This window comes from Ornithorhynchus anatinus, chromosome X3 (assembly GCF_004115215.2).
Source record: "Ornithorhynchus anatinus isolate Pmale09 chromosome X3, mOrnAna1.pri.v4, whole genome shotgun sequence".
NCBI lineage: Eukaryota > Metazoa > Chordata > Mammalia > Monotremata > Ornithorhynchidae > Ornithorhynchus > Ornithorhynchus anatinus.
The window spans coordinates 30,140,069-30,212,157 of NC_041751.1; the positions used below are offsets into that span (position 1 = coordinate 30,140,069).

Consider the following 72,089-nt stretch of genomic DNA (forward strand, 5'->3'; position numbering starts at 1 on the left):
CTTAATCCCCATTTTAAAGATGAGGCAAATGGAGACACAGAGAAGTTAAGTAGCTTACCCAAGGTCACATAGTAGACAAGTGGCAGAGCTGGGATTATTTTGGAATCTCAGAAGCTAACTGCATATCTTCATATGAACTCTTTCATGATTTCTACATTCAATTCAGAACAGTTTAGAAATGATATATTGACTGGCAGTAGGAATCTACTTTCTATAACATAAAGGCCCAAATATGAAATAAGTGGGTTAATGAAGTTCAGGATTAAAGTGCTTTATATTGGCAGAGTTGTTGGGAAAAAAATATACATTATTCCACACTGGCTTTAAGCCAGTGTTAAAAACAAATCTCTCCCTCTTATGAGAACTAAGTTCACTCATGTGTTCTCTGTAAAAGTGTTTTGTTTTCATGTTTTAAAAGGATTGAATTTAGATCCCAATTGTATGTAATAAAACAATGTCAAATTCTATTATTTACACTTGTGATATCTACCGTGATTGTTTTAAATAGTGGTTTAAAGACCGAAGCCCTTGCCCACATGTGGGTGATAAAACTACTCAAAGCTGTGCTATGAGCAGATGAAATTAAGATTAGGTTGCTGAATTCCATGTATTTTATAAAAGGAAAACCACATAAGGGTGAATAAATTGCATTTCTTGATGTAACCTTAGGTTATAAATGATTTTCTCTTTAACTGGATATGGGTGGCGCAAGCCTATCAATGTTGAAACGATTTGCACTGCTACAAAATGGGGCAGCTTTCTCCCTTTTGCACCAAGGAGGGTGGAAAATCAGTGTCCTGTGGGCTGTACACAGATACAGAACACTCCTTAGCTCCTGAGTCAAAGTCTCCACAATCAGCTTAACTGATGCTAGACGGAATGCTAAATGGAAGTCATGTTCAGCAACCAGGAAAGAAGCTCCTACCTCATTTAGGAACAACTGGGAATGTATAGGGTATATGACTGGACAGGAAAAGCGTGTTTAGGTTTTTCAGAGACCCCACCCCTGGTCCTACAAATTGGCTTTACTTCATCCCCTTCAGGTGAGGACTGATCTGCCCAATTGAAGATCCTCATATTAGGAGCCAGCTGGGCCTCATTCTTGTTCCTTGAGGCCATCCTTCCTGTGGAAATGATGATCTTGCTACCAGGCTGCAGAGGTGATCTAATGATGAAAAGGAGTGAGAAGATATTTCTCCTTGGGTGAGCCAAAATACACTATCTTACACATGGGGTGGGGCTGTGTTTCTTAGGAACTTTATAACCTTGTGTAGGGTAAGCAGATATATTTTGAGCTATTTCACTTGAGTTTTGAGTAGGGAGGGGATAAGCAAAAATTTGTATCAAAGAGAAATGGATTATCCTGAATTGGTTATTTTAAAAACTATGAAATATAATAATTATGATTATATTGGTATCTAATGTCCTCCCTGGTAACAAATGTGAGATATTTGAGAGGAATGTTTTGGTTGGCACATTATAAGTGCAATATTATACTACTACTAAAAAGCACTGACTGCTTATCACAACTATTTACCCTGCAGCAAGGGACTAAATCTTGTTAATATTACTTCTAAAATGGCTGATATTCTTCAGGGTCTAACTTTAGGAAACAGGAAAGTTGAACTCAACACATTCTATAAATAGCAGAATAGGCATTTTGGCCTATAAAGAGAAACCTAGATTGAGGTAAAACAAATCCCATGTAAAGTGCACTGTTAAAATGTTTTAAAAATCTAACAAGGCAGCATGACCACATAGATTATCAAAGGACAGAACTGTTAAGTATTCAGATACTGGGATTTACTGAGAACCTATGGGATTATCTACTTATCCATTGCCCCTGCAGGAATGTGAGTAGTGAGGATGAGTGTGAACGACACCGTGCAAATCCCTAGCACTATAATACATTTCTCTGGGCAGCTTCTAGTTCTTGTTCCCAAAGCCTACATGGGCTCCATAATTATTTACTGGATGAAGAATCCTGATTTCATGCTATAGGGGTTACAAAGGTAGAAGGAACTATTTCCCTGGACTTTGAGAGGCTTACTATTCTCAGTCTATATTTAATTGATAATTTGTTGGGAATGAATGTTTCTGTGGTGTATGCTTACTACTGGATTTCATCATGGTGAAACACATCTTGAGCAGCTCCAGTCAAGGAAAAACCAAGGAATAGTATGAAAGTAAAATTAACCTGCTATTAGAGAACTTTCAAAGAAATGGAGATGCCACTTTAGAAAAAGAAGGTAAAGATTATCCTAATTGATTTGCCTGATCCTTAAAGAGTCATGCAATAAAGGCTGTGAGACTTAGACTCCTGACAGAAAAAAATATCTGCTGTCATATGTCTTCCCTTTTGCCTGACCCTGAGCATTATTAAAACCCTGCATTAAAGCAAAAGTAAAAACTGAAAAAATTCTAACCTAAATGTGTCATCTTGCTGGTCTTATTCCAGAAACACACAGCATACTTTATGGGTTAGCAAAGCTTTTGACCTTTAGTTTTTCATAATGAAATCAAGAGCTCAAATGACCACAATTCAAAACATTTCTTGAGCTTGATTTTAAATGCTCTCTGGAAAAACTGTTAAAGTTTCCATTTTCCTCCATTTCATTCAAGAGCTCAGAGAGTATGTTTAAGATCTACTCAGCACAGTTCCTTTATCTCTCTTATTAGTATCAGTTAGTTACAAAGGTGCTATTAACCCATTAAGGGCTATGGTAGACATTTATCTTGTTATAGGTCCTTTTGGCTTTCCATAATGCAACTCTGTCCTTTTCCTTTAATCTGGAAGATGTTGCTGTGTATGGATTCTAGGGACAAAATCTCATTATGATTTCCCATTAGGTTTCTTTATCATCAAAGTTGGCCAAGCAGATGCAATATTTTGGGGCCCAATCTCCAGTGAAGTGCTGAGAAATAGTACCCCAGATCTTCCAGGAAATACTAACTGGTGAAAGACTGGTTTTACAATGCCACCAGGGTCTTCAGGTCACTAATTTATCCACCACACAGCATGGCTTAGTGGATAGAGACTGGGCCTGGGAGTCAGAAAGCCCTGGGTTCTAATCCCGGCTCTGCCCCATGTCTGCTGTGTGACCTTGGGCAAGTCACTTAACTTCTCTGTGCTTCAGGTACCTCATCTGTAAAATGGGGATGAAGACTATGAGCCCCACGGGGGACAACCTGATTACCTTGTGTCTAACCCAGTGCTTAGAACGGTGCTTGGCACATAATAAATGCTTCACAAATACCATCATTATTATTACAAAGCCAAAAGAACCAGCCCAAACTCCACTTTCAACTTATTCCTTTGAGAAAATGACTGCAACAGTTGCAGGCATTTTAAAGCATGTGAATCAGATGTCATTCCTGCAGAAATCTATAAGCAAAGAAGAGTCTTACTGCTTAGCTAACTGCATGGGTTCTTATTCAATATAGGGAACACTAAGAAAATGTTGCAGAGGTAAAGATGTCACCAAATTTAGTATCTTTAAAAATAAAGATGATAGGTGACTGTAGGAATTATGGGGTATTTCAGTAAGATCATAATAAGAATCCTTTTGCACAGCTTACTGAAGATCATGGTTAACCATGCATTCCTTAAATCATAGTATAGTTGCAGCTCAAAATGTAATAGAACTGGCATGGTCCTTGCAACAAGATAGGTAATAAACATCCTGAATTTATATTGCACTTTTCTTTTTTCTGAAGTTCTTCCCCTTCAGTTTTCTCACTTGATTCTCGTAACATCCCTGTGAGATAGGAAGATACAGGTATTATTCCTAATTCTAAAATGAGCAACCTAAGGCATAAAGACATTTTCTTGCCCAAGGTCACAAAGTTTGCCAGTGAAAGAGATGGGAGTATAATCCAGGTCTCCTGACTCCCAGACCTCATCCACTAGACCAGGAAAGGTGCAGAAAGCGAAACCAAGGTTTCTCTACCAAATTCCTTGATTTATTTTTTTTTGATTTTTTTTTTTTAACCAAATCATTTCCTCTCTCAGGGTAGCACCTGGAGAGTTTCCAGTACTCTACCACTCTTGACTATGGGAGGGAGAGTCAAACAGAGGCATACCCACTCCATTCCTAGCTTGGGCAAGTGTTTAGCAATTGGAAGGCAATCTTGTACAAGTCAAAACTCTCCTGTGCTAGGCAGCAGTGGCACGGGAGAGAGTCGAGGGCAGAGAGTCAAGTTAACTGTGTGGAAAGAGGCAGTGGTAAACCACTTCTGTATTTTTATCAAGGAAACTCTATGGATACACCACCAGAGCAATTGCAGATGGAGGTGGGGCGTTCTGGGAGAGATGTCCCAGTGGGTCGGAGATGCCTTGATGGGATAAAATGAGATGAGATCAAAGCATTTGAATCACCATGTCTAATTCACTCAAATGATCCTATTTTTTGGACTTTAAAGTATGGTAAGGTGGTGTCTTTACATAGGGTGGAGCGTCTGTGAGACAGGCTTTTAGGTGGTGAGTACAGTGATTTAGGTTTAAGGGGAGAAAACAGCAGGAAAGGGAAAGAGATCAGGATGTCTCTTAGGATAGGCTCCTGATGGAGCATGTGATTCCCAAGCTAGACATGGCTCTTCCTGGAAAAGTTGTGGCTTGTGACATGGTCCTACCCAAGAGATCAGCTTGAGGGGTATCAGGTGAGCAGTCCCAGTTATCCCCTCTCCCTTATCTTCCCCTCTTCCTTCTCCTTTCCTTTCTTCCTCATTTTTTCCCTCTCTTCTCTCCCTTCCCTATCACCGGTGACACAACAGCTGTTTTCATAAAGTAGCCACATGCTACACATCATATGTCATGTGGAGGGCCATTAATTGTATGGCTCTTTGCTCACAAACTGCTCAAAGTTTTCATTTTTTTGTGTCTCTTCCAAACAAAAAAGTTTGCTGACCTCTGTTTTAGGGTGGGAGCTGTGATTAAGTTCTTCCAAGTAAAGTCAAAAATATTTTGATAAATGTGTTAATGATTATATCAGTATGAATAGTTGGGTTTGTTTCTAAGATAAATACTGGCATAATTCCAGTAGAGGTGAGAAAAAGGACAGGAAAATGATAACTAGGATTCAAAATCTCTTTTTAAAATTATAGTAATTTCACCTGAGCATCCTGGGCTTTTACAGAAAGATTGGATTATAAAAGTGTAAATGAGACAAACTCCTCCTCTATGAAAATCTACAATAGCAATGTGGCTCAGTGGAAAGAGTCCGGGCTTGGGAGTCGGAGGTCATGGGTTTGAATCCCGGCTCTGCCACTTGGCAGCTGTGTGACTGTGGGCAAGTCACTTCACTTCTCTGGGCCTCAGTTCCCTCATCTGTAAAATGGGGATTAAGACTGTGAGCCTCACGTGGGACAACGTGATGACCCTGTATCTACCCCAGCGCTTAGAACAGTGCTCTGCACATAGTAAACGCTTAAATACCAGCATTATTATTATTATTACAATCGGGTCAGACAAAATTAAATATGAAGTAATTAAAGATCATCCCCAAATCTTGAATTGCAGTAGCATGGACAAGAGATAAGAGGGTAAGTGAAACATGAATGCTACATCTATTCCTGAAAAGAAAAATAATTTTGTTAGCACTGTACTGAACAGTGGGATACATACATGGTAATAGCATTAGGTAGTCCCTGTCCCACATGGGGCTCACAGTCTAGGAGGGAGAACAAATATTGAATTTCCACTTCACATGAGGAAACTGAGGCACAGAAAAATTCACTTATCTATTTTTCAATTCTTTTCCTTCTGTTTCTAATTTTTTTTTTTTAACTTCAATCCCCACTGTTAGATTGTAAACTCATCAAGATCAGGAATCATGTCTTCTACCTCTCTGGTGCTCCCCCACATACTGAATGCAATGTTCTATACACAGTATACAAGGAATTAGTATTTTGAAGATATTGAGAATGCAAATAGTATAACCTTTAGAGAAAAGTATACTTTAAAAATATTTTATAACCAGATAAAATGTTCTTATGTTTATCAATCAATCAATGATATTTATTGAGTACCTCCTGAATTCTAAGTACTGTGTTATGCTCTAGGGAGAGTACAAGAACTTGAATTATAATGCAGGGGGAGAAATAGACAAAAATGATTTATAAACAATTTTAAAATATTGATATTTAAAAGCAATTCTCAATACATCACTTACCAAAATAAAAGAATACAGCATGGCTTAGTGGAAAGAGCGTGGGCTTGAGAGTCAGAGGATGTGGGTTCTAATCCTGCCTCGGCCACTTGTCTGTTGTGTGACCTTGGGCAAGTCACTTAACCTCTCTGTGCCTCAGTTAACTCATCTGTGAAGTGGGAATTAAGTGTGAGCCCCTCATGGGACAACCTGGTTACCCTGTAATAATAATAATAATAATGTTGGTATTTAAGCGCTTACTATGTGCAGAGCACTGTTCTAAGCGCTGGGATAGACACAGGGTAATCAGGTTGTCCCACGTGGGGCTCACAGTCTTAATGCCCATTTTCTAGATGAGGGAACTGAGGCCCAGAGAAGTGAAGTGACTTGCCCACAGTCACACAGCTGACAAGTGGCAGAGCCGGGATTCAAACCTATGACCTCTGACTCCAAAGCCCGTGCTCTTTCCACTGAGCCACGCTGCTTCTACCCCAGCACTTAGATCAGTGCTTGGCACATAGTAAGCGCTTAACAAATACCATAATTATCATCATTATTGAAGACCAAAATCAGATTATAAATATATTTTGATTTCATATTGTGTGGAGTATATACAAATACAATTTGTCTTTCACCTTATTTTTACAAACATTTTTATTTCTCTTGAAACACTAGATTGTACATTCATTGTGGGCAGGGAATGTGTCTGTTATATGGTTGTATTGTACTCTCCCAAGCACTTATTACAGTTCCCTGTATACAGTAAGCACTCAATAAATACACCTGATTGATTTAAAGGGGGATGGAAAAAATGTGTAAAAGTATCTCTTTTCCTAATGAGAATTTCATAGACCAGGAAAATTGTAATACATAAATTTCATATCCTGAAACCTGACATAGTTTTGGTTTTTTTTCCAGAAAGGAGATTGCTTATCACAACAAAAAAGTGTTTTAATTAACCTTAATAATAGATCAGGTGTAAGGAGTGGCCAGTGATGTTAGAATTGACAAAGAAAATGTTCTTTAAAGGAATTAATATTTCAGGGAACGTTGGATTGATGCAAACACAGTTGTATCCCTAGTTTGAAATAACCACAATATGGAAAATGCAGACATATCAGGTTCTTAGCACTTAATATGTATTTTCTATGTGCCACGCATTTTACTAAGCACCGGGAAAAAATACCCAGGTGAGAGCTACATATGTTCCCTGGCTATTCATGGGCTCGCAGTCGAAGAATAGGGTGGGAAAGGGCTTGGAGGCAGATGTACTGGGGAAGATGAAATAATATAAATACAAAACAACATAGAGGACAACATGAGAGAGCAGAATCCAAGAAGTCTGGTGGCAAAGGAGACTTTTAGGGACCTTCTAAAATTTGTGGAGGTGACATGTTGCCGCAGTTTAACGTGTTGGGACGAGGGACCCTCGGAACCACGGTGGGAAGTTGGTAAGTTTCCCGGTGGATTCACTCAGCCGTCAGATAAAGGGAGAGGTTGAAGGGCTTGATGCGGGTAGCTTAAATCCCTGAAGCCTGGTCCGATGGGGAATATTGGGAGCAAGGACCGTGGGTGGCAAGGTGGATAGGCGGTGGGGTTCCCAATGGATCACTGGGTTTATTGCTGATGTAGCCTAGAATCAAACATCCTGCCCACCATTATGTTTAATCCCGGCAGGGGATTCAATTCTCTCCCTGCTCTGTTTCTCCCACTGATTCCAAACACAAACTGAAATCCAGGTTCTCTGGACTATCTAAAAACAGCACAGAATCACAGTAACTTTTTGCAAGGGCTGTCTTAATCTGGCAAAAATGTTTGCCCATCTACTTCACTCCGAGGAGTGCTTTAGTACAGTGCTCTGCACACAGTAAGCACTCACTAAATGCCATCAATTGAAGTCTGTGCTGCTTTAAGATGAGGCAGGTAAACTCTCTGGTCACAGAAGAGAAGGTTGCCAGAGATGCTACTAAGACTAGAATCTCAAACTCCACAACCAAGATTTTTGGCAGAAGAAAATGAGCAAGGTGTTCTGGGAAAGGCTACTAAAATTGGTGGAGCTAAAAGTACATCTAGGGTGAAGATTAAGTATTGAAGGGAGTGGTTTCAGACCCCTGGGGAATCCCTCTTCCTGTATTGTGGCTTGCTGACTTGTTTCTACCTCCCCTCACTCACATCCTCATTCATCCCCCTTCTACTTCAGAGCACCAGATTGAATCTCGACCCAAGGAACTCTGACTCCAAAAGCAGTGTTCTATGAGAGAGCATGTCCTTATGGAAATTCTGCAGGAAGCCCTTACATATTTTCTTGCTATTGATCTTCATAAAACTATGATATTGCAAATAGGACTGTGTGTTTTTCCATCAGTTTACAATACGGGATTATACGAAACAGTAGAATGTAGCCAACTGTATGTTTGCCAATGAGAAATAATGCCAGAAATGTTGAAATTAGCTAAAGTAATTGATAATTATGCAATGTCCAATTAAAACTCACACCTAGATGGAAAGAATCTGTTCCATTCCTTAGTTGAAAAAGTTGTGACTAGTTCTTGGGAGAGAAAATATTTTGAAATCCAAATTAATTTTAAAGACTATATTTCATCATGCCCTTCTCTTCTAAAATAGTATAATTCTTTTCTATTCCTTTTCAATTCTAGTCTGATGAATAAACTAGGATATTATAGCTGAAGAAAGAGTGTCAAAGCATAAAGAAAATGAGGGTTTAAAAAAATAATGTAAGACCAGTGTCCCATCCCTTCTTATGCCATACAAGAATTCAGGTTATGCCAGTTCCTGAAAGATTCTGTCAGAGTAAAATGTGAAAAGAAATAGAGCTTTATATTTACCTCACATATCGTGATACTAGTTATCCAAGCCAACATGAATTAATACAGAAATACCTTAAGTACCTCAGGCCTAAAATGAGCTGAATTAAATAGAAGTTACACAAGGCCCATAAGTAGAATTTTCCCTTTTAATGACATTGTAAAGTTAAGTTCCACAGGTGAAGTGATGTATCTTTCCAGCTGCTACAACCATATTCTTGCCCAACTGATTCTCTTCACTCTCTTTTGTGGCTCTTCTCAACTCCACTTTTGAGGTTCTCTAGCATCGTTGCTTACTTTTTCTCCCATTATCCCCTTCATTCCCTTATATGAATGGTTTGAAAATTTTGGGCTCAACATTCAAAGTAGCTATTTTAAGATAAGAAATAAATCATTAAACTACATTTGCCTTATCAGGGAAATGCATATTTTGGTATCATGTAAAAGACCTCAGAAAATTAGATAATCAGCTATACTGCCACTCTCAAACTCAGATTTTCTATACCATGAGTTATATTGATTCTGTTTCTAATAATGTTGCTTGGCTCCAAAGGATTTTGCTAAGGTGTAAAAAACAATAACGAAGTCAGTGCATTTACAACTATAGCCAAGGAAAAACAGTATGGGCTTAGATCAGGAGATCACTCTGATTTTATAATTCTGCTGACAGAAAAAAATGGTCTGTAATGGTTCACGCAATTCAGCAGCTAGCTGAATCTTCTGAAAAGTAGAACTTTAAACTTTTAAAAGTTCATAAGGGACAAATCATGCCAGTCACACATGACTGCTTTTTTGGATAGAATTAATTTAGTAGATGGAGAGACTGCAGTAGGACTGTGACGGATCTTAGTAAAACGTCTGATACAATGTCTTGCAAAATAGCAAAGCAAAAAAAAAAAAAACAGCCGCTCTGCCTAGTGGATAGACCACGGGCCTGGGAGTCAGAAGGACCTGGCTTCTAATTCTGGCTCTACCACGTGTCTGCTGTGTGACTTCGGACAGGTAATTTAACTTCTCTGAGCTTCAGTTACCTCACCTGAAAAATGGGGACTAAGACTGTGAGCCCTATGTGTGTCCAACCTGATTAGCTTGTATCTACCCCACTGCTCAGTATAGTGCCTGGTACAAAGTAAATGTTTACCATATACCATAAAAAACTTAGGTTGAATTTAAATAGGCTTGGTTATAATTAGTATCAAAGAATTTGAAAAGTAACCTAAGGGTTATAGTGAATCTCAGGAAACTGAGAAGGAAATGGGAAGTCATCCAGAGATCAATGTTAGGTTAAAAAAAAAATAGAGACTAGAAAACAGAGCCTTTAGGCATTATTGAGAGAATTACCTACATCTAAAGTGGTCACTTGCATTAGCTTTGCTGAGAACCTGATTTAATGAAAGGAATTTTTCTGCAATAATCCCTTTATGAAGTCTGCAGTGAACTTTGTCCAGTTTGCATAAATCAAATTACTTGAGGTACATGTTAAAGGCATATTAGAATTACGTTTTTATTGAAAAAAGGTCTGCTTTCAGAGGAAAGAGATGCACGAATCAAGGGTGAACACTTAAAATCCTTCAGAAAAAAGCAAGCACGGTAGAGTTCGTCATCCCTACATTTTTATAACAGATCATGAAACCAACACTCTGGTTAGTAGCCCCCACCCTGGGCTGTTCCATACAGAAATGGGTCAGGAAGCTCTCTGTTCCTTCCCACCCCAGCTCTGGAAACCCTGATGCTTGATCAAGGAAGGGGAACTTGGCTCTGTTATCTCTCAAGTGTTCCTGCATTAACCGTGCAGAAGAAGCATTCCTCTGTGGACATAGACTGTAGCTCAGTTGCTTTCTTACCCAGACAGAGAGCTGGTTTCAGAGAAAACATGTAATGATAATTGGCCTATGGCAACTTGGCCTGAGAGACCTTCAGATTTTACTCAGTCCACCAGTGTCCTAAAGGTACTAGATCTACTTAGGGAGCTATTAACTGGAATATATGCTAGTGGTGTTTTTCATCCCAATTCGGTTGGGCCATCCAGACCAGGAGATTCTAATATTGGATTACATCCTTGTGCAAACCTCCTCATAGTCCTGACATTCCTCCTTCTGGTAGCTGGGAGTCTCTGCCTAATAACACCATCAGTCTTCCTGCCCTGAAGAAGCCTCTGAAGCATCAAGATGCAAAGATGGAGTTGCAAGTCTACCCTTCCTCACCACCCCCCACCTCTTTCCTGCTTTATTTTCGCACAAAACATATGGAAATCCTGTAAGACTGTCACCCACTTTGTACACTCAAACTAGGAGAAAGGAACTATTTATTTTTTGGCCATTAATTACTTAGCAAGCCTTGAGCAAGCCCACTTTCCTTCTCTTTATCTTAGTTTCTCTGAACAAGTACGAGAATAATAGTATTTATTTTACAATGACTTTTTGAAGAATAATTGGAGTTGGTGAGGTAATTTACCTTGGAGATGTAAAGTGTTGTATGTGATAAATAGGATCTTAAGTTTGTCCCTGTGATTTGATACAATCTCCATTCAGGGCATTTTGGTTTATTTTATATGTATGGATGCATATATTTACTTAGGGACCCTAGTATATTGTTAGTGGAGGGAAAGTGTCAGCAACAATTCATGTTAAAAAATCCTTTAAAAATGTGCATGTTAATATTGGTATTCAGTATTGATAATTTTCAATGGATGTGAACAATGCAATCTAATTTTTTAAATTGTTTTTAATATTCTTGAGTTTTTTCATAATATAATAATAATAATGTTGGTATTTGTTAAGGGCTTACTATGGGCCAAGCACTGTTCTAAGCGCTGGGGTAGATACAGGGTAATCAGGTTGACCCACGTGGGTTTCACAGTCTTAATACCCATTTTACAGATGAGGTAACTGAGGCATGAAGAGGTTAAGTGACTTGCCCAAAGTCACACAGCTAAGTGACTCCTAAGCCCATGCTCTTTCCACTAAGCCACACTGCTTCTATACAGGGATACAGGGATATACAGGGATAACATACAATTATCCCTGAAAAGTAGATTTGCCTGCTTTAACTGAAGAGCAGTTTTAAAAATGGTAATGGATTTGCTATGTAAAACCATTCGAAATTCTTGATAAAAATCCCCCAAACTACCAGAAAGAACACTTCATCATTAATAACCAATGTTTATGTAGGATCAAGTTTTACTCAAAACTGGAAGGAGACATTCATTTTTGAGAAGATGAAGCACTGAGAACTAGTTTAACAGTTATGTCTGCCTATAAATTATTAGTGTCTTTTACTCTGTCACAACTTTGGGAGTTCAGGAAGGCTTATTAAAAATGTAGTTAAAAATAGTTCTCAGAACACTGGCAAATTCCAAATATTTTCACAAGTAATTCAAAACTTCATGCTGTCATCAAATTCTATAATAATGATGGTATTTAATAATATTTAAGCACTTACTATGTGCAGAGCACTGTTCTAAGCACTGGTGTAGGCGCAAGGTCAACAGGTTGTCCCACCTGAGGCTCACAATCTTAATCCCCATTTTCCAGATGAGGTAACTGAGGCCCAGAGAAGTGAAGTGACTTGCCCACAGTGACCCAGCTAAGTGGCAGAGCTGAGATTCGAACTCACGACCTTGGACTCCCAAGCCTGGGCTCTCTCCACTGAGCCACGCTGCTTCTCCAAGTGCTTTACTGTACTGCTTTACAGCTTGGCTCAGTGGAAAGAGCACGGGCTTGGGAGACAGAGGTCATGAGTTCAAATCCTGGCTCCGCCACTTGTCAGCTGGGTCACTGTGGGCAAGTCACTTCACTTCTCTGGGCCTCAGTTACCTCATCTGTAAAATGGGGATTAAAACTGTGAGCCCTACGTGGGACAACCTGATCCCCCTGTATCTATCCCAGCGCTTAGAACAGTGCTCTGCACATAGTAAGCACTTAACAAATACCAACATTTACTATGTGCCAAGCACTGTTCTAAACACCGGAATAGATAAAGGTAATCAATCAATTTGTCCCACATGGGGCTCACACTCTTAATCCCCATTTTATGGATGAGGTCACTGAGGCACAGAGAAGTGAAGTGGCTGCCCAAAGTCTTACAGCAGACAAGTGACAGTTGGGATTAGAACTCACGTCCTTTGACTCCCAAGCCTGTGCTCTTTCCACTAAGCCACGGGGATGGGGTGTAGTACATTCTCCAAAGATGCAGAGAGAGAGAGAGACAAAGGAGCAGAATAAAATAGATTTGGGGAGATTGACAGTCTAGCAATACATAAAGGAGCTGGTGTGTAGTGACCAGATGCAAGCATGGTGGAAAGAATATACTGTTGTTCTCCCTCCAACTTAGACCAGGAGCCCCATGTGGGTCAGGGACTGTGTCCAACCTGATTAACTTGTATCTACTCCAATGCTTAAAACATGGAGTAAATGCTTAACGAATACCATAAAAAACATGTAATGAAAAAGAAGCACAGTCTCAGTACAGTGACAGGACAGTGGACGGGCGTGCTTCTCATAATAATAATAATGTTGGTATTTGTTAAGCGCTTACTATGTGCCGAGCACTGTTCTAAGCGCTGGGGTAGACACAGGGGAATCAGGTTGTCCCACGTGGGGCTCACAGTCTTAATCCCCATTTTACAGGTGAGGGAACTGAGGCCCAGAGAAGTGAAGTGACTTGCCCACAGTCACACAGCTGACAAGTGGCAGAGCTGGGATTTGAACTCATGAGCCCTGACTCCAAAGCCCGTGCTCTTTCCACTGAGCCACGCTGCTAGACCGACCAATCTGGTGGGCTCCAATCAAGAGAGGAAAGACTCTTTGAGTCAAAAGGGATGAAAGGAGAGATACCAAGAAGCAGTCTCAATAATAGACCTTGCATAATGCAAACTCAGTGGAACTGCAAGTAACCCTCTTTATATCCACATAATACAAAATGGGGTGTTTTTCTCTCACATTATCTCTCTCATAGATTCCATAAAAAAATTAGATGGGTAAATAGATTTCATATCACTTTTGAGTAAATCTTACTCTCAATTACTTAGACTGTGAGCCCCATGTGAGACAGGAATTGTGTCAGACCTGATTAACTTGTAATCAACCCTAGTGTTTCAAAGAGTGCTTGACCTATAATAAGTATTTAAATATAATAATAATTTTCTAGACTAAACAGGATAATCAAGTACAGCAAATCTGCAATGTTCAACTCAAAAATATTTTTGCCCTAATATGCCATCTTAAATTGGATACACATAGCTGCTATAGCCTAGCAGATGAGTAGATGAATTGTTTAAAAATAGGATGGATGCTCACCTTTTCAATCAGTGGGTATAGTCCCCAAAAGATGCCTTCCAGTCCTATGACTTCATTCCTCAAACTTTGAATGTCAGTCACAGCTAAGAATTTGAAGGTTATATCCTTGATCTGCGCTATTGTAAGGGGACACCTGCTGTAGGGTTTGGAGGATTGTGATTGTGGGATCTTGTCGATATGGTGTCTGCTGTCTTCCAAACCGCTTGCCTAAAACATTATGCAAAGCATTCTAGTTGTATCATGTGAGATCTTGGTAGCAAAGTCTTCATTTTGGGAAATGGTCAGTCCATTAGCCCTAGAAGAGGTGAAGACCACCATCTGTTCAGGTTTTATACCCTGTTAATCTTGGAGAAATACTTAGTCACTCTATGATGCTGTTAATTCTCCCTGTAGTCTGAAATGCAGCTAACCTGGAAAAAATGCATTGAAAATGAGAATATTTCTGTTCAATAGTGTCCATAAAAGTATTTTAATATTTGGTGGTTATACTGAAGGTCATTTATAGAACAGTAGAGGAGATATATGCTTAGATATTCAATGTATAAACTTCTTACGTGGAAAAAAGTTACATTTTGACCTTTACCAAGTCCAAAATGAGCCCTAGAATGGAACATAAAGCAAATGCAAAGGCATTTTTTTGTTGTTTGGATTATTTTACTTAGGAAAGCCCAAAATCATGGATTAAGGTTCATGCAGGGCATAGCTTCATATAGCTGACTCTCACCAGTCTAGAACTTCATTTGCAACCAAACCCTAAATTAGCAAAAGCCTTCGATATTTGTTCTAAACATCTAAATTGTCAGCCTGCAACAAGATAATTTGCAAACCAAGGACAAGCCTAAAACCCAGTCTTATCCATTCTTCTTCTGCTAATACTAGTGTAGTTTTCCATCATATCACAAAACTAATCAAAGGGGGAAAAGTCTCTCCCCCGTTACTGATACCTAAACACCCCCAGTCACAAATAGGCACCCCAAGAAGTAACTCCAAGCATTTGATCCTATTTAAATATTTCAATAAAAATATGTTAAACCCTCCACATCAAGCACTGTACTAAAGCTGGAGTATATACAAGAGGCCCAGTGAAGGAACTTGCCTGAGGTCACCCAGCAGACAAGAAAGAGAAAATGGAGACAAAAAAGATGGAGATGTTGGGAGGGTGTGCGTTTTTTCACCACCACCTGCAAGTCCAATGTCTTTCCCTGCTATGTCTGTTATCCAAATGGCGGTCATCTTGGTTGTGTGGCCTAGGATTGGCCTATTGATCCCAGGATAGCTGTTGCTTCTGTTCAGGTAGTAGGGCTAGCAGAAGCCCTGAATCAACTGGTCTCTCCTGGGCCTGCATATGAGTGTCATTGTGGTTGCAAGTGACTGGAGAAATTGCAGAGGCAGCCCGGAAGTATGTCGAGGGCAAACTAGTTGAGATGTGTCCACTGCCACTCCCGTCATCTCTGTCCCCACTCTCGCCATTATTCTGGCTCCCAATTTGGCTATTCTGGTCCACATTAGGGCCTCTATTTGAAAGGCATTACCAGAATTACATACGGCTGGCTCTGCTGAAAAATCTCATTATGCCCGTTGCCAGGGCCATTACAGAACAGAAGACATGCCAACAGCAGTCCCCTACTCCTACTTCTTCCTCTTCTGCCTTCCTCCTCCGATTTTAACTACCATTATTCCCTTAAAGTCATAAGGTGCCTACCATTCAGACAAAAGGCAGGAACTTAATTGGTTCAGCCTTAAGGCTTTTGGGTGGTGGGATAAAACTCCCCTGATTGTTCCTTATTGTCCCACCCATATTAAGGTGTCAGTTCACATTGATGAAAACAAAACTTTCCCTTGACTCACTTGCTCAGGGTAAATGGTAAGGGTCGCCAGCCATGATTTCCATTCTTCATTGATAGATCTTACTTTAAGGTATAAATTTTGAGTAGGTGAATTTAGCACCAGTGTCAGTGAGCAAATTGGAGTCTCTTATTTTCCTTGTAAATCATTTTTACCGTCTTGAGGTCAGCAGATGGAAACAAAGCTAATCAAGCAGGTTTTATCAAATAGGGCTTCAACTAGCCTTTATTAAGTGTTATGTGTGCATGAGGGTATTTAAAGCTCTGCACAAAACTTACGGTGAACAAGACCTGCCCAGTGGGGGTTGACAACCTTAAATTCCAGGCAGTAAAACATGAAGGTGACAGGAAATGACACAGGGCAAGGACCTTTTGGCAAGTACAGAAAATATCTGTACTATTGAGAGACACTTCTTTTCGCTAGTTGCTAAATAGGGAATGAATGCATCACATACTGAATATTTTCAGCGTATGTCTTTTTACCTTAAGCTCATAAGGAAGCAGGGAGGAACAAAGCGATAGATGAAAATGCAGTGGTTGATGTAAAGAGAATCAAAGTGATAATGTGGTGGGAAGGAACTGTATTACTCTTATACTACAAGGAACATCCTTTCATTCAGTGTAAAAATTTGTGTTATTGATCCATGGGTACTAATTTTAAATATAATGAAAGGAAAAGTAATGGTGATTTAATGGACTCAATTTCACTGTATCAGTGAAAGTTGTTTTCCTATTTCTACCCAGAAAGCTATATGTAATTTTCATGTGCTACTGGTTATCCAAGTTTAAATATATGTGCTACTTCAGTTTTAGATTTTAAACTTTCTGAAGCATTTATTCCTGTTGTTCTAGCTGTTTATTTCCCACTGTTATTTTTCTGCCATACTAGGCTAAAAAGACATGTGGCTATTAGGTTTCACACACTGCAAGTGCCAATCCTGGAACAACAACAAAAAAATGTTTTTTTTTAACAGTTTAGCTCCAAGTTGCAGAGATTTGAAAACTGCTGGATCATGACTTTTGCACCTGTATTTTTTTTTTCTCTTCTGTGACAGGAAAGTTTTGGTAGGTGGTTATTTCAATTTTGCATTTGAAAAATTTCAGTACTATGCATTTTGGGAAGAGTACCCCAAGAGAGCATACTCATATATCATTTTGGGGGCATTTAGTTTCATTAGCCGTGAAATATTTCAGGGGTTTTTTTTGGCTAATGATACCTTTTTCATTACTGACTAAAGCAAGAGCTAAGGGGAAGAAACTTTGGTTTAATTCCTAGCTCAATCACTGATGTGCTGTGCGATGTTGATATGGACTCTCAATCTCCTTGGGCATTCTTTCTGTCCTGAGGAATTAAATTAATGGACCCTATTCTCTTTTTTGGAGCTCTGGTGGGGAGAATCTTTTCATTCCCTCATTTCTTGAATTCTCTGCCTCAGACCATTCCTCAAGCAATGGGGCCTTTTTGCTACCTGTTCATTTCCCAGGAAGATTGGGAGTAAGACAATTGCAGCCTCCATACTAGCAGCAATGAACTGACATTCGTTAAGAGGTTCAGATCCCAAAATGAGGGAATAATCTCTTAACTGTGGATATCCCGTAAAGCTCTGTTCTGGACACCCCCACTCTTTGTATTATACCCTCACTCATTCACATGGCTTCAGCTGCCACATCTATAGAGCTGATTCTCATTTTTTTTTAATGCTATTTCTTAAGGACGTATTATGTGCCAGGCACTGTACTAAGTGCTGAGATAGGTAAAAGATCATCAGGTTAGACACAGTCCCTTTCCCACATGGAGCTCACGGTCCTAATCCCCATTTTACTGATGAGGTAACTGAGGCCCAGAGAAGTGAAGTGACTTGCCCAGAGTCACAGCAAAGTGCTGGAGGCAGGATTGGAACCCAGGATGTCTGACTCCCAGGCCCATGCTCTATCCACTGAGCCACACTGCTTTTCATCTCTAATGTATTAGCTCTGACCTCTCACTTGCTTTGCTGCCCATCATTTCTTCTTGCTCTAAAATATCTCCACATGAAAATGGTCCCTCCAGCACCTTTATAATGTTGGTATTTAAGCGCTTACTATGTGCAGAGCACTGTTCTAAGCGTGGGGTAGATTACAGGGTAATTAGGTTGTCCCACGTGAGGCTCACAGTTAATCCCCATTTTACAGATGAGGTAACTGAGGCACAGAGAAGTGAAGTGACTTGCCCACAGTCACACAGCTGACAAGTGGCAGAGCTGGGATTCAAAACCATGACCTCTGACTCCGAAGCCCAGGCTCTTTCCACTGAGTCATGCTGCTTAAAACTCAATATGGCTAAAACTAAACTCCCCATCTTCCCTTCCAAGTCAATTTCTTCAATTCAGTACCACCAGCCTTCCTGTCCCAGAACCTTGATGCTTAGGTGTAATACTTTATCATTATACTCTGCCATTCCATTTATCTGCAATTTATTTTAATGTCTGTCTCCCCTTCTAGACCGTAGGCTCCTTGTGGGCAGAATTGTGCCTACCAACTCTGTTGTATAGTACTCTCCAAAGGGCTTAATCCAGTGTTCTGTACACGGTAAGCACTCTGTAAATACATTTGATTGGTTCATTGTACCTCACTGTCTTTCAACCTTGACATCCATCGTTATCCTAAATCCTGTTGATTTGTCCTCCACAAAATTTCTCTGAGCCACCCCTGTTTTATCCATCTGAATGGCTGCAGGTCATCTTCATTTCTTGTCTATATCCCCCTCCTTTCTGGGCTCCCTGCTTTCAGCTGCAGCATAGCCTAGTGGCAAGAGCCCGGGCTTGGAAGTCAGAGGACGTGGGTTCTAATTCCGGCTCCTCCACTCTTCTGTGTGACCCTGAGCAAGTTACTTAACCTCTCTGTGCCTCAGTTACCTCATCTGTAAAATGGGGATTAAGACTCTGAGCCCCATGTGGGACAACCTGATTACCTTGTATCCACCCCAGTGCTTAGAATGGTGCTTGGCAAGTAGTAAGCGCTTAACAAATACCATAATTATTATTATTATTATTCAGCCACTCAACCTCTCTAGTCTAGAGTTCACTCTGCAGCCCAGTTCATCTTGATAAAATGTTGTTCAGCATCTGTCTCTCTACCCTTCACAAACATCCAATGGTTACCCATTTCTCTTCACATTAAGCAGAACTCATGATCACTGGTTTCAAGCAGTCCACAAGGTTTTTTTTTCCCCTTTTATTTACCTACTGTTGGCATAATTCTCCCCAATTCTGCCCCTGTTTGGCTTTTTGGCCAACAGATCAGGGACGATGAGCTATGGAAAAAGCAGAAGCAGTGAAGAGAGAGATGAGTCGAGGATAAAGCTATGATTCCAAGCTAGGGAGGGAAAATGTCTACAGTGATGAGAAAATCAGTGAGAGGACAGTGTTTGTTTGGGAAGATGAGGAGTTGTGTTTTGGCCATATTAAATTTGAAGTGCTGGTGGGATTTCCAATTAGAGATGTCCTGAGGGTAGGAGGAAATACAAGACTGCAGAAAAAAGAGAAAGATTCAGGCTGGAGATGTAGATTTGGGAATCCTCCACATCAAGATGGTAGTTGAAGCAGTGAGAGCAAATGAGTTACCCAAGGAGTGGCTGTGGAAGGAGAAGGAAACTCAGAACTGAACTCTGAACAATTAGGAAGTGGGAGACAGAGGAGGGGTCCACAAAAATTACTGAGAAAGAGTAGCCAGAGAGAGGGGGAGAACGAGGAGAGGCAGTGTCAGTGAAGCAAAGATTAGAGAGAATGTTTCCTTCCAAGAGAATGGGGTCATCCACAGTGTTGAAAGCAACTGAGAGTTCTAGGAAGATTAGGGTGGGATGGAGCGGAGCCCGTTGGAGTTGGCAAGAAACATCTATAAGTCCTTCCATATTCCCTCTATCAATAGCTGTAGTCTTCTTCATTTTTATGCTCCCACTACTTGCAAATAATTTGTGCCTGCCTTTGTCCCGGATTAGAATATCAGCTACTTAAGGATAATAATAATGTTGGTATTTAAGCGCTTACTGTGTGCAGAGCATTGTTCTAAGCACTGGGGTAGATACAGGGTAATCATTTTGTCCCACGTGAGGCTCACAGTCTTCATCCCCATTTTACAGATGAGGGAACTGAGGCCCAGTGAAGTGACTTGCCCACAGTCACACAGTTGACAAGTGGCAGAGCTGGCATTCGAACCCATGACCAGGATAGGAATCATATCAGTTTTACTCTACTCAAGTGCCATGCACACAGATTTTCCCTGTAATCAATCAATCAAATCTATTGAGTGCTTACTATGTACAGAGCACTGTACTAAGCACTTGGGAGAGTACAATGCAAGAGTTAGCAGACACATTCCCTGCCCACTACAAAGTGAAGCCGAAAGGCTTTATGTGAACAGGTTCCTTATCACTTAATTCATTAACTGCCCACTGGTGCGTCTTTGTTATTTTTTCAAATCTATTTATATGGAAAAAATGTATACCTAGTTTCTTTCATCTTTACAGACCTATGCTGGCCTTTGGAAGCTTCACATCTGTTAGGCTCTATTTTCAATACATTGAAAACTCACTTTTAGTCCAAATGGGGGCCATCTAAATAAATGGAATGTCCAAATCATAGAATTTTTTAAAAAAATCTTATGGACTGTGTATATGACTCTCCATATACGTGATGCTTTGCATGTATTTTTTGTGCGTGTGCTGATCTTACCTTCCTGGTATTTCCACTGTTCTTCCTCTTCCTTTAGCTGTTTCTAAAAATTTGTCTGTAGACAGCTGTATTGATAAGAAGCAATATGCCCTTCTTACTGCTGATTCTTCTCCTGCCTCTCTCTACTCTCCTACTATTCAGCAAGCATTTAGATTAATTGAGTTTTTGTTAACCCCTGTACCGTAGAGCAAAAACTTCCAATTTATCATCATACTTTTTCTTCCTTTGGCAGTAATAGAGAGGATAGATGGAGGAAACTTTGGATAAGAATGTGACTAAATCACACTTTGGTGTGGACAGTGTCCCTAATGTGTATCAGGACTCAGAAGATTTTTCCCAATTATGTATCAGTCAATCGTATTTATTGAGTGCTTACTGTGTGTAGAACACTGTACTATGTGGTTATGGGAGCATATATATAACAATCAACAGACACATTCCCTGCCCTCAGTGAACTCGGTGCAATGTATGGATATCTTTGGAAAAATTATTTCCATATTAATTTCCTCCACCCTTAGGCATTTAGAATTTCTAGAGCTATAATGGCCTTCATTCCAGAAGACAACTGTCCAGCCCACCAATGCCAGTCTTTTATACCTTCCATATTCCCTCTGAAATTTCATCACTATTTTTTCTGACTTATTTATCATCGATGTATTACCAAAATAAGATGGAGGTGCTTGAGTACTGTACATCCACCTCTTGATCCTTTTTTCAGTGGAAACCCATTTTAATGGAAATGTTTTTTTGAAACAGTCCCTTTGGAGAAAGCCAGTAATGACTTTTTAGTTTCAGAAAGTATTTCTGGCATTTTATTTCACCTAAATCTCAAGCAAAGTAATTCAGAAAAGCTGCTTTTTTTTTATAGGTAATTCTCGAGAAAACCTTGGCAAAGGATTGGTTCTTTGTTTGCTTAATACAGTACAGGACTGTAAATGTACTTCATCAGCAAATGCTGCTAAATCAGAAAGATTATTGTTGTAAATTGTTCTCAATAGGCTCCTAATACTTACTGGAGCAGTTTTTCATAGTAGAAGTGTTATTTTTCTTTTTTATTATTCTATAAAGGTATCTAAAAAACAAGTTATATTCTGATGTTGAAATTGGCTCATGGAAGTAACTTTTGTAATATGTGTGTGTGTGTGTGTATATATATCTATATATACATATAGATATATATCTACATATGTATATGTGTGTGTGTGTATATACAAAAACACATATGCATAAAAAACATATGAAAATATTTTTTCTTGCTGAAATGTTAATTTTTGAAGTAATTTCTTCAGATTTCAGCCTCTCTCAAGGTGATTCTCAGAGTATCCCTAAGTCATCTATATGTTCATCATCAAATTTCCCCCAAAATGAACTCATTCAGCAAATTTAGTAACAGTTTGAAGGTCATGATCATTTCTGAAGGTCACTTTGGCCAAGCACGGTTCAGAGCTTTTGTTGCAAGCCCAGTGAACTTGATGTTTTGCTGCAGCCTACTTCAATCAGGAGCTAACTTGTGAATAATCAAGAAATACTTCAGAAATACTTCTAAACTCCACTTTCCTAATCCAAAGGTGTGATAGGGTGCAGTCAACCATGGTAATTCGACTTGGAACAAGTTATTATCAGATAGAACATGATGGTAGGCTGAAAGGTGCTGAGGACTTTAAAGACTTCAAATGTTCTATCGAATGCAATATGCTCTGTTCCATTTGTCTGTTTTCCCAGAATGTATCATTTATGCCATGCAAATTTCTGCCTTTTGTGTCAAAGACAGCTGAACAAATTAGGAAAACTCAAGAGCAAATCAGGCCGGTTTTATATCATTCCCAGACAATTAGCCATGTATTAGATTTTACCTTTTTTCAATAAATATTGTCTGTAGACCTCTCTGACAGAGAATATACCCTCCTTAACCTGAATGCCTACTCTCCGCCTCAGAAAAATCTTGGACTGATTTGTTGAACAATGAGTATAAAGCAGGCTACCAGAGGAGTGGGATCAGCAATGATAGATCTGAAAAAAAAGATTAGTAGTTAACTCAGAGCCGATGTTGAGATTCTTTAATTTGCATTTTAAAAGAAGTGTCTGTTCTTTGGTTTTTCCTTAGAGACCCTCAGATTTCTCTGATAACTTCCACAGAAAACAACATACTGCACCCACCATGTATTTCTGGAGTTCAAATGTCATCGCTGTTATGAAGCATCTATAAACTTGAAGAACATTCTGGGTATTGACATGCAAATGAAGAAATCAAGCCTGCCACTTTGCTATGGTAATTCCTATGGTACTGCTTCCCTAAAGCGCATCTATGAGCGAGTCAAGTGTCCACAACTAAGATTTGATTGCTAAGACTCCTGGAATATAAAGCACTATGTAAATGTGAAGTAGTAAAAAATAAAGAACCTGCTGTTTGTCTTGCTCCACGGTGATGATCTAAGCCTCCCAGGTCTTCAAAGGGAATTCAGTGCTTAGATTCATGCTCAGATCCAAACCGGTGGATGGTGAAGCGAGATGAAAAATGACATCAAACCAGAAATGAGCAATAGGTGGCAACTTCAGGTATTTTCAACATGTATTTGAAAAATGCAAAAAGGTTCAGCTAAAATCTAGTAAGAGTTCTATTTCGTTGAAGAAACACAGCTCGTGCAGTAAATTTAATTCATTATTTTCTAAGAATTAAGAGGGCACTTTGATAGCCTCACTCTTACCACTTACTCCAAAGATACTTGAAAAAAATTCTTTTCTCCATCCACTCGAGTGCTGGTTATGAAAAGAAAGAGGTGACTAGTGAAAATTGTGGAAGAAAATGGATCATTCTGTCATTTTCATATTTGCTTATTCATTTCGTATATCAGATGTCATGTTTTTAGATTTCAAGTCCATTCTGTTTTCCTGATTTTTCTCATTCATCAAGGTCTCCTTTTGAGTCAGCAAATGGGCTCTACTTTGTCCTCCCTGAATGCTTGTCTAGCTTGGACAGTATTGACAACTCTTTCCTCCTAGGCACTCTCTTTGCCCTTTGTTTCACCAGCCCTGTACTTTCCTGATTCTCTTCCTACCTCCCTGACAGCTTTGCCAATTTTCTTTGCTACTTATCCTCCACTTATCCCTTAAATGCTGAGCTCCCACAAGAATCTCTTCTTGTTCTACACACATTTTCTCAGGGGACTCATCTGCTGTCATAATTTCAGCTTCCAGTTCCACGCAGGTGACTTGCAAATTCCTGTCTGTAGTCCTGTCCTCTCACCCGCTTTACACTCCTCTCCCTCTGAGAAATCTTTACCAGTATTACCCACTTACACCTTAAACTCAGTCTGTCAAAACCTGAACTCATCTTATCTCCTCGGCTCTTCTTCCACCTAAGTTCCTGCTTCCCTCAGACCTGGCAAGCAGTCCAGGCTGCAAGGCAATAGCCACTTTTCTGCTGTTGGAGCCACTGGTCTCTCCCCATGGTCTCCTTTATAAGGTTAACTTAACCCACCACCCAGACTTCATAGGCCCACGCGACCTCCAGCTTCCTGACACGCTGAGGCGGTCTGGCTGGCTCTAGGCCAAAACTACTCTCTCCCTTTCCCTTTGATGTGGCTCACCCACCTCCACCCTGTGGTATTACACTACCCTACCTGACTGCCAAGGGCTTTGGGGCTGGGGAAGGTGGGAGCAGATGGGTGAATTAAGGGGAGGGAATGAATAATATGGTAGCCCCCTAGTCTGTTTGGACCCTTTTCATAACCAATTATCTAATTATTTCTGTGGGTGATAGTGGTGGACGGGTAGTAGAAATAGGTCAGCCTGGAGGGGAGTTTGGAAGGATTGTACCAACAATGGCAGAGGAGGTGGGAGAGGGAAGGGGGAAGCCTGGATTCTGATTAAACATTAGCTCCAGCACCCTAAGAGATTGCGCCAATGTGGCTGCCATCTTGGCAAGGTCTGGTTTGGCTGCCATTTTGGGACTGTCCCAGATGGCCAATGCCTTGTAAGGGCCAGAAAGCACACTACTACCTCTGCTGTTTACTGCCCTGGTTTCTTATCTGAAGCCCATCCTAATTTCGTTTTCAACCACCCTCTTTGCTTTTCCCCATCCAATCTTCCAACTGTACCTTGCGCTCCAGTTTCTGACCTATTACTGGCACGCTTCTTCCTGAATAGTACTCTCTTCTCAAATCTGAAAAACCACATCCTTCCTCATCTTCTAAGCCATTCAAAAGCACCACGTCCTCCAACAGACATGTCCTGACTAATTCATATCTTCCTGATCATTTCTTGCCATCAACCACCTGAGCAATCATTTGTTTATGTCTTTGTTATCCATTTAACTGCTTATTTTTGCTTTATATATTTATGTGCTCCCCTTCTTTTACCTCTTGTTTGTTCAGCAGCTTCTGTCCTTCCTTCATCCCATTAAATTTCAAGACACTCAAGAGCATAGGCCATGTTTTTTTATTTCTGCTCCATGTTCTCAATCATCTCCAACAATACTTCTCAGAGAGAAGGCCTCAATAATTGCTCTTCAGGATGATGGAAAAACCTCAAATATTCTCCATTAGTGCTCTTAATCACGTGTCAGTCAATCGTACCTATTGAGGGCTTAGGGTGTGTAGAGCACTGTGCAGACTTGGAGGCTCCTGGGGTGAGGTCAAAGACAAAATCATTAGTAGTAGTAGTAGTAGTAATAATAGTAACAATAATGATAGAATAAAGAGTGGCATTTGTGAAGCACTTGCTATGTGCCAGGCACAGAACTAACCCCTGAGATAGATATAATAGCTTGGATACAATTCCTGTCCTCACAGGGGAGCTCATAATCTAAGTAGGAGGAAGAACAAATATTGAATCTCCATTTAATAGATGGAAGAAACTGAGGCACAGAAAAGTTACTTGCCCAAGGTCACAGAACATAGTCATGACTTTATAATGTTTATTTTGCCTACACAGTGCATCTTACCCAAGTTAGCTTGCTATTTAGCATGAAACATTTGTCAGGCCAGAAATAGATTTTACTAAATCACCCATAATAACTGAAAACCAAGATAACCACTTGCCCTGTCCATACACGACCTATCTCCTATTTCCATTTTCTGATTTCTCTCTCTGGCTCCCTTGTCAGTCTAATTATCCTTCCATTTTCTTCATAGGCAGGTTCATTATACCGATGCATCATTTAATTAACAGCCCAGAAAGAAAAAAAATGACACAGAATGAGCACAAGTGTTAGGAAATTAGAAACCTTAGCTGATCATTCTCTACCTCTCTTTTTCCCATTTATTGTTGCTTTATTCATTGTATTTCTCTCTTTTCCGCTGAGGCTGGAAGCAAAGACTCAGCTGGTGCGCTGAGTTGAATTGTGCCTCTGGACAAGGGCTATAACTTTAAGGACATTCAATTGCATTTATTGAGCGCTTATTATGTGCAGAACACTGTACTAAGTGCTTGGAAAGTACAATACGGCAACAGATAGAGAAAATTCCTACCCAACAACAGGATAGGGAAGAATCATGGGGATTCATCAAGCACGGCACATGTTTCACTATAGAGGAAGAGACCATGTAAGGCAGAGCCATGAAAAGTGGCAAAATCTCGGACCCTAGGCTATATCTGCTGAGGTCCAATAGTATGGAGGAAGAACCTTGCGTAAAACCTACACAAGGTCTTCCTCAACCTATGGAATACCAAGTGAAACCTGCTCCAGAGCAGAACTAGGGAGGGATGGGTGACATTGGAAGAGGTAAAAGGGAGATCTGGGTGGTTCTCTTTCAGGGACCCCAATATGTTGTCAAAGGAGGACAGCTGTCACTAAAGGGGAATGGGTACGTGAATTAATACATGAGTTAATACGTATATGTGTTACTGATTATTCTTTGTATACCAGTGTATACGAGGTGGGTGCGTAAATGCTGAAGTGGCTGCTGGGGGATATAAAGTGGTGAGATTAGGCTGCCAGTTGGAGATGTGATTTCAGTTGTGCTGTCGGATGTGAAGAGGGAGGGAGTTTTAGGCAGAAAGAAGGGCTTGAGCAGTGATAGGCGGTGGGAGAGATCAGAATGAGGCAAATTAGATGGAGAGGAATTCAGAGTGTGATCTTGGGTGTAGTGGGATACGAGAGTGGATTTTGTAGGAGACAGAAAGTTGACTGCCCTAAATAATAACGATAATGGCATTGGTTAAGCACTTAATATGTGCCAAGCACTGTTCTAAGTGCTGGGGTAGTTATAAGTTAATCAGTTTGGATACAGTCCCTGTCCCACATGGGGCTCACAGTCCAAGTAGGAGGGGGAACAGGTAATGAATCTCCAGTTTACAGCTGAGGAAACTGAGGCACCGAGAAGTGAGGTACCAGGGTCACCCAGCAGGCAATTGCTACTAGATGCAGAGATGAATGGGTGATCCTTGGCAGTTTTTGAGGTTTGGGGAGTTGGGTGTAGCAGAGTAAAATATATACAGTTTCTCTGATTACCAGGTCCTGGCTCCTTCCATTAGGCCACACCGTTTAAGGCACAGAGAAGTGAAGTGACTTGCCCAAGGTGATACAGCAGGCAAAGTGGCCAAGCTAGTATTAGAACCCAGGTCCCCTGACTCCGAGGCCCCGTGCCCTTTCCACTAGGCCATGCTGCTTTGCAAAACCAATGGTCAGGAATTGCTTACTTGAAAAATGTGGGTTAAATACCTGTTCTCACTCCAACTTAGACTATAAAATCCATGTGAAGCAGAGACCATGTCTGATCTGATTATCTTGCATCTACCTCAGTGCTTAGTACAGTGCTTGGCACGTAGTAAGGGCTTAATTGTGGTTGTTATTATTACTATTATCATTATTAAATTCCAAGAAACTTTTCTTCAGTCAAAACTAAAAATATATTTTTCACCATTCGTATAGTTAATTTGCTCTCTGCTTTGTACTCATCTCTATTTGTGAACCAGAATGATTTAGCTTTAGGTGATTTTAATTTTCTTACACTCACTGGTGATTTTCAGGTGAACACAAAAGTATTCTAGAAAACGGTAGACGCGGGGCAAAACATCCAATTCAGATCAAGGATTAAACATAAAAAGAGCTGGGAAATTGGGAGAGTTTAATTCACCATGGTGATGATTTTCTCATTAGCTCCTCCTTCCTTCTTTGCCCGTCTTTCTGCCGTGACTCTTTTCCAGTTGCATTCGTGTTCTTAGCCTTTTCTTTCTCAACACAGAGCAGAATACATGCACACACAGTTGTATACATTCACACACCTCCTCCCCATATGCAGATTTATCTTTGGGATTTCTCCTTTACACCCGAATCCTCACAGGAAAATGTTGACAATCCTCTAGATAATCTACACACAAAGCTATTTTTGCTGAATTTTCCAGGTAATTGCAGCTTTGCAGACCTGTCCGAAAAGAGGTCAGATTTGGTGCAGAAGACTGCTGAGTGGTCCTGCTACTGAAATGTCTTTTACCTGCTTGTAAAAAGGTATCACAGTTCTCTAAAACATCAAGATACACTTCTATATGAGATACGTATTGCTATGAAAATTGACTTGGATTTACTCTGAATTTCTTCAAATACATTTTAATTCCCCTTCAAAATGGGTTCCACTCTCTGAGTTTTAAAAAGGACATGAAATCGCTTCCACTTAAGATTGGGCTTTGTAAATGCAGTCCTCCCTTCTTATGCTTAAAAATAATTTTAAATAACAAAGCTGCACAAAGCAATTCATCTTCCAACATGTCAGAGTTCTTTAAAGCTAAATTGCTTTTAGTAATAGTCAGTTTCAATTACAAATTAACTTTGATTTGTTGCTGTTCCTGTCTATGGCATTTGCCTGGAATGAATAACTGTGGTATATAAATTTCAGTCTCTCACTTACACCTGGCCATCCATTAGGGATCTTCTTTGAAATAAAAATGGACTTTAAGCATAACTCTTTCAGATAAAAGCACCACCAGTTCCAAAAGCCAAGCACAATACCAAATATATTGTCTCTCCTCTGTTCAGGTAAATGTACTCAGGGAAAATGAGATGGAAATGACAGTTACTGTAATTTTCCTTCCGGGCTTCATCTGAATGACATGGGCAAACATTATTTCAAAACTCTTGTTTTCCTGCTGGCATCAGAACCACAGCTTTTCTGTTTTCCATATTCATGAGTGAAAACATTTATGGTCATGGTGTCCCTGAGCTTGGTGGACAGGAGTGGTGAGGCTGGTTTTGCTAAGGAGGGCCTTCTTTGACTATTACTACTACCAGAAAACGCTTCTTGAACCTACCTAGGATAGTGTGCCAGGGATGGCCATTTGGTATTGACAGTACAAAGACCCTGCTGATTCATCTGGAAAGGTACTCTGGGTTGGGAAATAATTGTTATATTTGCTAAGCACATACTATGTGCTAGGCACTGTACTAAGCACTGGGGTAGATACAAGGTAATTGGGTTGCACACAGTCTCTGCCCCACATGAGGCTCAGTATTAGCAATTTGTTTCTCTCTTCCCTTCCCCCATTACCACTCCTGACTGTGGGGTATGACCAGGAAATGCAGTTGAGACAACTGGCAGGAGTGTTTCCAGGTGAGTATGCATACATCAGAGGGCCAGTCAGGGAAAGAATGAGGAAAAAGAATGGACCACCTAGGATCCCCGAATATCAGTGGCCGGTTCAGTCACTGTCATCCTTTTCTACCACTCCAGCTTTCTCTGTTCTCTCCCTCCCCCGCCTCATTACCCATCTCCAACCATCGAGGATTATTTCACCTCTAAGGCAGAAGAACATTCACAGGTTTCTTCTTGATGCTAAATGACATGTTGTAATGTTTACAGGAACTCAATAGGAGAAAGATCCATTCCTTACCAACTCCCATCCTGATTGTGCTGGTCAGTGTAACTCCTAAGATTTCTGAGGATTGCACTTGCAAGATTGAATTGACTGGCTTGAAAATCCCATCAAACTTGTCAAAGGAAGATGATCTGTCACACTGAAACTGAATATTTCAGTATTTAAGACTATGTGGGGTGATTAATCAAATGTTAATATTTTTAATTCTATTCTTTATAGTAGAGAGCAGAATATCCTTACTAACTACAGAGACTTTGTCATTATAAAATGGGTCCAGAAAAGGGGTTGATTGTCAGTTCTCTACAAATAAAATTCCAAATGCCCAAGAATGAATTCAGATGTGTCCAAGTTTGGCTTCAATAATTTATGTGGTTATCTCCACATATTTGAAATCCAATGATTAAAAAATAATCATTTCCTGAAGAATAGGCTGTTTGTAATTCACACAATTAATTTATAAATCAAGAAATCCATATCATAACTAAAGATACCCTATTAAGAGAAATCGATGATTTAGGCTTGCAATCTTCTAAAAGCCTGGAAGAAACATTTTAAACTGGGAGACCTAAGATATCTAGTTAATTATGCTTCACTCATTTATTGGCAGTGTAATAATCATGATATACACACTAGAAAGTATTTTGAATCTGGTTTTATGATGGAAAATGTCTTTCCTAATATCTTAATGTCAGAGGTGGAACTTAGAATACAATGTGGAGCCCTGTTTTATGATGATGTTGTTCATTAGAAAAATTTCTCCTTTCTGATTTTTTTTTTTTTCTCACGGCTATACTTCCCGCTTTGTTACATCACACTGCCAGGGGAAATTCCTGACACAATTAAAGCTTCAACTCACTCCCTCGGGACTGAATTACCTCCCGATATAGAAGAGATTGCAGATGGTTGTTTTCTCCTGAATGATCCATATTCTTTGCCACCCTCTCATACATCTCATTGTGCTTGGTAAATCTGGCCTTAGGGCACTACAATTCCAATTAATGGATGCAGAGTGTAAATTCCCACTATTATCCACCTATTCTGGATACTTCAGGCAAAATTCTGAATGAGTTGGGTTGGTTTAGGACAGTCACAACTTCTCTTCCACTCTCTTTTAACTTGGCCGTGTAGATCAGGATGCAGTATTCATCCATGGCATTCAAAGATATCTATGCACCCCAGTGCAACAATCCTCAAAATTCCTGGTGGATAACCCTACTGCCTATGAAGCTACTTGTAGTAAAGCACAATGTAATAGCTTAAAATCCCCTTATTTTTCTCATTTATTTCCTATCCTCCATAGAATTTAAAAGAAGAGGTGGGACAGTAAGTTGTTTTTAATTACATTCTTTCAACAAATGAATACTCTCTAGACTGTGCTAATATTGATTTTCTTTTTATCTTGATACAGCCTCTAAATATTTGGCAATCCCCCTTCTGACCAACAAGCAAAACCATTATTGATCTTGCATCCTTTCGGTAAGTGTGGTTGAACTAAATGGATAGAATTATGGTCTTCTGGCTATCATGACTTTTAGTCTAGCAGTAATTTATTCCTATTTATTTTTTACCTCCTCCAAGAGCTGTTTTCATATCAGCTAGAATTTCAAAGTTAAATAGAAATATTACAGATGAAGAATCCACAAACATCCAAGAACTAATGGGCTATTCAGATTTGAAAAATGAATGCAATGGGGGAATATTTCTCAATTGTTTTCTTTGGACATTATGAATTTATGAATTAATTTCATAATTAATTGAAATAGTGCCAAGACTAAAAATTTTAAAATCTAAAAAGTCTTGGGAGCTGACCTATGTAAATATCTCTAAAATGTATTGATAATACATTTATCTGGTGGCTAATTTAATTATCTGTTATAGACTATTAATTATTAAATGACTATTACATTAGTTTCTTCTATCCAAACATGTTAAGTATTTGACCAACTTTCCTGATAAAAACTATTTACACAGGGATAACCTCACTAACACTTTCAGTGTATCTACCACTAGGGTAAAAGGAGAAAGCTTTAAATCATACACAATGATGCTACTCACCAATTCAAGGCATAATGTGTAGAACATCTTGGCCAGTTAAAACTGCAGGGAGTAATGAAGTATGCAGAAAGTCATTATTGGATTGGAATTTATCCAGCACATAACTACCTGGGAGGGGAGGGTACAATTTTCTAAATTTAGAAGTCTCTCGAGCCTTGGGAGTTCTAAGGTTCAAACTGAAACTTTCATCTTTCGAGAGTCAAGTTTTGATTCAATTTTGATTTACCGCACTTTTCATGAAATAACTCTGTGATAACAAATGAACATAACTCTGGAAAGTTTTTCATCAGTATGCACATATATTATAGAAAAAAAAATACTGGACACAGTGCACTGAGAATTTTGAGAGATCTACAAAGCTTTTGAGAGACTTGAAAACTCAAAGGGCTGCCTCTTCTGCTCCCAGGGCTAGTATCACCTCTTGCTATTATGTTAGGTGTTTAGGGAGCCGCAGTCATGGTCAGTGGTAGTTCCTACCTTCAGATTTGTTTGTGTGCCATTCTAGCTGTGTCTACACAGGACAGCAATAGGTAATGTAGAGCCTTGTATGAGACGCTGTAGAATTATAGAAGAGGAGGACACCGTCCCTGTCTTCTAAATAGTTGACGGCAAGGGGAGGGAGTGGGACAAACAAACTGAAAAAGAAAAGCAAGCAACACAAGGAAATATAAAAGGACTCTACTGACCGAAGCAAATAATTGTATAATTTTCAGAGCGTGTATTGGGGCCAAGCCCTAGTGGAATGAATAGCCAGGTGGTGAAGAAGCACAGTTGGGCCAATATGGGCAGAAGGCTGTTGGTGTTGGATGACACAGATGCAGCCAAGTTGTGAGGCAGACAATAAGCAGGTTTGTTTGGAAGTGAGAACACAGACCACATCGACATAAGGCTATAACAGGAAATGACGTTAGGGTGTTTGGGAGGGCTTTCAAGTCCTTGTTTAGCAGCTGGCTCCTGGGAGTGACCATGGTTTACTGGGAACTGAGATCAGAAGGATGCTCGAAGAAAATGATTCCCACTGTGGCATATGGGCATGGCTTAGTGGAAGGACAATGGACTTGGGAGCCAGAGGATGTGGGTTCTAATCCTGGCTCTGCCACCTGTGATCTTAAGCAAGCAGCTTACCTTTTCTGTGCCTCAGTTACCTCATCTAGAAAATGGGGATTAAAACTTTGAGCCCTACGTGGGACCACCTGATTACCCTGTATCTACCCCAGTGCTTAGAACAGTGCTCTGCACATAGTAAGTGCTTAACAAATACCAACATTATTATCTAGAAAATGGGGATTAAAATGTGAGCCCTACGTGGGACAACCTGATTATCTTGTATTGTATCTATCCCAGTGTTTAGAACAGTGCTCTGCACATAGTAAGCACTTAAATATCATAATAATAAAAATAATAATAATGATTCTCCAGTGGCAGGAAGGTGTTCATACACCTCAATTAGTGATTAACGCACCATCAGGAATTGGATAATGGAGACACCTGCAAGAAGCTTAATGTGCTGTTGCAAATGTTATTCATAGTATCAGGCACTGTTTTTCTGCAATCCCCTTAGTAGAAAAATCTTTCCAAAGCCACTGCTTGAGAAACGTTACCCCTTTCCTAAGGCTGGTCGGTAGATCCACTGCTTGGCCATATTATTTTATGTCATATTTTAGTTTGTGCATCGCTATGTCAGTCTGCCATTAGCCCGTTAGCTCCTACAGGGCGGAGAATACATGTTTTACTCCTGTTGATCTCTCCCAAGCACGTATGTATTCTCCATATCTGCTTAGTAAATGCTATTGATTGAGTGTCTTTAAATAGTTCTACTTCTGAAAAACTTGTGGTTAGCCCCTATTGTTCACCATGCAACAGTGACTTGAAGATCGTGCTGTCATCACTTCTTCTCAATTGCCCTTCAAGCCCCTATAATAATAACTGTGGTACTTGTTAAAGGTTTACTGTGTGCCAGGCACTATATTAAGCACTGGGGTGGATACAAGCAAATTGGGTTGGACACAGTCCCTGTCCTATGTGGGGCCCACAGTCTCCACCCCCATTTTACATATGAGGTAACTGAGGCACAGAGAAATGAAGGAACTTGTCCAAGGTCTCACAGCAGACAAGTGGTAGAGCTGGGATTAGAACTCATGACCTTCTGCCCCCCCCCCCCCCCCCCGGCCCGTGTTCTATCCACTATGCCCTGCTGCCTCTCATGTTGAACTACCTTTACACACCAAATCTGGCAACTTCCAGGGATCATCATCATTGGTGGCATTTTTTGTGTAGAACACCCTATGAGGAGCTTGTGAACATAGAAGTGGAGTAAAAGTAACTGTCCCTGGTTTGGAGAAGCTTAGAAGGTAATGAGTGAGATAAGGGGAAATAAATAGGTAAACATACAAAAGATTAAAGTCCAAGGACTTAGTCATAAAGGAGACAAACAAAATTAGAAAAGTAAATACAGATTAGAGAACAAATAAGTAAAGTGATCTATGCATGAGGTCTGAGGTAACTCACAGGGAGAAATGATCAGTAAGATGGGGAATCAGTCAGAGTATAGGCCTCTTGGAGGGTATGGTGTTTGGGGAGTATTTTGCAGGTTGGAAATATTTGTTGCTGAATTGTACTTACCAAGCACTTAGGACAGTGCTCTACACACAAGTGCTCAATCGATATGAATAAAAGAATGAATGAATGCTGCTTGTCAAAGTTGAGAGGACAGTGAGTTCTATACAGTGGGAAGATGCTGCATAATGGGTCGAAACAGTTGAGGCATAAGTGAGGTATAGTTGGAAAGTTAGGTTGGAGTAAAAAGAGCCAGCTGGGCCATTGTGAGCCAACTGGGCTATGGTGAGAGAAGAGCATGGCTAGATTAGAGGAAGAAAACTGGTGAAAGGCCTTGAAGGCAATAGTTAGGATTTTTTGTTTTATGTGAGCAGAAATGGGTAGCTAGTGGAGATCCTCTAGACTGTAAGCTCATTGTGGGCAGGGACTGTATCTACTAACTCTGTTATCTTGTACTCTCCAAAGGGTTTGGGGAGGAACACTTTTTTAGAAAAATGATCTGGGCAGCAGAATGAAGTATGGACTGGAGTGAGGTAGGGAGATAAGTGAGGAGGCAGATTCAGTAATCAAGGTGAATTAGAATAAAGGCTTGGATTAATTTGGTAGCAGTATGGATGGAGAGGGAAGGGTGTATTTTGGCAATCTTGGAAAGGTTTAACCAACAGGATTTGGTAATAGGTTGTATATGTGGATCAGATGAAAGAGATGAGTCAAGGATAACACCAGGTTTTCAGACCTGGGAGGCACGGAAGATGGTGGTGCTGTCTACAGTGATGGGAAAGTCAAGGAGCAGACAGGGTTTGGGTGGGAATGTGAAGAGTTCTGGTTTGGACATGTTTGAGGTGTCAGAAGTAAATGAGATGTCCTGAAAGCATGAGGAAATACGAAACTGCGAAGAAGGATAGAGATCAGAGCTGAAGATGTAGTTTTTTTTAAAAAAATTGGCATTTATGTGCTTACCATGTGCCAGGCACTGTATTGAGCGCCAGGGGTAGATACAAGATAATGGGGTTGGATGCAGTCTATGTCCCACATGAGGCTCACACCCTTAACCTCTATTTTACAGACAAAGTAACTGAGGGACAAAGAAGTTAAGTAACTTGTCCAAAGTCACACAGAAGGTCCTGGGTTTTAATGTCGGCTCCGCCACTTGTCCGCTGACTCCCAAGCCCCTGCTCTATCCACTCAGCCATGCTGCTTCTTGGGAATCATCCACATAGAGATGGTAGTAGCCAGAGAATAGAGGGAACCCAGAACTGAGCCTCAGTCAGAGGGTGAGATGCAGAGGAGGAGCCTGCAGCCAAAACTGAGAACAAGTGACCAGAGAGAAGAACTAAGAGAGGACAGTGGCAGTGAAGCCAAGTTTGGATAATGTCTTCAGAAAGAATGGTCTAAAGTATTCAAGGAAGCAGAGTAGTTGAGGAGGATTATAATGGAGTTGAGGCTGTTGGATTTGGCAAGAAGGAAGTCATTGGTGACCTTAGAGAGGGCAGTTCCAGTGGAATGAAGGGGGCAGAAGCCAAATTGGAGGGGGTCAAGAAGAGAATTGGAGGAGAGGAACTGTAGGCAACTTGCTCAAGGAATTTGGAGAGGAATTTTAGGAAGGAGATAGTGCCCTAAATGGAGGGATATGTGAGCGTGTTTGAAAGCAGTGGGGAAGAAGCCACTGCAGAGTGAATAGTTGAAGATGGTAGTCAAGGGAGGGAGCAGGTGTTTCAATAAGGTAGAAAGGGATGGGGTCAGAGGTGCACAAGAGGGGAGATTTTCAGAGGAGCCGAGAGGTCTCTTCTTGAGAGACAGTTGGGAATATTAGGAGAATCGAAGAGGGTAATGGGGGGTGCGGACTGGAGAGGAGTTGGGGTGATTTTAGGGAGATCAGGCCTGATACTTTATTGACAAAATCTAAACTATGTGGCTAGGTCACTGGGGGATTGAGATGGCAGGGCTTGGGGGAGAGGAGGTTTGAGGAGGGAGAAGAGAGAGAGCTTGTAGAGGAAGCGAAAGCAACGGGTTTACACAGCACGCTTAAGGAGTTTAGAATTGAATCGGAGTAAGGAATCACTTCTTCAGTATAGGGAAGACTTGCAATTGTTTGGAAGCAAAGAAGAAGGAGCTAGAGGAAAGTCAGAGACTGAAAAGAGAAGATAGTGGAGGAGAGTGGGACCAAGTGTTTTGAATGAGTGAGAGAGGATGGGGTCCAAAAGCCAAGTAGAGTGAGAGAGATCTTTTTAGAAGACAACTGGGAAGTAAAGGAAATGTCTCTATGGGGGCAACAGAACATTGAGATGCTTAGGATGGTTGCTGAGAGCAGATAAGTTCTTTCTCATCCTTTGTCTGCACGGGTTCATTAATGTGACAAGGTCTAGATTTGGATTTTTCATGTCAGAAGAACATGGCTTTAGTGATTCATTTGCATGCCCGGCAAACATTCTCCTATCATTTCTTGTTTTGGGACAACTGCACCATATAAACGTCCCTGCACGAACCAGCGGGCACAGTCACCACTGACTAATGTGTCTTGGCTGATGAAAGTAAGCTTTTGTATGTAGCTTTTCCAAGAAATGATTATGAGTTTGGTGACCCCTCCTGCTTCCATTTTGGGCACTTTTTCATTTCAAAGAGGTAATGCACCGTTCGAATGATTTCTACTCCCCTTTCAGGATAGAGCCCCAGAGTTGAATTGCCATGGGTTTGTAAGTCATAATTGAGGATCATTGGCAGAGCAGTGCAGAGAGGTTGCCCAACACATGTCTTCATGGTGTTCGCTTTAAATCTTGGTTCTCTCCCTCTTGTGGCTACTAAAATCTAGTACACTCTGCCAAAAGAGAAAATTTGTATTGCGTGACTGCATTTCATCTCCTGCTGACATTGTCATCAGTGGGCAATGGCATCATTTTTCTTGTCAATATTTAAACAGTATCAGTGTACAAGATAGATAAAACTATTTTAGCAGGAAGGGACTGGGGGAAGAATAGAAAGGTTCAGGGTTAGTAGTTATTCTCATTTAAATGATCCACAACTCTAGTGTATATTTTTAAAAATAATCTTGACTGTTGCTTAATACTTGAGCACTCACAGTATGCTAGGTGTTGTGCTGAAAATACCTTCTAAGGCAGTATGACATAAATTAACCACACATATCCATAGGGAATATTGCACAGAGTTGGCATGTTTATTTTGGAAACTTATTTTAGCTTTTTGCTTTAGATTGTTCTCATCTGTTTTCCTGCATTTCCTGGAGAAGGATCATTTCTGAGCAGAGGTTTAGGACTGTGAAGTGGAGAAGCAGACAGACCTCATCTTACCCACCCAGTGTCAGGCTGATGCCTCGATTGGAAATTTGAGGTTGGTTTTTAATAACAGGAGAGAGGAGAGATAATTTGAAGGGTGGGAAGTAGAAGCCCACGAAGGGAGTTTAGAGTGGAGATTGTGATAAAATGGGTTGAGGGCAGGATTGCAAAGGATGTGGGTGGGAAGAAAGGTGTCACTGAGGGAAATGATTTAAATGGGTTAGCTGGCAGGGATCTTTCCTGCCCAGAGGTCAGCTGTGTGACTTTGGGCAAGTCACTTAACTTTTCTGTACTTCAGTTACCTCATCTGTAAAATGGGGATTAAGTCTGTGAGCCCTACCTGGGACAACCTGATAACCTTGAATTTACCCCAGCACTTAGAACAGTGCTTGGCACATAGGAAGCACTTAACAGATACCATCAGTATTATTATTATTATTGAAGAGGGAATGACTACAGAAGGACAGTGATGGGCTTTGAACGGGAAATGTCATCGTCAGGGTGTTAAGGAAAGTGTTCTCCATTTACACTCACTCCCTCGGTGAACTCATTCGCTCTCACGGCTTTGACTACCATCTCTACGCAGATGACACGCAGATCTACATCTCCGCCCCTGTCCTCTCCCCCTCCCTTCAGGCTCGCATCTCCTCCTGCCTCCGGGACGTCTCCACCTGGATGTCTGCCCGCCACCTAAAACTCAACATGAGCAAGACTGAGCTCCTCATCTTCCCTCCCAAGCCCGGTCCGCTCCCAGACTTCTCCATCACCGTGGATGGCACGACCATCCTTCCCGTCCCGCAGGCCCGCAATCTCGGTGTCATCCTTGACTCGTCCCTCTCTTTCACCCCACACATCCTATCCGTTACCAAGACCTGCCGGTTTCACCTCTACAATATCGCCAAGATCCGCCCTTTCCTCTCCACCCAAACGGCTACCTTACTATTACGGGCTCTCGTTATATCCCGGCTAGACTACTGTGTCAGCCTTCTCTCTGACCTCCCTTCCTCCTCTCTCGCCCCGCTCCGGTCTATTCTTCACTCCGCTGCCCGGCTCATCTTCCTGCAGAAACGATCTGGGCATGTCACTCCCCTTCTTAAACAACTCCAGTGGTTGCCTATCGACCTCCGCTCCAAACAAAAACTCCTCACTCTAGGCTTCAAGGCTCTCCATCACCTTGCCCCTTCCTACCTCTCCTCCCTTCTCTCTTTCTACCGCCCACCCCGCACGCTCCGCTCCTCTGCCGCCCACCTCCTCGCTGTCCCTCGGTCTCGCCTATCCCGCCGTCGACCCCTGGGTCACGTCCTCCCGCGGTCCTGGAACGCCCTCCCTCCTCACCTCCGCCAAACTGATTCTCTTTCCCTCTTCAAAACCTTACTTAAAAATCACCTCCTCCGAGAGGCATTCCCAGACTGAGCTCCTCTTCCCCCTCTACTCCCTCTGCCATCCCCCCTTTACCTCTCCGCAGCTAAAGCCTCATTTTCCCCTTTTCCCTCTGCTCCTCCACCTCTCCCTTCCCATCCCCACAGCACTGTACCCGTCCGCTCAACTGTATATATTTTCGTTACCCTATTTATTTTGTTAATGAATTGTACATCGCCTTGATTCTATTTAGTTGCCATTGTTTTTACGAGATGTTCTTCCCCTTGACGCTGTTTAGTGCCATTGTTCTTGTCTGTCCGTCTCCCCCGATTAGACTGTAAGCCCGTCAAACGGCAGGGACTGTCTCTATCTGTTGCCGACTTGTTCATCCCAAGCGCTTAGTACAGTGCTCTGCACATAGTAAGCGCTCAATAAATACTATTGAATGAATGAATGAAAGATCAGTTTTGCAGTGGTCCTTTAACTGGCTGGAGGGGACAGGAAAGATGAAGGAATAACTCCAAGATCCCCAGATGAGATGACAAGACCTCTATGCAAGAATATCAGCGAGGTGGTTGATAATATGGATTCCGTGACTTGGGAGAGATGAGTCTTGAAAAAGTAAATATTGGAGAGGGAAAAAAAGTACTCAAATGCCAGAGCCAGGTTGAAGCTCAATTTTCTCTGATTTGTAATTTCAACACACAGGGTTGTGTGGGGCAAAGGAGCAGAGGTGTGACAAACTAGAGCAGAGTAGTGATTTACGTGTGTTTTCAAAATGTTTGGCCATTGCAATTTTGCAGAACTGAATTTACATGCCCTTCAAGCCAGGGGAGAATCAAACAGGAAAATTTGCTAAAAAATATATTTAATAGATCCTTTGAATTTATTATAGCAAGAAGGAACAGGCTTCAGAGGAACATGAGGTCCCTAAAGTCAAATGTGTTTGGGCTACGTTGATCTGAACTATTTGACCCTTCCAGAAATTGAGCTGAAAACCTCACAAGAACATGTTTTTCCACAGTATTCCATCACTTCTGTCTGCAGCCCATCTCTACTAAGGATCCTTCTCCCACTCACGGTTCCCTGTACCTCCTCCACAAAAAAGAAGAAAAAAATGCAAGAAACAGAGACAAAAATCAAGACAGATAATTCGGATTTCTAAGGTTTGATTTTAAAGGTAAGCCAATATTTCTCATTTAATAGAAACCCGTGTCCGCAACCTTCACTATTCTCCGTATTATTTACTGTTGAGAAAACTGTTTACTTTCCCGTGTGCAATGTTCAGCATGCTGATGTCCAATCACACTGCTGTCTATGTGCTAATTGCTACAACAGTTGGACAACTCACATCAATACTTACCAAATATACTGCCAATCCTGGCAGCTTGCACAATCTGGGCCCGGGAAATTGCATTGATCATAATTACAGATCCACCTGTGTTAAATAATAGCCATCTTTCCTAGGGAGAAGCCCAAGGCTAAGCTACTATACTTTCCTGTGGGGCAGCTGCAGAAGACTGCAGGATGAAAGAAACGTACTCTTTGAGTCCAAAACAAGTATTTTCCCAGGATCATTGACCTGCATTCTGTTGTCCTAAGGGTCTGTAGGTTTTGGTGGATATTGATTCAAATTTAAAGCCAGGTCCAGGTGAGGTCTTCTGAAGCTGGGTCTGTCGGAACTTATGTGAGTTGGGAGAATAGTTTTACTCCGTTTCAGATTAGCGGGACGGGTCTGAGTAGGGTATTTTGAGCCAGAGGAGAGTAGAGGAAGGCAGGTTGGCAGTTCCGTGGAGAAAAGCCCCTGAAAAGCCCTTGTAAATTATGGAAAATGGCTGCAAAACCACAGTGATTTTCCTTCCCTAGCCTTACCCTCAGACCATAATTTGGAAGGTTTGTCTTCAGGACCTGTGTTGTCTTCCTCTATTAGTGGTGATAGCAGTATTAAGTAATTGCCTACACCTATAGTCTTATAATAATAGCATTATTAAGCACCCACATGGTGCACTGCTTGGAAAGAACAAAAAATAGAAGTGACGAGTTCCCTGGCCACAAGGATCTGAGGCTCAAATATATTTATAAATTTATTTGACTGGATAGATAATTGAACGTACAAGGAGGTGATTGATAATCTTAGAGTGTAATTTCACTGGAGCGAAAGGATCAAAAGCATAACTGTAATAGGAGAGCCTGGGCCTCTGTAAGGCAGAAATCGGCAGTGGGTGAAGGGAAAGGGAAGAGGGAGCTAATGAAGGAACAAAAAAACTGGACGTGAAGTGAGGCATCAGAACAGACCGGTGATGGATTCCTGGGTCTTTAAGGCTCTGCTCAAAAAGAGCCACTACATGTTTGTGGTGACAAGGAAATGATCCTTTATTATGTGGAAGAAATAGTGGAGAGGATCACCTTAATGAGTATTCACCCAGGTCTTGAGAAATGTGATGTTTCCAGGGAGATGAGCCTCATCCACTCCGTCCTGGCATGGTCACCTTCATCTCGACTTAGAACTGGGTAAGGGAAATAGTAATGGCTGGTTGCCCTCAGCACCATACTCTCCTCTGTGGTAGCCACCACAGATCACTCACTGTAAATATATTTAATGGGCATCTGGAAAGCCTTGGGCACAGCCTGAGTTAAGGCACATAGAGTATCTGGCCCTGACTCTACCTTGACCAAGCTCCACTACCTTTGAGCTGAGTATAGAAAGAAGGTTGGGAGGGCATGCATGAGAGTCAGTATCTGGGTTCAGGAAGAGTATGATTTTTCTCCTCACCCAGTGTAAAATTTGAGTCTGCCCCTTGTCTTCTGGGGGAGCTCAGACAACCGCGAACAAGAGCGGAAAACACCCGTTGACCTCTACTCCACAAATCATCCAATTCTGATTTCTAAGTAAGCATATTCTACCTCTCCTGTAGTTCCAGCTTATTTGGGGGGGGGGGGTGTTTTTTTGTTGCTATTCTGACTCCCTCTCCCTCACCCAACACACATATGGTGGATCTCCCAGAGACCCTATCACCTATATCCCTGCTCTCTCCCCTCAATTACCAGATCCATAGGGGTTAATGATTAGCACATCTTGTTGCTGTTCATTAACTTGAGAGACAGATGTAAAGTTCCATGCTCCAGAGGGATGCTTAGGCAAAGAAAAAAAAAAAAGATTGTTGGCAAAACAGAATGTGGGTAGTCAGAGATGTTTTCAAAATCATTTCCAGAGAACTGAAATGTTATATTTTATGCATTCCCCACTTTAAAGTTTTTAAAATTTGACTAGTTCTGCCTCTGATATGTGACTATGATGCTAGAATGGATATCTTTTGACTCCATTCAATGAAGAAGAGGTTTGGAAGAACAAAGGATCTCTAAATCCTATTTCTAGAAGCTGCATTAACAGCAACAGCATTATTTCTGCCTTAATTTCAGCTTCCTGCCTTTCAGTGTTAAACCCCTGCTGCTAAAAAGTAATTAGACAGCCAAAGCAGGTAACACCAAAACTCTGTGATTAGATTTTCTTGGCAAGTGTTTTCTATTCCCCAACTTCACAAGAAATACATCTAGAGTCATTTTTTTGACCCCCTACAACTTAAAGTGTGCAGGGAAAACGTTCTTAAGGTTTGAGTTTAATAGAACAGAGATGGAGGAAAAAACCCAGTGAACAATTCATCCAGATTTCCAATTGTCTATCATAGCGCAACTTTTGAGTCCTGTGAATCTCATGACTGATTATTTTCGTCTAGTTGACTGATCTCTCCAGTTTCCTTGGAGAGGTGTCCCCTGGTCTTCAGAGGAACAGCCAAAGATGTGTGATTGCTACTCATCAAACAACTAGCATGGTAACCAGTTCCTCTGCACAGGGTTTCGGTCCCCAAGTCTTAAAACCAATGCTCAATAGACTTTGCTGATAGGTGTCCCTATGACTTCTGTTGTAATCTCCCAAGCACTTAATCTACAATGGATGGTATTCTGAACTCCTAGTTTTCAACAACAATCAATCGGTCATTCATTCTATCGGATTTATGGAGCGCTTACTATGTGCAGAGCACTGTACTAAGTGCTTGGGTGAGTAGAGTACAACAATAAACAGACACATTCCCTGCCCACAATGAGCTTACAGTCTAGAGGCGGGGAGACAGACATCAATACAAATAAATAAGTGACAGATACATATATAGGTGCTTTGGGGCTGGGAAGGGAGAAGAACAAAGAGAGCAAGTCAGGGCAGTGCAGAAGGGAGTGGGAGAAGAGGAAAAGGGGGCTTATTCTGGGAAGGCCTCGGGGAGGAGATGTGCCTTCAAAGCTTTGAAGCAGGGGATAGTAATTGTCTGTTGGATTTGAGGAGGCAGGGCGTTCTGGGCCAGAGGCAGGATGTGGGCGAGGGGTCGGCAGTGAGCTAGGCGAGATGGAGGGACAGTGAGAAGGTTAGTGTTAGAGGAGTGAAGTGTGTGGGCTGGGTGATAGAAGGTGAGTCGTAAGCTGAGGTAGGAGAGGGCAAGGTGGTGGAGTGCTTTACAGCCAATGCTGAGAAGTGTGAGTTGGAATCAGAGATGGATGGGCCACCACTGGAGTTTTTTGAGGAGTGAGGTGACATGTTCTGGTTTTGTAGAAAAATGATCAGGCAGCTATTGAATGCTTTCTGTGTGCATAGCACTAGGGAGAGTACGATATAATAATATAACAGAGTTGGTAGACACATTCCCTGTCCTCAACAAGTTTACAGTTAGCAACAATGACTATCTCCCCCTGAAAACTTACAAAGTTGCCAGTGCTCTGTATATAAAATTGAAACTCAAAATGATGACCTAAAGTGTACAGATTACAAAAAAGGGAAGCCCAGTGAAAATGATGCTTTTCTAAAATTCAGCCTGCTCCATCTGATTATTTACAGTGCTATTATTGATCACTTTGGGTGACTGACTGTCAACAGTTCTCTTGGTGAGGCAATAGGATCCCTACCTTCAAAATAAGGAAACTGAATCTCAGAAAGTTCTTGAGATTTGGTATTGCATGGATTCTGCATTACCTGGTTTATAAATGCCTAATTCATTTGCCCTCTGCCCAGGGGTGACTATCAAATCTTGCCGCTTCCTTTCTCTAGTCTTGGGACGTTCTTGTTCCCACCCCCTGTCCTCCTGTACCGTAGCCAAATAATTCAAATGCCAATCAAGGATTTTGGAATACATTATCAGACTGTCCCAGTTCAGTTCTTCATCAGCTGAGTCATACCACAAATGGGGGCATTCAGAATCATTAGGGAATCTACTATTAATTTTTAAAATATGCATTTATTTCAAGCTTGTGAGGCAATTTAGCAGGTGACAGGTTACAAGTCTCAAAATAGGAAGAGTTTACATCATAAAACAAATATAGCCCTATTTCACTCCTTTCCTTTTTCTTAGGAGAGCAATTACTAGACTATGTTAAACTGGGATAGCATCTGGCTTGTTGGCAAGTCCAATAGACAACTGGCAGCCCAGGAATACTGCGTCTGTCAAATGGTTCAGGAGCTGTGGATAGGCTCTGCCTGAATGGTTCACCCAGATGTCTTTTTTTAATAAACAAATTCACATTCTTTATATTAAATGTGTCCATGCCACAGCGTGAAGTAAATTCACTGATAAATTGATTTACATGCATATCTATATGACTATCACTTAAAAAGAGCACTGATTTATCTTTTTTCTAAGGTTTCTTTGCAACATGAATATGGTCAATAGAGCCATTCTATTCATTTTTTCTTAATATATGAATTTCCTTAGTTAACACTCTTCTCATGTACAGAGATTTTAAAGCCTTCTTTGGGTGCACAGGGCCTATTTCTCTCCAATCTATACATATACCATACATAGTGTACATTTACATACATATTCTGTGATTAACTCAGAGAACAGCTATCACTTTTCATACAAAATCGGGAGCCCCTTGAGAAAGGAATAGTATAACCAACATGATTTACATCCTTTTCCATTTGACCCTGGGTGATTATTTGGCCTTGTTGATATCTTCCATATAAATTAAATGTTTTGGGTTTTTTTTTACTCTATAGGAGTAGGCTTTCATAAAACTGGGCCAAAAGAATCTTTTCTTTCCTGTTAGCACAGCAAAGTGGAAACAACCAAAGGAAAAGACTGCTGTATCAAAAAGCAAATGATCATAGCCAGATTGGTGCCATCTCATAAATCTATACCTGAAGATGGAAAACAGACCTGCCAATTCAGAGCAGGTAGTCTGATGGCATAGAGGGCAAACAACTGAGGCTGTGCATGGCACGATTCCAAACGAATGAAAACTGATACAAAATTAACTCACTGATAGGCAACAAAATGGACAGTGTGTAAAGGGAAATACACTGTTGACCAAAGTCAATCTTAATTACTACTAGTGATATGCACAAATCAATGCATGTTTGTTTACCCTGAATATTTGTTTTAAGGAAAAATGCAGTCAGTACTCTTACAGGGGAGGAAACTGAGGCACAAAGAATTTAAGTGATTTGCCCAAGGTCACACAGCAAGCAATTGGCAGAGGCAAGATTAAAGACCCAGATCCTCTGGTTCCCAGACATGCTGTCCATATTTTTATAGTCTGTTACTTCCTCCATCTGTATTTAATTTTATCATATGTTCTTTCCTATGAGATTATAAGCTTCATGAGGGCAGGGATCATATCTACTAACTCTAGTGTATTCTCCCAGCCACTTAGTACAGTGCTCTGCATGGTGGAGCTCAATAAATTGATAAGGGAGCATCTTTCTCTTTGCATAGTGTAATCAATACCATAAGCACTTTTTTATGTAGATGATTCCCCCTCTGAACTTGCTTGTGTGGGGACAAGGTAATCAGCATTGCTTCCACAGTGTTTTTTTCTTTTGTGTGTACCACCATACAAATCTGATTCACTGGGACACTCAACTCAGCAAATGGAACGAAACATCAAAATTCCCTAAATGGCTGAGATAGCTGTTTTACTCTGATGCCTGGGTTCTGGAACCTCACACACACCCCCAAGGAGATTTGGAAAGCAACGTGGCCTAGTGGACGGAACACAGGGCTGGGAGTCAGAAGCAGCCGGGTTCTATTCCCAAAGCTGTCCGGTCTCTGCGGTTTGACCTTGGGCAAGTCACTAAACTTCTCTTTGCCTCAGTTACTTCATCTGTAAAATGGGGATTAAGTCTAGGAGCCCCATGCAGAACATATAAGCTGTGTCCAACCTGACTTTTTATCTAGCCCAGCCTGGCACTTAGTAAGCACTTACCCAATATCATAAAAAAGGAGACGTACAGATGATTATAAACGACTCTCCAGAATCAGTGTAGTGGCCTGGATGCAGCATTAGTAGAAATCCTAAAAGAGTGAGGTGCTAGTTTGGCCTCATGATTCAGTTCAACAGAAGGTATATAGAGCAGCTGTAGTTTCAAATTTCCTTATGGCTGTGAGACCTGGAGCTACCACAGAGAGCACGTCCAACCTCCAAAGCAGCTCCACAAATGCCATCTATATGCACCACTTAATATACAGTTTGCAAGAAAGACTCACAGTGATGTCCTGGAATTCGGTCCTTCCACACCGATTGAAGTACACTCTTCACATTATATGTACGATGGTCCAGACACATCAGGAAAATGGCTCACCTTGATGCTCAAATGGTTGCTCAGCAATGAGCTGAAATGAGACTAACGTAAATAGGGTGGACAAAAGAAATGTTTTAAAGACAGTGAAACGAAACATCAAATACTACAGCATAGCAGAAGACAGGTCAGCTTAACATGCAACTATCAGGAATGAAGTGACTGTCTTGAAGCAGAATCTTCAAGAATATCATTACCCGAGGAAAAAAATCAAAATCACATCAGCACAATGGGTAACAAATGCAATCGTGCAGCAAGGGTGGAGGGGGGTTTACACATTAATGATATAGGCAGAATTTTCAATCGCACATGGTTCTCAACAGTCACAACCCAGCAGCAGTGTCATGTTCAGTCTCGACCCATCAGGGGCATAGTCTTCAGACCTGGGAAGCAGCTACGCATGTGGTTTCTGCTGTATTGGAGGAAGAGAACGATATGTTCACAGTGACTAAAAAAAAAAATGTAGTCCTACTTAGAGGCAGATGGATGAGGTAGGGTACTCAGTTCCTAAGGCAGAGGATATTTGCCGATCCGGAATCATCCAGGCCTTCTTTTTCAGAGGGAGGCAGGTAATAGCGCAAGGTCTCTTCCACTGAGTCATTCAGAACACCTGTCAACAGAGTGTCATAATAAACTCCCTGCTAGGCAATTCAACATCACCTTTTCAGTTAGTGAGCACACAGCTCAGGTAGCCTAAATGCTCCAAGTTATCGGAGAACCATCTCAATTTAGGCATTGTAAGTGGGGGGAAAGGACTTTCCTTGAGGCAATTTTTGTTGTAGGAATTAGGAGCCTGACTGTAGAAAATTGCTTTCTTTGAGGTTGGGGAAAACTACCCATTCATTATGCTCAAATTCTAGAAGTGAAGAAAGACACTTTCCAGAGCATTATTATTTGGATTATGGATGAGAAGTTTGAAAGGCTGTAATAGTAATGAAAGTAATGAGGCCTTTTCTCCTTCTACCTGTCACTTAGATCCCATAATTATTACAACAATAAATGAATGGGAAATATTAAAGGAAAAAAAGAAAGGATTAAAAAAACATGTAATTTGATGAATACGGTTGGATTTTCTTTTAAAAAACTTTAAATGCAGGCTGCCTAATTAATCCTTACTTATGTAGGTTAATAACAGGCCTCAGCAATTATATCGGGCCTTTCTTCTGGACTCGTACGCTTTGGATGAATGGAGTCTCCTTTCATAAACAACAGGTGAGCCTCAATCCAGTCACAGAAACTTCGAGACCTAGAATCTAGGCATAGGAATTGATTATCCAGCTATGGGTCTGTGCAGCATCATTTAGTCAGTCAATTGTATTTATCGAGCACTTACTGTGTGCAGATCACTGTACTAAGTACTTGGGAGAGTACAATACAACAGATACATTCCGTGCCCACAATGAGATTGCAGTCTAGAGGGGGAGACGGACATTAATGTAAGTAAATAAATTAGAGAAATGTGTGGGAAGGCAGACAAAGGTGCAGCATATTGCTAAGTAGAGGCAAGAATTTTCCATCCAAAATCCATCTATATCCCAGATGACCGCGGCATAGTGCCAGTGTCGGGCTGTAGCGTCTTAGATCAGCAGGCAGTTGCCGGGAGAGTCACATTAGCAGCCGCTTCCACAGCCCTGGCAGCCTCTGCCATCCATATTAGTAGCTATTTTCGGGATTCCTGCTGAGCTTCTCCACCCTGTGAGATGCCCTAGTTGATTCTTCAGTCTGAAACCCTTATCACTAATGACACATCCCCAGCAGGCTTTCCCCTACTTTTGGCTGTTTCACTCCTCCACTGTGGTTACAACACTGGGGAACCCCATTGTCACCACTCCTATTATGTCCTACCTGACACAGCACATCAATTTGTGTGTGTGTGTGTGTGGTATTTAAGTTCTTACTCTGTGACAATCAGTGTACTAAGCACTGGGATAGACACAAGGTCAACAGGTGAGAGACCGTCCCTGTTTCACATGGGGCTCACAGTCTAAGTAAGAGGGAGAACAGAGGAGCAAACTGAGGCACCGTTAAGGTAAGCGACTTTTCTGAGGTCACGCAGCAGGGAAGCGGCGGGGCCAGGATAGGAACCCAGCTCTCTGACTCACGGGCCTGTGCTCTTTCCACTAGGTCATGCTGCTGTAGGCTACGGTTTCCAAAAAAGATAATGCTGTAATCTAAAAGGAACATGCTGGCCCTCTGCCAAGAGAGGGACGCTGGGCCAAGCTTTAAAGAAAGAATTCCGGTAATGCTATTTTGAAAAGGCAGGTAATATTACATCTAATTTCCTGGGCCTTTCAGTGAGTCAGGTCTGAGAATAGACCATAGATAGGTAAATGTCTTACATCTCTTATAGCTCAGGTTTACACTGGAAACAAATGTCTCTCTCCAAATCTGGGCGACTCTAATTTGAAAGGAAATGAAAGTGGCACTTGTGCAAGACAATTTCTTCTTAAAAATGTATTAGATCCATTAGAGGATGTCTAATACATCTAGCTATCCAAATAACATTTGCTTTGAATTCAGCAATCACAGCAGTGCTGGCTGAAAGAGTCTCTCATTCTTTTTTTAACGGTATTTGTTATATGTCAGGCACTATACTAAACTCTGGGGTAGATACAAGATCATCAATCAATAATAATAACGGCGGTATTTGTCTAGCATTTACTATGTACCAGGTACCGTACTGAGTGCCGGGGTGGGTACGAGCAGATCGGGTTGGACCCAGTCCCTGTCCCACTTGAGGCTCACAGTCTTAATTCCCATTTTACAGATGAGGTGACTTGCCCAAGGTCACACAGCAATGAACCAATCGTATTTATGGAGCACTTACTGAGTGCAGAGCATGCTACTAAGCACTTGGGAGAGTACAATATAACACTATGACCCATTCCCTGACCACAACAAGCTTACAGTTGGACTGAATACAGTGTCTGTCCCACATAGTCTTGCAGTCTTAATCCCCATTTGACAGATGAGCTGAGGCATAGATAAGTTCAGTGACTTACCCAAGGTCACAAAGCAGTTAGTAGCGAGCCGAGATTAAAACCCAGGTCCTCTGACTCCCAGTCCCATGCTTTTTCTGCTAGGCCACATGGCTTTTCTCCACTCTGCTTCTCTCCTTCAGGATGAATGAATGTTAGATTCAAAGATGGAAGACAAAATCAAGACAAAATCCCAAGGGTCTTGTAATATAAACACCCTATCATACCTCAGTTGAGTTGGATAAACTGACATAATTTAGAATAATTATCACTGCCTTAAAGTCCATTTTTGAAATTAATAGAATTATATTCAGTTCCAATCGGGTTGGGCACACCATTAATAACCTTTCATCCTTTTTTGGCTCTTCCCATCCTGGTTCAGGTTAGACGTATTAATTGTAGTTAGCCAAGGAAATGATAAACTCCTATAAAAGCATGAGATGTGTTTAATACTTCTTTAGTATGTTCCCAAGTGCCTCCTCCTCTTCCTACACCTACTGAACACAATAGCTGTTCAATAAACACTGTCTGATGCTGACGAGGATCATGATAAAAAAGAAATTTAAGAATGAAAATACAGACACGGTCTTTCTAAGTTACAATTTTTCGTTTCCAGTTGATTCAGTTGCACTTACGTATTATGCTGCTGCAATCACTACTAGGCTGCTGCAATCACTGCCATATTGGGACATGAAAATATCAGTTGTCCTTCATATGTAAAAAAGATGCCACTTATGGTGAAATTCACTTATGAGTCTGCATTTGACTGAAAAGCCTCCTTCTTGCTGTACTTTCATGTTTGATGATTACAGTGCCTGGCACTGGTTTTTTTTTTTTTTTGCTTTTTCCTCATCTCCAACGGCACCCTTTTTTTATCGTATGTGTCACTGAGGTCTATATGTAACCACCGACTCCCAGTTTTAAGCTCCAGATCAATAAAGTCTGAGGCTTTATTTTACTGTATCTTTAAAACATCTCCTCTCTCCTTCTTGTTTTTATTTTTCCAATTTCAGCTTACCATAGAGCAGCTGCTTAGGCTTCCTGTTGTGGTTCAGTCTCCTCACTTGTTCCACTAAACGCAGCTGCGATAAAGCGAGCATAACTTCAGTGCTAGGGGACTAACTTTGTTCCAGTAGTCAGAGTAGTGGAATAGAAGCAATGAGGGTATCAAGCGCTCGCTATGTGCAGAGCACTGTACTAACTCCTGTGAGAGGATACACAGGAGGGAATCAGACACTGTTCCTGGCCCTCAAGGGGCTTGCACAGATCGCATTGACTACACAGCGGGGGTGAAGAGACTGGAGGTAGACGTCGGGAACCATTAGACGCTACAGCAGCATATAAAGCAAAGAGGCAAACACAAAATGAAAATAAAAATCAGTAGGTTGCTGGGGCTAGATGAGAATTTCAGGGGCTTCATGGCTCAGAGTCCAAGGCATATAAGCTTATCCCTCTAGACTGTAAACTAGTTGTGGGTAGGGAATGTGTCTGTTTATTGTCCTATTTTCCCTCCATAGGACTCAGCACAGTGCTTCACACACAGTAAGTGCTCAAGAAATACGATGGAATGGATGAATCTGTAGCCACATAACGATTGTGGTAATTGTGGTTACTATTCGCCCATCACCATACCAAGTCCGGGGGAAGATACACTATAAAGAGATAAGACACAGTCTATGCCCACTTAGGGATGAATGAGAAGCAGCATGGAGATGGATAGTGGACAGAACACGGTCTTGGGAGATAGAGACTCATGGGTTCTAATCCCAGCTCTGCCACTTGTCTGCTGTGTGACCTTGGGTAAGTCACTTAACTTCTCTGTACCTCAGTTACCTCCTCTGTAAAATGAGGATTGAGGCTGTGGGGCAGGGACTGTGACCAACCTGATTTGCTTATATTCACACCTGTGCTTAGTATAGTGCCTGGCAAATAGTAAGCGCTTAACAAATACCATTATCATTATGACAACAAGGTACCTGATTCCCGTTTTCTACAGATGAGGAACCCCTCTCAGGATCACACCTGGAGAGTTTCCACCACTCTACCCGTCTCGACTACGGGAGGAAGAGTCAAGTGTATGCATACCCACTCCATTCCTAGCTTGGGCAGTGGGTTAGCGAGTGGAAGGCGATCTTCTACGAGTCAAAACTCACCTGTCCTGGCCAGCAGCGGCATGGGAGACACTCCAGGGTGGAGACTCAAGTTTACTGCATGGAAGGAGGTAACGGTAAACCACTTCTGTATTTTTTACCAAGAAAACTCTTGTCGATACACTTCCAGAACAATTGCAGAGGGAGCTGGGGCGTTCGGGAAGAGATGTGTCCGTGGTGTCGCTCTGGGTCAGAGATGACTCGACAGCATAAGACAAGACAGATGAAACTGAGGGACAAAGAAGTTGAGTGACTTGCCCAAAGTCACATAGGTAAGTGGCAGAGCTGGGATTAGAACTCAGTTATTCTGAATGGAGAGAGAGGGATTTAATCCTTTTTTAGGAAAATGATACAGCCCGGAGAGTAAAGTATGGACTGGAGAGGGGAGAGAGAGGAGGCAGGGAGATAAGTGAGGAGGCTGGTGAGGTAGTCATTTCTTTAATAAACCCTGATACACAGAACAGGTAGTACTATCATGGTATAAATTTGTATGACATTCCAGTAAATCACGTGGGTTTTAATAACAAACCCATAAATCAAGTATACCATTAAAATGTCTGAAAAAAATCAATTGAATTTTATAATTAGCACCTTACATTTCTGACAGTACAGGGTCTTTTATTCAAACTCTCTCCAGCAACAAACTCTTTATAGAGCACTAAAAATATAACCAGTTTTGAAAGGGCTACTTACATCAGCATGTTGATTTTTACTATCTTGCCTCTTAATGGGGTTAGAGAAAATTCAAATGAACAACTTTAATAGTAGCATTAATTTAATGAACCTGAATAGAAAATAATTGAGGGACAGTTACAGTTTGCTCCTCCTCAATGCCCTACCACACCTCTGAGAAATTTGCTTACACCCTAAACCTTGGAGCATTCCAAGCTACAGTTGAGCATGCCATATATCTTTATTCATTTTCTACCTAGAACAAAATGAAATGGATGGTTTGGGCACAAAACTCGTTATTTGAGCATCAGCATCATTATAATGTGATGAAGTGCCAGCCACACAGTCTGTGATCTTCCCGTGATCTGGCCCACTTCATCTTCCCATCACCGCATAGGACAGGAAACTACACTCACCCCCACAGGTGACGATAAGAATGATGGGCCCCACAGTTTTTTGAACTAGGCTACCAGATATGCTCACCCAAGGCCTTTGACAAGACCTGAGAGTTTCCCATCAGGGCAGAAATGATGCAAAATGGCAGGTTTCTAGCCTATTAGTTTTTTGAAGCCTGTCCTCTCCCATCCCTCACCCCTTCTAAATTCCCTGTCCTCATTTCACCGTGCCCACAATCAAAATACCTACCCCACAGCTCTAAGTTTGTCAGCCGGTTAATCGTATTTATTTAACCCTGACTGTGTGCAGAGCACTATATTAAGCACTTTGGAGAGTGCATTACAACATTGAAAAGACCTGCCCACAACGAGCTTACAGTCTAGAGGAGGAGAATGTGATAAGTCGTCCCATGATTTGAGGTTGATTGTTGGGGAAAATTAGAAACCTGGAAATTTCCAGGGTATCAGGAGAGTTTGCTGTGAAGAAAATTTTAAGGGTTTCAGTTATTCCTCTGAGATGCCTTAATTGTTATTCTTGTTTCTTTGTGATCGTTGGCAGCAGCTGAGAGTTAGAATTTTTTACTGTATTGATTTCTATGGGCTTAAGCATTGTGCTAAGCAATAGGGCAGATACAAGAAAATTGTAATGGAAACCATCCTGTCTCACTCAGGGCACCACAATCTAAGAGGTAGAGAGAGCATGCATTTTTATCCCCATTTTACAGATGAGGAAATTAAATCACCATGTTCTCCACAGCACCTAATGGAGTGCTTGGCATACTGCGATGTGCTAAATTAAGAAGTGTGGCAATGATGACAATTCTCTGAAAGTGAAGTCATCATTTTCCTTGATTAAGAAAATAGATGCATATTTTCATATAGAAGCAATCTGAGTGACCCGAATTTCATACTCTCCTATTATATATTTTCACACAAAGAAGTACGTTCTACAAAAATAACGAAAGAGAATGATCTGGAAAGTGAAATTATTATGGGGATAAAGCCAGAGGACAGTAGTAAAGTAATCCAGGTGCTAATAAATATCAAGCTGCTGAACCAGTATCTCAGAACAAAGCTTCCAGGAATTTTAGCTGAAGGAAATGCCTATTGTACAGAGGCCAAAATGACAAGATGAATTAATATACTGACCTAATACACACAGTCTCCTTCAAGATTAATTGCTTGGCAGAAATGGCTGTATTATCTGTCTGGATAAATTGCAGTAAAATTTGCCCTGACTACAAGCAAAATATATACAAACCATTGAGAGAAAATAGAATTCAGGATTTCCATACTTCTTCAGGAAAAGATATTATTTGGATGTTTTTCACTGTGTTTTATTTTAAAAATGAAAAAAAAAAAGATTCCTGTTAAAGGAAAGCACAATGTACCAGAGTTAAAAATCTTCCTTAAGTACCCATATCACAATCCTCACTTATACTGATTTCTTCATAAATACAATTGAAATATTCTAATGAGTAATGAAATGTAAACAATATTTGGCTATTCGAACAAGTGGACCAATTCATGAGAAAAATTACCAATTATCCACATGCAAGGTATGGGTCTCCACAGTTTGTAGTTGAAAGTGGAATAATTTCCCATTTAACTTGAACAATTCTTCACTTTACTGTGTGGGTCTGCAGTTAGTGGACATTTTGCCTAAACCATTTCCAAAGTGAAGTTAGTTTGAAAAGTCCTGGGATAGATACACCCCAGATGATATTGATAATGATAATAATAGTAATAATATTAATATAATAATAATAATAATGTTGGTATTTGTTAAGCGCTTACTATGTGCCGAGCACTGTTCTAAGCGCTGGGGTAGACATAGGGGAATCAGGTTGTCCCACGTGGGGCTCACAGTCTTAATCCCCATTTTACAGATGAGGGAACTGAGGCACAGAGAAGTTAAGTGACTTGCCCACAGTCACACAGCCGACAAGTGGCAGAGCTGGGATTCGAACTCATGAGCCCTGACTCCAAAGCCCGTGCTCTTTCCACTGAGCCACGCTGCTTCTCCAATTGTTGCTATTATTGTTATTCTATCGATGGCATTTATGGAGCACATTACTACGTACCAAGCTGTCAGTGATGATTTTGAATAGAAACCATATAAATCTTATTTTCTTCATCATATTTATTAAGCTCTTACTATACTTACTGTACGAACCTCTAGGGAGAGTACAGTACATAAAATTAGCAGAGCCGCTCCATGACCTTAACGAGCTTACAGTCTAGAGGGGGAGACAGATATTAATACGAATAAATAAGAAATTTCTAAAGTATAATTTAAAGATATGTTGATAAGCTCTGTGGGGTTGGGGGTGGGGAGAATATCAAGTGTCCAGAGGTCACAGATTGAGCTGAATAGATGATGCAGAAGGGAGAATGAACCGGGGAAAAGAGGGCTTAATTGGGGAAAGCGTCCTGAAGGTGTGACCTTAGTAATGCTTTGAAGGTTTGGCATAGATGGAGGGGGAGGGAGCTCCAGGCTAGGGGCATGACATGGGAAAGGGGTTAGCGGCAAGATAGATAACAATAATAATAATAATAATAATAATGTTGGTATTTGTTAAGTGCTTACTATGTGCAGAACACTGTTCTAAGCGCTGGGGGAAATACAGGGTCATCAGGTTGTCCCACATGAGGCTCACCGTCTTCATCCCCATTTTCCAGATGAGGTCACTGAGGCCCACAGAAGTGAAGTGACTTGCCCACAGTCACACAGCTGCCAAGCGGCAGAGCTGGGATTCGAACCCATGACCACGGACTCCCAAGCCCGGGCTCCTTCCACTGAGCCACGCTTATAGATGAGATCAGGGCACAGTGAGTCAACTGGCACTAGAGAAGCCGAGTGTGCAGGCTGGGCTGGAGCAGATCAGTGAGGTAAGGTAGAAATGGGGCAAACTGGTTGAGTGCTTTAAATCCAGTGGTAAGGAGTTTCTGTTGGATGTGGAGATGGAGGGCAGCCATTGGAGGTTGTTGAGGAGTGGGGAAGACATGAAGCGTGGCTCAGTGGAAAGAGCACGGGCTTGGGAGTTGGAGGTCATGGATTCGAATCCTGGCTCTGCCACTTGTCAGCTGTGTGACTGTGGGCAAGTCACTTTACTTCTCTGTGCCTCAGTTACCTCATCTGTAAAGGGATTAAGACTGTGAGCCTCATGTGGAACAACCTGATTACCCTGTATCTACCCCAGTGCTTAGAACAGTGCTCTGCACATAGTAAGTGCTTAACAAATACCAACATTATTTTTAACTGACTCCCGCACTATGAACCATGCCCCCAAATAGCTGCCAACTCAGTGGGGTTGATCCGAGCCGTACTCGTACAATTTGGCGGTGCCATACTACCAGTCTTGCTCGTCCCAGGTCTCTGACAAAACCTGACGACCCGGGAGCAGAACTGATCTTCAGAATTATTTCTGACCCATTGACTCTTTGGAGCCTGAGTGGCTGCCCCACCCCGGTTTTGACCCCTCTAAAAAGCCCCAGCTCATTTTCGTCTCAGCACTCAAAAATAAAAACTTGGAACCTAAGATGCCAGCTGAATGAAAATGATTCAAGCAGATTTTCTTCAAGTTGCAATCACCAATATTCACATAATTTCTAAACCCTAAGTTGAAAAGAAGAAAGTGGTTGTTTTAAAATCGCTTTTCGTACTTTAAAAATACTAAGTATAACAACAATAATCTGAACATTCCCAACAGAGAAAGATGATTCAAAGTAGATACAAAATATTTCAAAATTAAGGAGGTGCTTTTTAAAATTAACTACCACTTTTGTATCCTTTAACATTTTTGGTATAAACTAGAATATTCGCCCAGAAAATATATAGGTTAAAAAAATGGAACATAGTCATTATCCATCATGATTTTATACAGTGAAAGCTATCTACAAGTTTGAAATTTAAAAATGCATTTTATTTATTGATTTTTGCATGTTTATTTCTATGAAGTGCCCTGAATCCATTGAAGCAGAGTGCCCACAGGTTTACATTTTTCTGCTAAAAGAAACTTTGTAAAAGTAAAAAGAAAAAGGATGAAAAAGCCCTGTACAGAACTAGGGGAAAGGAAGGAAGGGAAAGAAGGGAAGGAAGGGAAAGGAAGGGAAGGAAGGAAGGAAACTACCATTCCCCCATAGGGAATAAACATAAATCATCAGCAGCACTCTATTGACACCTGAGCATAACAAAGGTTGAGTTTCAGTGTTGACTCGGCAAAGAATTGGCACCACTGCAGAATGTACTGTGTTTCTATCAAGGACAACACACTCAAAGTGCAAATAACACTAACCCAGGGATTCCAGCTACAAGAGGAAATTCAGGTTGCTATGTAACGATTCACGCAGGATCTGCAGCAGCAGATGGGCATTTTGAATGGAATGGTTGCCCATTTGGCTCTTATTCCACATATTACCAGGAGTTTGGGTCTTTGAACAAACCATCCCCAGAATGTTGTTTAGGTTGTAGAACATGTGTAGGAACGTATTCAATCATTCTTTCCCAGTTCATGTAGCCGATCAATGTCAATGATTCTGCTTTTTCCAATGACCTTCAGCTAACGAAGACTAAATTCCCTTGCTTTCCTTCCCGTGGGTAATGAATATACACATCTTTAAAGGTCACCTAGTCAAAAGCATATGCTTTATAGAAAATGCATAAATTATGTTGTCTAAGGGAAAAAGATTACAACTAAAACACTAATCCTTCTTTTCCAAAAAATGAAGATACAGTGAATTTTTTTCCTAGTTGTTATTCACAAAACTGCTTATATAGTTACTGATGATGCCATGTTTTTGAGCGGCATATCACGTTATTTCTAAGACAGTGTAAAAGAAGTAGCAGACCGAAGAGTACTCAAAATCAGTTATGCCATGAGAAGCATCCTCAAAATCGGGACAAAAAGCACCACGTTATACTTGTAGGAAAAAGAAACAAAACTATACAAGAAGGATTAGATTAGGAGGGGAAAGACATCAGAAAAGAACGGTTCACCTATCTCAGCAGCACACACCAGCCCGGGTAGCCCTCAAGAAGAAAGGGACAGAAATAATAGGAAAGGAATCTACCACATTCAGCAAAATTAGCTCTGTATGGAAATCAAAGATAAACAACTCCATAACTCTACAGAAAACGTTAAGCTCAGCAATATCTTAGAGCTGACATATAGTTGTAAAAATTAAAAAGTTGCTAAAACATTTTAGAGGAAACTGGATATCTTCGAAAGCCAACAGGCTCGATTCTCCCCAGGGGTTAGCCTTTCCTGACTAAAGGTTAGGCCTTAGAGAGGCACATTAACTTTATCTGGAAACTAAGAGACTATTTCATTTCCTGTAAGAGTCATGTACTCATCAATCCCCAGTAGCCCGGCAAGAATTATTTCTACTTCCTGGATGCCCAGTTTATTACCAGGGTATGATTTAGACCCTTGACAAAATAGACCTTGGAATGTTCGAAAGAGCAAAGGCATTGGAGAGGAGGATGTCAACCCCTTCCCTTTGCTCACTTGAAAAAGGATGGGATGGAGAGGTAGAAGACTAGAGTTCTAAACTTTGCTCTTCTACTGGCCTAAGGGTTAACCTTCGGTAAAACATTTAATCGCTCTGGGCCTTCATTTCCTCAGCTTTAAAATGGTGAGGAGAAACCTGGTCCGAGCTGATTGATTTGGGATCTATTTTAGCACTCAGTACAGCGCATCATGTAAAGACTTTATAAGTACCATAATGTCAGTACCCAGGGGTGGGCGGGAGGAAATGATTATCCCCAAAGTGTGTTAATCCCACAGGGTATGAGAGAGTTCAAGACATTTTATTTTTACATGAATTCAGCCATGTAAATATGCATGTATCTCCACCAGTCAGCCACACGATTCCTCCCAGTGCCTAGGGCCCCCTATTGCAGCTCCCTGCTCCTGGCATACGCGGTGCATCGACATTTTAGCTCATTAACAACTCACTTGTCTTTCCTCTGTTTCGTTCTTCATTCCCTCATCCCATGACAATACTACTTCTAACTTCTTTTAATATAATTATTCCCCGAAGGCTAGGCATACCTACCAAAATGCTGTCAGTTATGTTCTAAAGTTTTCACTAGATATAGACTGGAATTTGTCCCTGCCTTTTTAAACCTCAATTTCTACTTAAGAAACAGCCATACAGACTTGCAGTGAAGGCATAACTTTGTTCTTTCACTCTATCGCCATGCCGTCAGGGAGACAAGTGACCTCATTTCATGTTCTGAATCACACAACAGCACCCTGGAGATTAGAACCTCAGCACATAGATGGGGAAGTAGCCGTACTCTACACTTATAAAGTGTTTCCGAGCCAAAATGACAGATATTTAAAGGTGCGAATCAGAGAGGTTACAATTGCACAAGACAGGACATTGCTGACAACGTGTCAGTACTTAAAGGTGCTAGATACAAAGGCAACAAGCGGCTGCCAAAAATTATGGAATATTTTTTTATGACTGGCATAGAAGGATAACTGGTAGATGTACCAGGTTATGCCAAATTCTAGTTTAAATCAACACATGTATATTTGCTTCTCGTTGGAGGGATTCTATACCTGTATCAAAATTTAAAAGGTCCAGGTGATTCAGGGCTTAAGGTGATCAACAACAACAATATTCCAATGAGAATGACAAATCAAAAAAACAGATTAAATCTCCTCAGAAATGAAGGGGGTTTGGTTAGGAAGGGAAATCAATTGAGGTTTGATCCTCCCCTCTCAGGGTCACATCTGGAGAGTTTCCAGTCCTCTGCCAGTCTCAACTATGGGAGGGAGAGTCAAACAGGGGCATATCCATTCCATTCCTAGCTTGAGCAGTGGCTAATGAGTGGATGTCAATCTGCTACAGGTCAAAACTCACCTGTGCTGGGCAGCACCGACGTGGGGGAGAGTTGAGGGCTGAGACTCAAATTTGCTATGTGGAAGAAGGCAATGGCAAACCACTTCTGGATTTTGTTTTACCAAAGAAAATTCTATGGATACACTCCCAGGATGACTGCAGATGGAGGTGTGGAGTGTTCTAGGAGAGATGCGTCCAATGGCATCGCTATGGGTCGGAGATGACTTGACAGCATGAGAGAAGATGTTTGATCCTGGTTCCACTGGTCTTCTCACCCCCAAAATGATCCAGGAAATTAATAATAATAATAAATAATATCTGTGGCATTAGTTACTATGGGCCAAGGACTGCGCTAGATACAATACAATCAGATCAGATACAGTCCCTGTCCCACGTGGGGCTTACAGTCCAAGGAGGATGGAGAGCAGGTATTTAATCCCAGTTTTACAGATGAGAAAACTGAGGCATTGAGAAGTTAAGTGATTTGCCCAAGGTCACACAGCAAGCAATAGCAGAGCTGGGATTAAAACCCAGGTCTCCTGATTCCTAGTCTTGTGATCATTCCACAAGGCTGCACTGCTTCTCTACTATCCAATTTGAAGATATGGATTTAAAGGATATCTTAAGTCGTGAATAAGTCTGAAATGAATCCTAAAGCCAGCTTGCTTTAAGCAGAACTCAGGCAAGCCATCTTCCCTCCCCCAAGTAGGAGAAGAGGGCTATCAGAGTGGCATAAAAGGATCCCTCAGAGCCTTTACCTCTCTTATTTAATGGTATTCAAAATAGTATTATTTTAAAGGTATTTGTGAAGTGCTTACTATGAGCCAGGTACTGTACTAAGCGCTGGGGTAGATACAAGCTAATCAGGTTGGACACATGGGGCTCACGGTCCTAATCCCCATTCTTACAGATGAGGTAACTGAGGCAGAGAGAAGTTAAGTGACTAACCCAAGGTCACACAGCAGACAATTGGAGGAACTGGGATTAGAACGAGGAAGGAACACTATATTGCAATGATGTTACCTATTTAGAGCCAGCCGTCAAAGGGAATGGATCCCACCATTGCCTGCAGCAAAAAGGGAAGAGCTACTGGTGGGGATTTGCAGGGATTTTCTCATGGCTCTGACAAGTTCCTCCAAGGGGCAATCACCTGCACATTTCAGTGTGGGATATAATCATTCCCTGGGGTAATTGGTGGGGGGTGGGGGGGATTGTTCTCCTGATGGCAGTAAGAAGAATCCTGGCAGGTTGGAGGGTGAGAATGAAGAGAAACATATTTTCCCTTGGCAGCAAGACAGATAATAAAGCCCAGCACGTGCAATAGTTGGCCTCCTTCTCGATTGATGCTGATTATGGAATAATAGCTAAGAGAGGAGGAAAAATACTTTTAGATATCATCCAACTATTTAGAATGAACAGTTTTGTTTTCAAAGGGCAATGGACAATTGAAGATAATGCTTTCATTAAATATATCAATCACAAAGCTAAAAGCCCCAGCTGTGGTCTATGCACCGGATGCCAGAAAGCCATTCAAAGGTATCAGATGACGTTATCTGGTCTCGGTAGGGGAGAGAAATGGATTTAAGCCTGACTTCATTCATTGGAGAGAGCATTAACAAGTTGAGAAGCAGCGTGACCTAGTGGATAGGGCCCGGGAGTCAGAAGGACCTGGGTTCAATAGTATTTATTGAGCGCTTACTATGTGCAGAGCACTGTACTAAGCGCTTGGAATGAACAAGTCGGCAACAGATAGAGACAGTCCCTGCCGTTTGACAGGCTTACAGTCTAATCGGGGGAGACAGACAGACAAGAACAATGGCAATAAATAGAGTCAAGGGGAAGAACATCTCATAAAAACAATGGCAACTAAATAGAATCAAGGCGATGTACATTTCATTAACAAAATAAATAGGGTAATGAAAATATATACAGTTGAGCGGACGAGTACAGTGCTGAGGGGATGGGAAGGGAGAGGGGGAGGAGTAGAGGGAAAGGGGGGAAAAGAGAGTTTAGCTGCGGAGAGGTGAAGGGGGGGTGGTAGAGGGAGTAGAGGGAGAAGAGGAGCTCAGTCTGGGAAGGCCTCTTGGAGGAGGTGAGTTTTAAGGGTTCCAATCCAGCCTCTGACACTTGCCCGCTGTGTTTGACCTTGGGCAAGTCGCCTCATTTCTCTGGGCCTGTTACCTCATCTGTAAAATGGGGATTGAGACCGGGAGTCCCATGTGGCTTGGTCAGGGAAGGCCTCCTGGAGATGTGATTTTTAAGAGAGTTTTGAAGGTGAGGAGAGTGGTGGACCTTTGGATGTGAAGGGGGAGGGAGTTTTCCTAGTACTAGTACTAGTATTCACTAATTCATTCAATCGTATTTATGGAGCACTTACTGTGTACAAAGCACTGTCCTAAGCGCTTGGAAGAGTACAATATAATAATAAACTGAAACATTCCCTGTCCACAACAAGCTCACAGACTGGAGAGGGAGACAGACATTGATATACATACATACAAAAATGAATAAATAAATCACAGATTTACCTAAGTGTCCTGGGACTGGGAGGGGGGAATGAATGAGGGAACTATTCAGGACTATGCAGAAGAAAGTGGGAGAAGAAGAGAGGAGGGCTTAGTCAGGGAAGGCTTTTTGGAGGAGATGTGCCTTCAATAAGGCTTTGAAGGAGGGGAGAGTAATCATCTGTCTGATGTGAGGAAGGAGGGCATTCCAAGCCAGAGGTAGAGAGGGAGAGAGGGCGGCGGTGAGATAGATGAGATGGAGGTACAGCGAGTAGGTTGGCGGTAGAGGAGCGAAGTATGCGGGCTGGGTTGGAGTAGAATAGCAAGGTGAGGTAGGAGGGGGCAATGTGACTCAGTGCTTTGAAGCCAAAGACGAGGAGTTTTTCCTGTTCATTTCAGTTCATGGTATAGGAGTCACTTCTGTACCCTGCTATCATTAATTCCCCTCAAACATCTTGCCTACGGAACCCATGTTGCTATGAACATTGTCTCTAAGCTAGTGAGCTGACCATTTCCCTATTTATTTTTGCTCTACCACTTGGTACTATCTTGCCATCTGCTAATCAATAAGATTTACAAGTTTCCCAGATGGACCTGCTTGAAAACTTGGTACAGTGCTCTCCAACACAGGAAGTGTTCAATAAACATAATTTATTGATTGAGAAAATGGATCGATCAATCAGTGGTAATTAACATAAAGGGTACCTTCACTCTAACAGCTCTAGCGTTATGAAGCATTATGAAGCATTCGTAGAGTCTTTTTTATGGTATTTGTTAAGCTCTTACTATGTGTCAAGTGCTGGGCTAAGGACTGGGATAGATACAAGATAATCAAATTAGACACAGCCTCTGTCCCACATGGGGCTCATACAGCCTAAATTGAAGGGAGGAGGATTTAATCCCTGTTTTACAGATGATTTAACTGAGGCGCAGAGAAGTTAATTGACTTGCTTGAGGTCACACAGCAGACAAGTGGTAGAATTAGAACCAAGGTCCTCTGACACCCAGGCCAGTGGTCTTTCCACTAGCTCACGCTGCTTCTCGATGACTTTCTTTGAACAGTCAAATGTACTGACTTGGAAAACATTCCTCCCTGGACATAGTAAAACCCTTGGAAATGTCAATGATTTCTCTCCAAAACCAATAAGGATTTCTACAACCCTAATCTCAAATCAATAGCAAATAACATCTGAGCTACAAACAAGTGTGGATATTTCTAGGAATATAGGGTAAAAATATTACAATTATATATATCCTTTATTTGATGGGGTTTGATTTTGCTACCCTATCATTAGCCCATCTATAAAATCAGAGTAGAGAGTTATGATATTATCCAAATAATTTAGCAGTGAAGACTATCTAGATAATTCAGGCCCTGAAGAAAATGTTTTATGGCATACAAATTCAAGGCTCCATTTCTGCTGCATTAATGCATGTTTTTATTTTGTTGTTACCACTCTTTGCATGACAAGTTCTCATGGCCTCCACAAAATCTAGCCTAAAATAAATTACACTGCTAATGCCCTAAACATAGTTTAAAATCTACCCCATGATGCTCATGAATATTTCATTAACCTACACAAAGTAAATCTCAAAAAATATTTTACCTAATGATCATAAAAATTCATGCCTCATAATGAGCAGTTTATTAACATCAATAAATTCAACCTGGAAAACAGCACTTCATGCAAATTTAATTAACTATCATTCAGAATAGCCCTTTTGAATGCAGGGTTCATTTTGGTCAACTCATCTCAACAAAAGCATAAGAGCAGTAGAGAACACTCAACGGAGGACGGTGAATGTGGCTACGCACTTGATCATGGGGTTGTAAATCCACACCTCCAAGTAAGAGGGATTAAGAGACACCTAGAATTATTTCATTGGAAAATGAGAAGAGAAAAATGAGATAAATCCCTTCACTTTTCTGGTTAAGCCATACCTCAGCCCGCTCAGCACTCTAATGCAATTATCTCTCCATTTGTTACTGCATTCATTACTTAGCTCTACGATCACCCTTCTGAAACAACTGTTTCATCACCTTCTGTTTTCTCCATTGGTCTGTAAACTCATCAAGGGCATGGATGACATCATCTATATCTCCTCCGAGAACTTCTGCCAGGGTCCTGCACACACTAAGAGCTCAATAAATACCCTGGTTGATGACACTTTTGTTCATCGTTACCCCTGAAGAAAATGGAGAGATGACAGAGGAATACCGTAGGAGGCCAGATAGGATTTAGATTCACCAAGGTTAACATTAGAAAGTGGCACCTATAAAATGAATTTGGGGAGTTTGACCAGCATTTTTCTTCCATAGTCACAAAAGCGAATGATCTGGCTGTGTTAGGTCCCTCGGTAAATCCAGGGCTGAACCTTTCTTTCTCTTTTGGTCTCAGGCCTATCCCATTACCAACCCATCTGATGTTTGTTTTTTTCAATTCCATCTCACCATTTTTGACTCATTCAATTGTATCTATTGAGCACTTATTGTGTGCAGAGCACTGTACTAAGTACTTGGGAGAGTACAATATAACAGTAAATGGGGTCATATGAATACGTACTATATATGAATACTATCCTTTTTAGTTGAACAGAACAAAGACAAGCTTTCTTTTGTGTTGACATGTTATTTTCAAATTATCCACCAAGTTGTGAGACATACACACACACATATGTGTGTGTGTGTATATATATATGTGTGTATTCCTTAGGTTTCTAAGACGACACCACCGATGGTGAGTTTCTATCCATGCTTTCGAGCATAGCTGAAACAAAATGACAACTGGACACACATACCATTTTTTACAAGCAAGACTAGATCTTCGTTGTGATAATGGGTTTCCCTTGCATAAGTCTTGTTTCTTTTTCTCCTTCTATCTCTTTTGATCCAAATCTTCGCTAAACCTTTGCTCTGAGAACAATCCTTTCCCTTATTTCCATCCACTAGCTTGGTCTGTGTGCTGCAATGATCTTCAAACACTGTTTTTTACCATGATTTTACCATTTTCTTGAATCTATGATTTCCAGAGGCAGGGCAAGAGGAGGAATATAAGATACAAATACTAATAGAACACATATGATAAATGAATAAGTAAAAAAATAAGTAGTGTATGTAAATCAATATATACATAAGTGAAAATCAATTTTATAAAGCTTCTGGGAAGAGCTGGGATTTCGGAAGGGGAGAAATGCTGTCTGGCAGATTTGAACAAATAAGAAGAGTTACTAGGAGGGAGAAAAGGGGGAAGAGAGTTGAGAGCCAGGAGTCCAGAGAGAGAGACTGTGATAAACAGAGTGAAGGGAAAATGAATACACACCAACAAACTAATAGAGGGATGGTACTCCATTTTTCTTTATTTTTTGGCTGTTCCTCTATCCCATCTTCCCTAGCTCTCTGCCTCCTGGATTTGTTCATTTCTTCCTATCCCTGTATAGTTGTCATTACCCTTCTCCTTAAATCGTTCTCATCTTCCTCTGTTCCTCTCTGTCTGGCCCTTTACTTTTCCTTCTGTCATTTTTGATCTGAACTAAATTTCTTTTATGGTATTTGTTAAATGCTTACTATGTGCCAGGCACTGCACTAAGCACTGGGGTAGATGTAAGCTAATCAGGTTGGACACAGTCCACGTCCCACGTGGAGCTCACAGTCTCAATCTACATTTTACAGATGAGGGAACTGAGGGCCAGTGAAGTAACTTGCCCAAGGTCACACAGCAGAAACGTGGTGAAGCTGGGATTAGAACCCAGGTCCTTCTGACTCCCAGGCCCGTACTATATTCACTAGGCAGACTGTGAGTCCCTTAAGGGACAAGGATTTTGTCCAATCTGATTATCCTTTATCTGTCCCAGTAGGTAGAGCACTGAATGCACTTAATAAGTACCATCATGGTCATTAGTATATTCTGACCTTTATTAACTTCTCCTCCTGTTTATCTTCTTCTCAGTCTTCATCTGTCTCTTTTGTCAAAACACAGGCCAGGAACTCTTGTTGTGGTAAACTGTTCTGGAAAGTGAAAGGTGGGATTTTTACTCCCTGGGCATGTCTCCTTCTTTGTCTTGCTCCATTCCCCTCCCTCCCCCCCCCCCCCCCCCCCGCCCCCCACACTCACACTTTTTATCGCATTGCTGAGCACTTTCTATGTGTCCAACACTGTTCTAAGAGATGGGATAGATGTGAGCTTATCAGGTTGGACACAGTCCCTGTCCCACATAGGACTGACAATCAAAAGTGGAGGGAGGAGGATTTAATCTCCATTTTAGAGATGAGGTAACCTAGGCACAGAGAAGTTAAAGTGACTTGTCCAAGGTCACACAGCAAGCATTTGGCAGAGCCAGGATTAGAACCCAGGCCGCCTGACTGCCAGGCCCGTACTCTTTCTACTAGGCCACGCTGCTTCCGATATTGGGCATGGCCTTTCATAGCTGATACAGGTGAGGACAGAGAAACAGGGAGTGGAGTTATGCAAGTCCCCCTCTCCTCCTTGTTTTTCTGTCCTTCCCTTTCAGGAACATCATCCCCCTCAGGCAGCTCTGACTGGAGGTGGAAAAACAAACATGAGCATTTCCTTCATCAATTTGGCATTTCCCTTTTGGGTGCTGAATCACCTGCAGGAAGTCTCCCATTAGACTTTCCCATCTCTCCTTTCTGTTTTCCTCCCCCCCCCCGCTCACACAGACACGGGGAGCAAGACAGGAAATACACAATTGCTTTCCTTCATGTTGTCTGGACCCTGCTTAGTGCCAAGCCAGCATGAACCTGACAAAGGCTGCATGCAATGGAGACAAAAATAAGTAATATATTTCATTCAATAGTATTTATTGAGCGCTTACTATGTGCAGAGCACTGTACTAAGCGCTTGGGATGAACAAGTCGGCAACAGATAGAGACAGTCCCTGCCGTTTGACGGGCTTACAGTCTAATCGGGGGAGACGGACAGACAAGAACAATGGCACTAAACAGCGTCAAGGGGAAGAACATCTCGTAAAAACAATGGCAACTAAATAGAATCAAGGCGATATTTGTGAATATACCATATATTATGGTATATTATGGAATATATATACAGATTCATATTTCATAGATTTCACAGATTGTTCTCAGTATCTAATGTTAAAAGAACTAAATCCTATATCTTCAGTCTGAATTTCACTTAGCTATTTTAGTAAAAGAATCTAGGCTATTCCCCTGTGAGTTGTATTCAAAAATACATTTCTTAACATTTGTCTATAGGACATATGAAGCTCTCTGCTTGCTGGTTTATTTGTAAGAACAGATATATTCTCTAAAAAACATGTTAAATACCAACTAAAAGAACCATTCCTCCTATCATCCCTAAATATCTATTCAAAAGGAAAAATGTGATGATTTTAGATTTTCTTTAGGAGTTCTTGGAATATCCATATTACATCCTACAGGCTGGCTTCTACAATCTGATATTTCTCTTTAATAGGCATTAATAAATCCATAATATTTATTGAGAATGTACTGCATGAAGAGGAAGGAGTTAAAGTTCATCAAGATCCTGTTTGGGGGAGTATATGATAAAGGCAAAGAATAAAAGATAATAATTGTGGTATTAGGTAAGCACTTACTGTGTTCCAAGTCCTGGGGTAAATACAATATAATTAGATCAGACAGAATCCCTGTCCCACTTGGGGCTCGCAATCTACGTGACTGGGATAACAGGTATTTAATCCCATTTTACAGATGAAGGAAATGAAGAACAGAAAGGGTAAGTGACTTTTCCAAGGTCACACAGCAGGCAAATGGCAAAGCCAGAATTAGAAACCAGATCTCCTGATTCCCACTTTTCTGCCCTATCCACTAGTTAATCAGTCAATCTGATTAAGTGCCTTGGATACCCAATAGGGGTACAAATTGCCCAAGGTGTTTTTGACTGCCTAGGTGCCCCTCTCTGTTTGTCCTCTTTGAAGGGGTTGATTTACTACATAGTCATGAGTTGTGACCTCTGATTGGGTCCTGTAAATAACATCCGATTGACTGGATGATTCGTCACTCTCCTGATGCAGAGAGATCATAGTGGGACCCAGAAACTGAGAGATAGAGAAAGAGAGAGAATGAATGAATGAACCAATCGAAACATTATCCCTCTTCATCCCGCTGCCCTGATCAATCAAGATAGAGATCATTGGTAAAACAAAGAGAGGGCAGTTTCCATGGAGTGGAAGGCTTGGAAACCAGATTGCAAGGGGTCAAAGACAGAATTGGTGGAGCGGGAGTAGAGGCAGTAGAGTTTGGAAAGTTAAGGTTGGAGGGAAATGGGGCAGTTACTGGAGGGTGGTGTGGGTTCAAGGGAGGGTGGTGGTTTTTTTTAGGATGGGGATACATGGATAATGGAGAAGGAAGCATTGGAGCATTTGAAGATGGCAGTTCGAGAGAAGAATGGAAGGGACAAGGATTTTAATAAGGTGTGAAGGGCAGGTAGAGGGGGTAGATTTTAAAAGGAGGCAGAAGATCTCCTCTTGAGATACTACTGGGAAGGATGGAGAGTCAAAGTTAAAATATCCCCACAGTATTTCTTCACTAAAGCATGTCCCCAAGTGATATTATAATTTCCTATACTTTTCTATGGGCTATAATTCTTAGGTTGGGGAGATTCTTTTTCATATTTTATCTCCTTTGGTAGTGAAGCAACCCCCTGGAGAGGGGGAAAAAATAAAAAAAAAACCTCTTAAGCTGTGGACCTAATTATATGGATGTGAAGAGTATGAGTATAACCAGGCTAAACATGATTAATATCCTTAAAAGCTTACATTCTGAAGTTAGAGATCAAACAAAAGACTATTACAAAGAAAACTCATTCACCAACATCAAGAAACCTTTCAGACTTGGGATGAATGTGCTGTCTATCATAATTATTTCTATTTTAAATGACCAGAATCCAAACATCCACAAATATTCCCTGAGTAATTGGGCCTGCAGATATGAGTATCATTGAAGCATCAGCCTAGCCTCCTATTCTAGATGGATATGTCAAATTTCTTAGCCTGTCCATCTGGCCACTTGATAATTATATTAGAGTAATTGATAGTGATGGGGAATAATGAGTTATTTCAAAGTATTCTGAGGTATCTTCATTTTTCTTTCTTGATTGACACTTTACCTCATTTGGTCTTCATAAAAGGGAAGGTAGGTTTACAAAATAATATTTCATGAGAACATCACCACCATGAACTCGGAATACACCAGTAGTTCATTTATTCTGGTAGCTAGCCTCTGGGAGCTACAGAAAAGTCTGCAACGTTCTAATACCACATTCAATTTTGCATAGTAATGAGAGGAATATTTTCACAGCTTCATTTCTCCTTCCCATAAAATAGATATATAATGGTAGTGAATAGTTAGCTGCCTTCTATTTATTACATTCATAAATGACATGACCAAAGCTCCTCAAAAATCAGTGAAATACAAATAAAAAATAAAATCCCATTTCTCTTAGGATAACATCCCCAGAAACATTCACATCTTGTTCCTGCTGTCTCTCTATAAATTGATATGGGAAAATAAATTCAATCTTGGGGTTTGTTTTCAGGAGAAACAAAGGAAGGACGCATCATGTTTTTACAAGCACAAGGATGAGTAAGAGATTGTCTATGGTTCGTGACATGTTGCTATGGTCCCCTGGCATTAGAGGTGTGAAGAATAAATATCTTCAATTTCTGTGAATGCTTTGAGAGTGAAATGAAAGTTCTAGCCAATAATTGATGTCTCTGAAGTATTCTAACGAATTCATTGTCCAGATTTTAACCACCTCGTTTTCAGGGAATTTTACTTTATCCAAACCATAGGAATACCTTCAATGGAAACTGGATTCACTGTTTTAATTACAGATTTATTTTGTTGGGTTGAACTGGATTCTATAATAAATCAAAAATATAGCTACCCTACTGGCCCTAGTTTACTAGTTAAAGAAAAATGAATCACCCTCCCCTTCTTGACACTATCAAAATCACAAGTCAGGTACTAAGAGATCAAGCTTGGTAAATCAGGAGAAAATGGGCATATCACAAAAAAAATAATGGTGAGTGTGCTGTTACTTATTTTGTTCCAAAAAGAGTACAGGCAGAGGTTTATAGCAATGATGCTCTGTGATAAAGTTTAAAAACTTGTTGAAGGGGTCAGTTTCCATCTGGCTTCCACATATTCTCCCCCCCTTACAGGTTGATAAACATTTTGAAATAAATGCTTTCCCTTTCTCCCCTTCTCCTAGATTGTAGGGTTCTTTGTTAGGTTCAGTCATGCTCTGCTTAAGGACACAATAAGGAATCTGGATGCCAGTGATATCACATCACTCCCCAAAATCCACCTTTAGTTCCTATGCTTATTGCCATCACCATATTTCTTCTCTTTCATGATTGAAAGAGGGTTCTCAATCCTCTGATGTTTTCTTGACATGGAAACCCAAGCTATGGGCAATCAATCGATCAATCAATCATGCTTATTGAGTGCTTACTGTGTGTTCAGCACTGTGCTCAGGAGAGTACAATTTATCAGATACATTCCCTGCCCACAGTGAGTTTACAGACTAGAGGTGTAGACAGACAGTAGCTGTGATACTGGCAAGGCCTAGTGCCTTGGGTCAAATGCTTATTATCTGCATTGTACTAAGTGCTGGGGTAATAATAATAATAATGTTGGTATTTATTAAGCACTTATTATGTGCCAAGCACTGTGCTAAGCGCAGGGGTAGATACGAGGTAATCAGGTTGTCCCACGTGGGGCTCACTGTCTTCATCCCCATTTTCAGATGAGGTAACTGAGGCACAGAGAAGTTAAGTGACTTGCCGAAGGTCACACATCTGACAAGTGGCAGAGCCGGGATTAGAACCCACAACCTCTGACTCCCAAAGTTGGGCTCTTTCCACTGAGCCATGCTGTTTCTCGTAGATACAAGGGGTAGATACAAGCTAATCATGTTAGACACCATCTATGTCCCATATGGGGTTCACCCCACTTTAAAGATGAGGTAACTGAGGGATGGAGAATTTAAGTGACTTACCCCAGGTCACACAGCAGACAAGAGCGGTCCAGGATTAGAACCCAGGTCCTTCTAACTCCCAGGCCCATGCTGTATCCGCTAGGTAACACTTTTCCATGGTGAACTAAAGCCAGATTTCCAGGCATTTTGTTGGCTCCCATTCATTCCATATTCCCAAACCTCAAAATACCTGCAGGTACTGTGACAAATGCTTCAAAGGGGAGGATGCATTGACAACTTTTTTTTTCCTAAAATGATATTATGTTCTTTAAAAATAAGATGCCACATGAAGTGATATTTTCACCAATTGGTACCTGTTCTATGGCAACTAGAGTTTTAAAGGTCAGATTCAATGAGAGTATCCAGAGAGTGCATATCTAACTGTTCACCTTTAACCCACAGTAGTAATTAGATTCCCCTTCCTGAGAGCCAGTGCATTTAGTGGTGGTAACAATTAACAATTCTTTTAAGATACTGGAATCTTGGCCCACTTCTCTTCCAACATTTATAAACTACCACTTATTACTGACTTTTTCGTGGCTACCAAGTATCCTTGTATGTACATTTAGGTTGAAACTACCGAACTATAAAAAATGTCTGCTGATATTCAGAATGATCATGGATTAGAAGCAGGAATTTGGGGCAAAATCTCAAGAGGCAACTGCTTCAGGCTCCACTCGTGTGGACCAGGTAAATCCATACAGATGTATTTTCCTCCGTTCGGACTCCAGGCAATAGACACTATCAATCAATCACATCTATTAAGCCCTTGCTGTTTTTGCAGAGCACTGCACTACGCTATGGGAGAGTACGATATAACAGAGTGGGCAGATGCATTCCCGGCCCACAACAGGTGAGAAAACTGAGGCACAGAGAAGTTATGCGACTTGCCCATAGGTCACTCGGCAGGCAAATGGCTGAGGAGGTATTGGAACCCAGGTTCCCCGACTCCCAAGCAAGTTTCTAAAATGATCCCGTTTCTAAGTTGTCTTCAATCCAAACCACATTTCAAAGAGTTTGAAT

General features: G+C 41.1%; 1 long non-coding RNA gene across 1 annotated transcript; it reads left to right on the forward strand.

Annotated features, from left to right (window-relative positions):
- The first annotated feature begins 1,083 nt into the window (after nucleotides 1–1,083).
- Nucleotides 1,084–23,237, forward strand: LOC114807559. The gene is made up of 2 exons (XR_003755615.2): nucleotides 1,084–1,203; nucleotides 22,926–23,237. It is a non-coding gene; the product is annotated as an uncharacterized LOC114807559 (long non-coding RNA).
- Nucleotides 23,238–72,089: the final 48,852 nt, after the last annotated feature.